The sequence below is a fragment of the Bos mutus genome, chromosome 2 (genome assembly GCF_027580195.1).
Source record: "Bos mutus isolate GX-2022 chromosome 2, NWIPB_WYAK_1.1, whole genome shotgun sequence".
NCBI lineage: Eukaryota > Metazoa > Chordata > Mammalia > Artiodactyla > Bovidae > Bos > Bos mutus.
Window position 1 is genome coordinate 112,698,581 of NC_091618.1, and position 72,089 is coordinate 112,770,669.

At 41.8% G+C, this 72,089-nt stretch overlaps 1 protein-coding gene across 1 annotated transcript; it reads left to right on the forward strand.

Annotated features, from left to right (window-relative positions):
• The first annotated feature begins 28,037 nt into the window (after nucleotides 1–28,037).
• On the forward strand, nucleotides 28,038–28,486 carry LOC102285040 (ubiquitin-like protein 5). Its single transcript, XM_005909835.3, has one exon. It carries the CDS (start codon nucleotides 28,141–28,143, stop codon nucleotides 28,360–28,362), a length of 222 nt encoding a protein of 73 aa, XP_005909897.1. The 5' UTR covers nucleotides 28,038–28,140; the 3' UTR covers nucleotides 28,363–28,486.
• Nucleotides 28,487–72,089: the final 43,603 nt, after the last annotated feature.

The following is a 72,089-nucleotide window of genomic DNA, read 5'->3' on the forward strand; positions in this document are numbered from 1 at the left end:
AGTAGACATTGGGTCTTTGTCTTTTTTGTATTCCCAGAGTTGGCACATTGCTGCTTAGTATATGTTTGTTGATTGAATGAATAAATGGATAGATGGGTAAGTACCACTACCATTTAGTATGTACTAATACCTTTGAATGTCAATTCTTTAATCAAAATTTCAAAATCTAGAGATTCTCTGGGCACTAAATTAATTTTGGGATTTTGGAGAGGTTTTGAGATGGTTTGGGGAAATTGATGTTCCCTTGGCAGTACTTTAGAGTCACCAGAGAGTAGCTAGGAGTTAATTCAAGAATGCCCAGGACACTTGGTGATGGAGCTCCTTGGTTAGCTCAGGGCAGAGGGTAGCACCTCCTTTGGGGCTACAGAAGCCGGTTTGGGGAACTCCCACCTGGCACTACATGGTGCAAAGCCCTCTGGTCCACAGAGATACCCAACCTTGCCATGGTGAGTTAGATAGAGCAGAGATTTGGCTTTCCCTGACGTGGTGTTGGTTTCATTTTCCTCCTCAAACGTTCTGGGAGGGACTGAGATTCCCATTCCCTGTACACTCGTGGTCATACTCCCTCTCCTTGAGCATTTTCTCTCAGCACAGTTGTTCTTACTGATATGAATTTGTTTTCCCCAAACTGCTTTCTTAATCACAGTGTCTTTTCTCTCTGTGTCTTTATCTCTTTCTCACACACAGATACACACAACACTTTTCATTTATGACATTATTTTCTTTCTGTCTGATATTTTTAGACTTTGGCATAGACCATGAGCTTTTTAAGAGCAAGGGCCATATTTTATTCATCTTTGAATCATCTGTTCTCACATTTAGGTTTTCTCTAGTTTCTTCAATTCAGATCATTTACACAGGTTTCTCCAAAGGGATTTATATAAAGTCATTGATTTCCTCAAATCTAGATACATTTTATATGTAGTAGCATTTATGAACATTGTGAAAAGCAAAAGGAATCTGCATAATACCACAGTATTATGCATAATGTATGCATCCCATTCCCTGTGGATAGACACCCATCAAAAAACAGCACTTGTTGGGACAGGTCTTCCTCTTGTGTATGGTCCAGCATATTGACGCCTCTTTCTAAATGCCAACAGGTGCCTCAGTCATTGAGGCAAATAAAAAATGCTAGTGTAGTTAAGTTCTAAAAATATTAACTGCAAGTGAATCTCCCAGATTAAAAAAAAAAACCGCTTATTGAGGTGCTTATCATTATTATTATTTGCTGTTAATAATGTTTACCCCTCATTATTATAAAAGTAATATATGCTCATTATGAAAAAGTTCAGAAAGAGAAATAAAAATATTCATTCTTCCACCCTCCCAGAGTTAACCACTTTAACACCTTGATTTATATACACTTTCAATCCACATATGTATATAAATAAAAATAGTATTGGGCTATTTATTCCACTTTGTAGCATGTGTTTTTCCCCAAGAATATATTGTAAACACTCAACTGCCGATAGAGACATTTCTACAACATTATTTTTAATGACTGGCAGATTATTTTATTGTTGAAATATACTATGGCTTCCCTGGTGGCTCAGTGGTAAAGAATCCGCTTGCTAATGAAGGAGACCCAGGTTCCATCCCTGGGTCGGGAAGATCCCCTGGAGAAGGAAATGGCAACCTACTCCAGTATTCTTGTCTGGGAAATCCCATGGACAGAGGAGCCGGGTAGGCTACAGTCCATGGAGTTGGACACGACTTATCAACTAAACCGCTATCATCATCACCACATACTATGATTTATTCTCTCAGTACCCGATTGCTGGTACTTTTGGTTGCCTTCAATGTTGATAATTATTAACAGTGTGGCAAAGAACCTCCTTGTTATATCTTTTTGTAGTCCTTCATTGTTTTCTCATGATAAACTCCTAGAGTGGAAAGTATATTTTATGATCTTTTCACACATACTGACAAATGCCCTGCCCCATAGCCTGAGTTGCCCTCATAGCTTTCATTGCAGTCATTGTTCAGTCAATAGATACCGTTGATAGACTTCTGTGGATGAACTCTCCTAGTTCTTTACTGTGAGTCTTCCTCAGAATGACCTGTTTTGTCGTTTAAGGACCACCATGAAAAAACTGAGGTACATCTTGTACACAAGACATTTTTTAAAAGCCAGGAAAAGTAAAACAATCCATAGGGAGACTCATTGGCGTGCCATAAAGTCAGTGTGGTTGATGATCATGTCTCTTGATTTTATTTATTTATTTATTTATTTTTTACATGTTTCAATGCCATTCTCCCAAATCTTCCCACCCTTTCCCTCTCCCACAGAGTCCATAAGACTGTTCTATACATCAGTGATTTTATTTTTGAAATTAATTTTTTATTAAAGTATGGTTGATTTACAACATTATGTTAGCTTCTGGTGTACAGCAAAGCGAATAATTTTTATCTATCTATACTTATCTCTCTATATAGAGAGATATATATTCTTTTTCATGTTTTTTCCATTATGGTTTATTACGGGATATTGAATATAGTTCCCTGTGCTGTACAGCAGGCCCTTGTTTATCCGTTCTCTATATATGATTTGTGTCTGCTGAACCCAAACTCCCAGTCCATCCTTCCCCAACTTGCCCTGCCCCTCGCAACCACAAGTCTGTTCTCTATATCTGTGAGTGTTTCTATTTCATACATGAGTTCATTTGTGTAATATTTTAGATTTCCCATTTAAGTTATATCATATGATACCTGTCTTTGAGTTACTTTACTTAGTATGATAGTCTTTAGGTTGATCCAGGTTGCTGCAAGTGGCATTATTCCATCTTTTTTATGGCTGAGTGGTATTCTATTCTATACACACCCCCCCATATCATCTTAATCCATTCATCTGTTGATGGACATTTATGTTGCTTCCATATCTTGGCTATTATAAAACATGCTTCTGTGGACACAAGGGTGTGTGTATCTTCTTTGAATTCTAGTTTTGTTCGGATGTATGCCCAGGAGTGATATTTCTGGATCATATGGCAAATCTATTTTTAGTTTTTAAGGAAACTCCATACTGTTTTCCACAGTGGCTGTACCAGTTTGCATCCCCACCAACAGTGTAGGAGGTTTCCCTTTTCTCCACACCCTCTCCGGCATTTGTTATTTGTAGCATTGTCTCTTTAAATGCTATTTTGAATATGCTCATTATGGCTCTTTCACATGCTCTTCTGAAATGCTACTTATTACTACTTAAGATGTAAATAACTCATTCTATATTAACAACTGTGTGGTTAGTGAGCTTCAAACATAATGCCCTACATGCAGCTTTTGAAACTTGGGACACCAATGCTATTCACACAGGTCCCTTGCTGGTCAGCCTGAGGCAGCCAGTACAGTCAGAAGCTGATCGCACTGTGCCTTCCACGGAAGCTCCTAGAGCACAGTCGTGTAAGGCAAGCCTTGGACTCAAAGTCCTTCTGCCCACTGACTCACAGCCCTACTTATCTCTCCATGAGGTCAAACTGCAAGTGCCAAAATTTCACTTTCCCCAATTTTCTATTTTTGCTAATTGCATTTACCTTGCTTTTAATCTTTTTTTCCCTATACACATTTGACATTTAAAAAAGGTGTTTTTAGCCTCTGAATTTAAGCAAATTGGTCCACAAAACTCCACAGTGAGTAGCAAACTCTGAGTTAATGTTCACAGTGTCCTGAATGTTAACATGACCATGAAATCTGCCTGGTTTTGCTGTAACTACAGCTAATTTTAAATTGGATATACAGAGTTACTTCTTTTTCTTTAATGAGTCGGAATATCCAGTTCAATTTGTTCAGCTATTTCATTACTGTTCTTTACATATGACGGTAAAATTATAATGTTAATTTTAAAAGCAGAGAATCCATAGTAGATTTGTGTTTGGATAAGAGAATACTCTTATGTGAGGCTCTTCTGGGTCTGACATTCTAGAATGCCTTTTTAAATAAAGAAGAGTGAACAAGTGTCTGGGACTATTGGAGAATGTCCTTTGTCTTAGTTTTAAAAAATACTTTCATATTTAATACCCTGCAAGTGAGAAGGCGTAGAGATCTGCCAAGCGAAGCTGAGACGATTGATCACCAAGTCTGTAGCATACTACTGACTTTCAAGTGATTCTGAAAACCAATCCTGATAACTTGTCAACAGTGAGAAGACAAAGGGTGTTGTCCCCAGGTCCTTTTCACATTCACATTTCTTCTTGCCCTTAATTCCTTCTTTGGAATTCCCCTGGCACACTCAGAAATGCCCACTCATATTGTCCTCCTTGGTCATGAGGAATAATAACAGCCATTTCTATTAAGATGGTATTTTCATTAGCTGCTGCTTCTTTTAAGAAGCTTCAGTCGTGTCCGACTCTTCGCGACCCCATGGATTCTTTGCAACTCTGGCTCCTCTGCCCATGGGATTCTCCAGGCAAGAATATTGGAGTGCTTTGCCATGCCTTCCTCCAGGGCATCTTCCTGACCCAGGGATTGAACCCCCACCTCTTACTTTGGCAAGTGGGTTCTTTTCCACTAGCACCACCTGGGAATCCCCATTTTCATTAGAACCATTCTTATTTGTCAGAAAAATGTATGAACAGTGTTCTGTATTGAATGTGTATCCTTAATGTTCCAGAGTTAGCACTCTGATGTTTCTACAACAATTATCTGAGACTGTAGTCTCAGATGTCATCATCTGTAATTTCCAGGTATCGCTTCTGGTTCTTTGGTGCCTAATTCAGTCATCTGGCTCTGGATCACTGCTCTACTCTTCCCCCTCTTTGTGGCAAGTGTTCTGCTCTTTCATTTTTCTCTATCCTGTTCATCCTGAGTATGGATACAGACCCTTCCTGTAATCCCCCAGTAGAAGTTGAGGCCAGTCTATAATTTTTGAAGGTTTGGGAGTATGGGAAGTGAATTAAACCCCAACTCCAGGATAACAGATAGATGGTTCTCAAAATCCATCACCCCATCCCTCACAGGGATACCCACCTGTGCACCTTCTTCCTAGGCTCTGCCAACCACCATCTGCAGAGCCTGCTTATCTTCTGTGAATGGGAGGCAGCCACCCTTCCCATACATGTTTCCCTCACTGGAGTCCAGACCCAACCTTGTACAGATCCAGAAAAAGGAAAAGGTTCTTCTTTTAACTCAGCTTATGTCTTCTTTCTTTCCATGAAAATTGTTCTCTTCCAAGGTTATGGTTACTTGAGTACATTTATGTCTTAGTGGCTGCCCCATTCCTATGACCTTGCCCTTTAACATGTAAAAGACTTGAGAATTCAATAGTCTGATGTCATATATTTCTCAAAGTTTGGGTTAATTCCTCAGGTTTGGCAGAGGGCTTTGGCAGAGGGGTCAAACTTTGGCTGTGGCAATTCTAGTCTTCCAGCATGAAGGCCCTTCCTGTAGCCTGTCTGGAGTCTATGCTGCCTAAATTTGTGTTTAGTAAGGAAATATTTTTCCTAAAGGAAACAATCTACAGAAGCATAAGTCTCATTAAAAGCCACATCCAGCCGACATTATTGAAACAGACTCTTAACTCTTCAGTCAAAATCCTGTGCATTTTGGTCTTTCTCCAGGACAGCTAGAATACATGCTTTATATTTGCACCTTTCTGAGTGATGGGTCTAGAAGCGTGTGGAGACAGTAAGAGAAAAGAGGCCTTATTACCCATCACTGTATACCAATGATTCTCCAAACGCAAACCAAAAAAGTTCCCGTGAATCAAATAAATGTGAGAAATACTGGCTAAAACAAAATTCTTTTTCAAATCAAAATCTGTTTTTAAGACTTATGATTTACTCTATCCATTATGCATCTTTTAAGGAAAGTAAAACGTGTTTCTCAAACTTTTTGACCATTGATTTTTCTTCCACCTACACAGAGCTACTTTTCTAGAATTCTAGTCAAGATTGGATGGATAAAGATGAGACCTTTTGTCTTCCTTGATTAAGGACACACAATTAATTAAGGACACATACTAGGTTATGCTTAGAATTAAGTTTCTAACTTGCCCCAGGGAATAAAGAGAAAGCCCAGAAAGATAAAGCTGTGATCCAGCAGCTTTCACCGCCTGACCCAATCTGTTCCACTCCAGATGACTTCTCCAGTGAGCCCACAGGACACAGCAGACCCCAGCATCTGGGATCTCCAGTTTCCTTCCTTGTTCTCTCATTCTCCCTGTTCTTTCCTCATCCTAAAAAGTTCAGGTACATACACTTGAGAATTTCTTCCTCTCTTACCTGTCACCTCAGGCTTCCTAGGTCACACTCGTGGCAAAGAATCACCTGCCAATGCAGGAGATGCAAGAGAAACGGTTCAATCGCCGAATCAGGAAGATCCCCTGGAGAAGGGCATGGCAACCCACCCCAGTATTCTTGCCCAGAAAATTCCATGGACAGAGGAGCCTGGTGGGCAGAGGAGCATAGTCTGTGGGACCAGTGAAGAGTCAAACATGACTGAGCGGACACTCACCTATCACCTATCAAAACCCTTCTTGATGGCTCACTGTGTTAAAAAACTTTTTTTCCAGAAGACTTTTGAGGGACTGCTGTGCCACTACTTATCACTTGAGATTTCATCTTTGTGGATAAGGTAATGCTTGTGTAATATCTGGGTTCTGGTGATGATCACACAGTAAAGTATTAGCAGTCAATGTTCATTCACGCAAAGTATAAAAATATAGACATGGTCAATCTTTAAATGTTAATATCTAATACCTGCTTCAGGATTTCCTCAATCATCCTTTATCTTTAGATGATGAATCTCATGTAGTGACCATGACTCTTCCTTTCTGGGTGAAAGATAAACACTTGAGCCTATAAGTCAAGTTAATTTTATGTCAAGAAGGCATGAGGTACTCAAAGTGCGATTTCTAATCCTCACTGCTTTACTTTAGCTTTTTGGAGACCTGTAGACTTCACTTTCATGCACTGGAGAAGGAAATGGCAACCCACTCCAGTGTTCTTGCCTGGAGAATCCCAGGGATGGGAGCCTGGTGGGCTGCCGTCTATGGTGTCACACAGAGTCGGACACGACTGACGTGACTTAGCAGCAGCAGCAGCAGACTGATCTATCCTCAAAAAGTGTGAATGAAGGAGTAATGTAAGAGAACCAACCTATACTATTAATAATAAAACATTGAGGTGCAGTGTCCCAGTTTCCTCTAATAAATGTGTACTCGCACATGTACTCACATTAATCACAGTATTTTAAAGATGTCATAAAATAAGATACCTACTAAGGGGGATGTATTTGTCTCAGTAGTCCATATGGGACAAAAATAAAAGTCAAATGGAGGCCTCATCCGTCAGATGGTTGATTTTCTCTGTTGCCACGTTGAAGAGTTTCATCTATGGTCTTGTTCCATGGTGGGATTAAGGAGGAGGAGCTGTGGGGAAGAAAGAGAGAGACAAGTTGCAGGAAAGTCAGTGAAGAGATTTGCCCTGGAGTAAATTATCTGTTCACACAAACACTTCGATCTGCTCTTATTGAGTTAGTTTGAGAGTATGAGTTAGTTAGTATGAGAAATGTTTTATTTTATTTTTTGGTCTTGAATTTGTTAAAGGCCATCCATGAGGAAATAGAACAATAAAGACTTTATTTCACTTGTCACTTCCCTAGTGACATTATTTCTAAAACCTGCCAATGACAGAGACCTAGTAAGAGTAAGAGGGTTTGGCCTCTACTGTCAGAAGGAAATTAGAAGTGGCAAAAAAAGCATGGGAGAGGGGCTTTCCTCATTGCTGAAAGTAAAGAATGCAACTCATTTACAATAGTTCAGTATTAGTAGCAATCTTTTTTTTTTTTTTTGGTGCTTCATCAAAGTCTCCTATATAGCCCTTAACGCATTGCATTAAAATCTTATATGCAGTCCTCAGGCAGATTTGTGGACAATAGGTCACACCAAAAGACTTAATGTAGAGATTTATAGGTCTAGAAAAATCTCAAGTGTTCTCCCGCATGGACTGTGAAGTCTCTCAACACCATGGAGATGCACACATAGGAAGGTGTGGCTGAACACAGCAGATGGCAGAGAGGTAACATCGAAAAGAATATGATCCCTGAATCGGTTAGGATGTTTCGGGCTGCAAGTAACAAAGCAACTGACGAATGGTTACTTATATCAATAGGGATTTGTTCTTCTTACATAGCAACATGGATGGATGCTGGGTGTTGGTTCAGCAGTTCAATCGATATTTGGCACGCTCAGCACTTCCTTCACTGTGGCAAGATGGCTGCTGCAGCATCAGTCACCAAATCCACATTCAAAGTGATGCCTGGGCAAGACAGTGCAATTGGCGCGCCTGTTACTTATTCATTCAATCACTCATTCAACAAATATTTACTGAGCACCGGCTACGTGCTGATACTAAACTAGGCGTGGGGAATAGAAAGATGCTGAAGACAAGGAGTAGAAAGAGGAACATCAAACATTTTCTGCTCTATCAGGTCAGCAAACATCTTCGCCTTATGTTTCATGGTTGTGAAATGGATACATGCCCCTCCCCACCCACTGCAATCACTGGTAAAGAGTAGCTGGAAGATTGAAGTCTTATACCAGTCACAATTCATTTTCTGAGGCTAGGAGAGGAACTGTTCTTCCTAAGAACATGTAACATTCATAATTCCTGAATTTTATTCACAGATGTTGCCCCTAGGACTCATTCATTCACTCATTTATTCAACAAATACTTAAGAACACTTGCTATACACCAGGTACAACTTAGGTACTGGTGTTAGAGTGATGCATAAGACAAAAAGTTCCAATCGTCTATACAATAAAAACAGTGCAAAAAAATCTTGTAATACAATATGGTAAGATGAATTAAGGTGATACTTGGAGTGGAGAAGAGCCCAGAAGGAGTTATGAATTTTTCATGCCCAGAATAGAGGGGTGGATTGAGAGAAATGAAGACTTCCTAGAAGAGGGGATATTACAGCAGGCGCTTGGGGACAAATGTGATTCCACAGAACAGAGATGAAGGTGAAAGAGAGCAGTGAGGGACTCAGGACGCTCTGAGCTAGTTGCAGTGACCATGAGATTCTCTGTCTTTATTTCCGCATGCAATTTCATCTTTTGCCCAAGTTTGTAGGTTGACTACTCATACCCCTTGTTCAAGGAGTGAGAAGTAAAGAGCAGAGGGTAAAGCGGAAGGCTGGTTTTACTTTGGAGTTGTCTTTCTCCAAAAATGTCTTCAATTAACAAAGTGTAATCTCTTTAACCTTTCTCTTGTCCTGCCAAACTAGGAGACAGGAGAGTTAAAGTTCTCCAGAGAAAGATCAAGCCTTTTAAAGAATTAAAAGCAGGGGGCACCATTCCTCTCCTTGTTCCTTTTCTTTCTTTCTATTTGTTAAAAAAATTTTTTTGGCCATCCCTTGGGGCAAGTGGGACCTTGGTTCTCTGACCAGGGATCGTACCTGCACCCCCTGTATTGGAAGTTCGGAGTCTTAACCACTGGACTGCCAGGGCAGTCCCTCCTCCTTGTTCCTGATACAGTTCTAACCTGTCACCCTCACTTCAGTAACTTTGTTGGCCTGACAAGGAGCACATGGAGTGCAGTCTGTCTATTCAAAGAGCTTTCCAGTTGCAAGCTCCACTGCTCACAAACAGTGGGAAGGCCTGAGGTTTTCCATTATATTCACAAGGGGGCTTCAGAGTAAGAAGAGGCCCAGCGTCTGTCTGCATTTTAGGGAAGTCTAAACACTGCCAGACGAAGACTTCCAAGTTCCCCCGACTGCTAATCCACAAAAAAACTGGTTGGTCTTCTTTATAAGCCTAATCCATCTGTCAATAGTGGTTAGCGGTCTGAGCACACACTGCTTCAGAAACACCAGCCCCTTTCTGAATTAGTCCATCAGCAAACACACAGCAAGCGCTTTAGAAAGCATGGGGTTAGGAGATCTGACCTTAGAGAAACCAAGTGACATAATCCTACTCTGCACAACTCTATTTTGGGTCTAATGAAAATCCTCTGTTGAGGGAGAAGAAGAATCTTCAGCTTTAGGATGTACCTGAGGGCATAGGAATAGATTAACTCCAAAATTTTACTTTTTTTAGCATTTTATTTTTTAAATTTTATTTATTTTTGGCTGAGTCTTCATTACTGCGTGGGCCTTTCTCTAGTTGCGGTGAGCGGGGGTTACTCTCTAGCTGCAGTGCTCGGGCTGCTCCTTTCAGTGGCCTTTCTTGTTCCAGAGCATGAGCTCTAGGGCGCATGGGCTTCAGTAGTTGTGGCATGTGGGCTCAGTAGCTGCAGCTTCTGGGCTCTAGAACACAGGCTCAATAGTTGTAGCTCACAGGCTTAGCTGTTCTTCAGCAATCCCACAGGGATGGAATCCATGTCTCCTGCATTGGCATGTGGGCTCTTTATCACTGAGCCACCAGGGAAGCCCTGAAAGTTTTATTTTGACCTAAAAGTGTAACTTTAAAAATATTCTTTATTGCTTCAAAAGGTTAATTAAAGGTGGTTTTTGGAGGAGCACCTTGAATTGGAGCAAATTTTGGATACTGTGTCCTGGTAGGGTGATGCCAAAGCCCCACATACTTCCCTTGGGCAAAAGAGAGCAACTATACTCCCTTTGCATGGCTGAGTTATTGCATGAGTTACATTAGCAAATATGATGCACAAATATGAACAAAACTCTATACACTTTCAAATTCTGCAGATCTAGTTTCCAAATTTTAAATAGGAAAACTGAGAATTCTTCTAACAGTGAGTAAACATTAGTAGAAATCCAGTTTTATAAATCACAAACAATGAAGAGCAGTTCAGTTCAGCCACTCAGTTGTGTCCAACTCTGTGACCCCATGGACTGCAGCACAACCAGGCCTCCCTGTCCATCATTAATTCCCAGAGCTTGCTCAGACTCATGTCCATTGAGTCAGTGATGCTATCCAACCATCTCATCCTATGTCATCCCCTTCTCTGCCTTCAATCTTTCCCAGCATCAGGGTCTTTTCCAATGAGTCAGTTCTTCGCATCAGGTGGTGAAAGTATTGGAGTTTCAGCTTCAGCATCAGTCCTTCCAATGAACACCCAGGACTGATCTTTAGGATGGACTAGTTGGATCTCCTTACAGTCCAAGGGACTCTCAAGAGTCTTCTCCAACACCACAGTTCAAAAGCATCAATTCTTTGGCACTCAGCTTTCCTTATGTCCAACTCTCGCATCCATACATGACTACTGGAAAAACCATAGCTTGGACTAGACGGATCTTTGTTGGCAAAGTAATATCTCTGCTTTTTGATTATGCTATCTAGTTTCGTCATAGCTTTTCTTCCAAGGAGCAAGTGTCTTTTAATTTCATGGCTGCAGTCACCATCTGCGCTGATTTTGGAGCCCAAGAAAATAAAGTCTGTCACTGTTTCCATTGTTTCCCCATCTATTTGCCATGAAGTGATGGGACCGGATGCCATGATCTTAGTTTTCTGAATGCTGAGTTTTAAGCCAACATTTTCACTGTCCTCTTTCACTTTCATCAAGAGGCTCTTTAGTTCTTCTTCGCTTTCTGCCATAAGGGTGGTGTCATCTGCATATCTGTGGCTACTGATATTTCTCCCGGGAATCTTGATTCCAGCTTGTGCTTCATCCAGCCCGGCATTTCACATGATGTACTCTGCATATAAGTTAAACAAGCAGGGTGACAATATACAGCCTTGACATACTCCTTTCCCAATTTTGAACCAGTCTGTTGTTTCATGTCTGGTTCTAACTGTTGCTTCTTGACCTGCATACAGATTTCTCAGGAGGCAGATAAGGTGGTCTGGTATTCCCATCTCTTTAAGAATTTTCCAGTTTGTTTTGAGAAAGCTCAGGTAGTTGGTGATGGACAAGGAAGCCTGGTGTGCTTCAGTCCACGGGGTGGCAGAGTTGGACATGACTGAGCAACTGAACTGAGCTGCTCTTCATTGTTTATGATTTATAAAATTGGATTTCTACTAATGTTTATTCACTGTTAGAGGAATTCTCAGTTTTCTTAATGAAGAGCATTCTCTATAATAAAAATATTTTTATACAAGTTAAACTCTTTCATACCATAAATAATTCCTTCCACTTTACTATTTGATTATATATATTTGTCATATTTTTATTTTAAAATAAATTTTGAATTTTAGAATAATTTTATATTTGCACAATAGCTGTAGAGCTAGTACAGCGAGCTGCCATATGCCCCTCATCAATTTCCCCCATTATTCACATCTTACATTAGTGTGGTGTGTTTGTCATAATTAATGAACCAATACTGATACATTATTATTATTATTAAAGTCTATACTTTACTCAGACTTACTTTTTGCTTAATGTCTTTGTTTCTCCTACAGTGTATCATTCAGGGTATCTCATTACATTTAATGATCATGTCTCCATAGGTTACTCTGGGCTATGATAACATTTCAGGTAGTTTTCCCCCTTCTTTTTTTTGTTTTTTGATGACTTTGACAGTTTTAAGGAGTACTGGTCAGGTATTTTGTTGAATGCCCATCAATTTGGGTTTGTTTGATATCTTTCTCATGATTAGACTGGGGTTGTAGTTTTGGAGGGAAGGGGAGACACAGAAAAGTTCCATTCTCATCACACCACATCAAGGGCACATCATTTCAGCGTATCTTAACCACTGTTGCTGTTGATCTTGATCACTGGACTGAGGATGTGTTTGTCAGGCTTCTCCACAGTCATATTGTACTTTCCACTTCTTTGCATACTATACTCTTCCAGAAGAACTGTTTCTTTTTGTAACTGTTTTCTTTTGTAATTGTAATTTTTCTCACTCCTGTCATTTTGTATCTTTTCTCTCTCTCAGTAGGAAGCTGGCATTCAGTGCAGGAATAGGAGAAATATCTGCCTTCTATAGGGTTTCCCTTCTATAGGTGCTTCAGATGGTAAAGAATCTGCCTGCAGTGCAGGAGACCTGGGTTCGATCCCTGGGTTGGGAAGATCCCCTGGTGGAGGGTATGGAAACCCACTCCAGTATTTTTGCCTGGAGAATCCCCATGGATGGAGGAACCTGGTGGGCTGCAGTCCATGGGGTCATAAAGAGTTGGACACAACTGAATGACTAAGCACAGCACATGCTCTTCTACTTAGAAGTTATAGAAAATAAAGAAAAACTTTTTGTCACTTGTAAAAGATAATAGAGGGGCTTCCCTGGTGGCTCAGTGTCCAAGCCTGATTGGGTTTGATCCCTGGATCGGGAAGATCCCTTGGAATAGGAAATGACAACTGACTCCAGTATTCTTGCCTGGGAAATCCCATGGACAGAGGAGCCTGGTGGGCTGCAGTCCACGGGGTCGCAAAGAGTTGGACACGACTTAGTGACTAAACAACAACAAAAGATAATAGAAACAATTAGTTTCTATTTAGAGAATTTCCTTTTTGGAGAAGTGTTTTAAAAATTTCCCTGTGTGTATAAAAGGACATATGGAATTTATTATAAGATCGGTAATTGGATCACCATGAGGGTAGGTATTAATGGAAGTGGCAATGGACAAAGTGATGAGGTCATTACCTCTCTCTACGAGAGTGTGGACTCTGAGGACAGTGCTGGGGTGATGTTTCACTGTGCTTCATCCTTATACCAATGTTCCCACTTTCACAAGAACCAAACGGAAAACCTTAGGTCAAATCATTTTACCTTTCTCAACCTTCAGTTCCCCACTGTTTTACCTAGAAGCTATTACTTGTTTCACCAGTCTTACTGCATCTTTGAGAGATGATTGTTAAATCTGTCATGCTACACTGAAAAGGATAAAACAGGTGTACAATTCCTTAGCCACAATTCCAAAATTAAAATGTTTTTCTAAAAACTGGATGTTATTTCCTAACTTCCTTGGCAGCAAAACATGGCATGACCTGATCAAGGCTATTGACCATTTTTATTTATCTCATTTAGTACAAACATTTATACATTAAGTGGCAGAAATGTGACTGTGTTTGATTACAGAGTGCTGCCCAGACTTCAGCAGGAATGTTAGTTAGTTAATTCAGTTGCTCACGACTCTTTGTAACCCCACAGACTGCAGCACGCCAGGCCTCCCTGTCCATCACCAACTCCTGGAGCTTACCCAAACTCATGTCCATCTAGTTGGTAATGCCATCCAACCATCTCATCCTCTGTGGGAATGTTATAAATATTATATAATAGATGACATATGTCCTCAATTATAAGTCTACATTCTTAACATTTCTGAATTCTGAAATACATTTGAGGCAACAGGGTTCAGAGAAGAGACTGTAAATCTCTAAGCTGGGTATCATGATTATTTCCTTGTTATTAAATAGGACTTCTCTCAAACTTTTCCCAAAGTCAGCCACTGACTTTTTTTTCTTACATTGCAGAGAGAATCACAGCAAACTCACTTATCGTATTTACACTTATAGTATAGTCTCATAATTCTTCAATGTCAAAGCTAAGAGGTGTATGAGAAATGTTCTACATTATCAGATGTGTAATTTCCCACTATGGGTAAACCAGGGCCCAAAGCCTGTATACAGCAGGTCACTCAGGTGGAGAGTTGTACAGATAAGACAAAAAGTCATCTGACCCCCTGCTCTCACATTCCATCTCCTAGATTGCACAGCCTCTATTGCTGGTTGTAGCGTCTCCTCTGTGATTAAATCCATTTGATGGTACCTTTTATTTTTTATCTTTTGGCCACACTGCATGGCATGTGGGATCTTAGTGCCGTTGACAATATGGAGTCCTAACCACTGGACCACCAGGAAGTCCCTGATGGTACATTTTAAGTTAAGCACTTGCTGTGCTTTAAAAATATTACTCTTCCTTATCTACTTTTTCTTTCCACTCTGTCACTTTATTTAAGCAGAGGGGTTTTTGTGCCTGTATATGTAAAAACAGTATGTAAATTTTGGGCTGGTACATTACTATATGGAGGCAAATTTTTTTTTTTTTCAGTTATTCGGTTAACTTCACCTGTTGATAGCCAGGGAAACATTATATTTTTTATTTATTTATTTTTATATTTTTAAACTTTATGTAAAGAACTATCATAGTTAAATGCAGTGCATCCCTTAGAACTTCAGTGAGTTCTGAAATCAGCTCTCTAACTTCAAATGCCCCATAGCTAATTTCACATGATGCATTAGCAACAGGCAGCTGGAAAGCTGAAACCTAAATAGAATCCTATAAACAGTTAGAGAAAAGTTGCTTTTTTAAATAAAAAACGTTTCCATCTTTAACTCTCAACTTTATATGGCACACTGGGTATGATTTGACCTTTGAATTTTATTCCTCTTGTTTGGTATTCCAGATGGCCTCGGGTACAAATAATAGAAGCATAAAAGAGGCTCCTCTGATTAATAATTTGTGCCTTCCAGTGAACGTATGCATGAAAATGTGGGTGGAAATCCAAAGGCCACAGTAGGCCTGTTAGCGCTGCGTATTCACAGAAGGATTGATTGGAACTAACTCTGTGAGTTATGTGTAGAACATTATCCTTGAGTCGAGTTATATATATGTCTTAAACATTATGCTTTGTTACAGTTTATTGGCTCAGATTCTACTTGTGAGACCAGAGTAAATTGCTGTCTTTTGGAGGTGGGTATTAACTATTTCAATCTGCCCTGATGAAGCAGGGAAATACAGAGCACTGTATTTTTCTGAAATTTTGCATACACATTAGTACCCATCGCTTGAGTCTCTAAGAGGCCTCTGAATATTCAGAAATTTCCAAATGACAAGGTAAAAATCACATAGGTGAGAACGGTCAGTTGGTTCCAGAAAATTCTCCAATCAACCACATCCAGCTGGAGACAAAACTCCTTCCTAATCAAATACTTCTGGCCAACGTTTGAGTTAAGATGAGAATTTTACAAGATTTTTTCCCATTTTTCACAGATCACTTTTTTAAAAATACAAACTCAGGGGACAACAAAAGATAAGATGATTGGATGGTATCACCAACTCAATGGACATGAGTTTAAGCAAACTCTGGGAGATGGTGAAGGACAGGGAAGCCTGGCGTGCTACAGTCTGTGGGGCTGCAGAGTCGGACACGACTTAGCAACTAAACAACAACAGGTATTCTAGCCAGAGATGGTTTCAGGAGTATAATGTACTGTCTGTCACTTAAAAAGATGATGCTGGTGACACTCTGCCAGGAGGACATGCTGTTTGAATCGCTTTTGCTACGGTGAGGAGCGGCATTTTTCTGATGTATCATCATGTTCTCTCTCCAATGTCCTTGACCAAATGGACACTGGGGCATACAAAATGACACTGGGACTCCTTGGAGAGGTTCCTGGGGTGGAGGCACGCGTGGTTCTTGAGAAACCGCAGGAAGAAAAATTTAAAGGACACTGAAGCTCGTAAGGAGCTGCCAAATCATGTTTAAACCTTTAACACCTTTCCTCACCCAAGTACTAAAGATTTTCATCATAAACCTACCTCTTCCTTGATTTAAATTAGGAGTTTTTTCTTTGGTCACTACAAAGAGTTCCTTTTGCATTTTGCTAAAGGTGCCCTATTTTCCTTCATACATTTGTTACTCCTTCATACTGGAAACTGGAAGATGAGCCAAAATGAATTCAGGCAGGAGTCTGAGGAAGCTGAGAGTCCACAGAAGCACCAGATGTTTTCTGCTTCTGAGTCACTAATCTTCCCCTCATTTTGAGCTTAGGAGACTGTTACCTGCAAAGTTAGGGTGTGCTTAGTCACTCAGTCGTGTCTGACTCTTTGCAACACTATGGACTGTAGCCCGCCAGGCTCCTCGGTCCATAGGGATTCTCCAGGCAAGAATACTGGACTGGGTGCCATGTCCTCCTCCAGGGGATCTTCCCAACCCAGGGATCAAACCCAGGTCTCCTGCATAGCTGGCGGATTCTTTCCCATCGGAGCCACCAGGGAAGCTCGCAAAGCTAGGGGCAGACTAATAATACAAGCTGAGTTGTATCTGTCTTTAAATCTTGTGTTAAAACCATCCATAGATCTGATGTTAAGGATAAAGAGGAAAGTTACACTCCAATTTGTACTTTCTACAGATGTGCTCCATTCTGAATTACAGAAGCTGTATCTTAAAATATAAGGGTAAGATCTTTGTAGATAAGATGGGGCATAACTTGCATATATGTTGTACATATTTGCTTAGAATCCATGCTCGATTAAGTGGGTTTAGCTCAATGTTCGTAAAATAAATTTAAACACTGATACTGCAGCCACCTGCAAGCTTCAATATCAGAAAAAATTAGTAAAAGACACGGCTGACTTTTAAATGAGTTAATTTGATTATATCACCACAAAAGACCTTCACACAGAAAGAAAAACAAATACGGCTAATTTGACAGGAGAGATTCAAAGTGGTGAGTTGCTAAAAAATAATATAGACTTCTCCCAAATGAGGAAGAAGAGTAAAATGTTCAAGCTATTTTAGGTAACCATTTGACAAGTAGTTGTGAGGGTATTTTTTTAAATCCTGAAAAAAGACACTTTTAAATGGAAAGAACTGGAAATCCTTACTTTCCTGTGAATAGTCTCATCATTTAAAAAAAAGACCACTTCCCATCCACTTTCAGCAGGAGAAGACATTACGTAATAAGCATGAGCAGCAGCCCTTTGGTTCGGTCACCACAGTGTAATGGCAGTGGTAAAGGACGTCACGGGGACTCGCATCTGAACTTCACTGAGATCAATTTGGGGAGCAGCTCCCAGAGAGCTCTGGCTTGCTCCTAGGTCTGAAGCTTTGTGCAACCCTGAACATCTCTCTTGTTTCAAACCTTGTGTAATCTGGAAAACCCAAATTACATGAGGCCAATAATGATGTATGTTTGCCAAGGCTATGCAAAACTGAGAGAGAATCACTGTCTTCGTTGTATTAATATCAGTTTCCTAAGACTGTCTGGACAGAATTAACTGTCTTACAGTTCTGGAGGCCAGAAGTCCCAAATCAAAGTGTCAGCGGGGCTGTGCATCCTTGGAAGGTGCTGGAGAAGGGTCTGTTTTGGGGCTCTCTCCAAGCTTCTAGTCGTTCCTTGGCTTGTGGCCCCATAACTTCAGTCTTCACATGGCTTCCTTCTGTGTGTGTCCATGTGGCCAAATTTCCCCTTTTTATAAGGGCACGGTCATATTGGATTACAGGCCTACACTGTTCCTACGCTGTGCTCGCGCTCAGTCACTCAGTATGTCCGACTCTTTGCAACCCCATGGACTGTAGCCCACCAGGTCCCTCTGTCCATGGGATTTTTCAGGTAAGACTACTGAGTCAGTTGCCATTTTCACTCCAGAGTATCTTCCTGATCCAGGGATTGAACCCATGTCTCGTGTTTCCTACACTGGCAGGCAGATTCTTTGCCACTGTGCCACCTAGAAGCCCGTATTCCTATATGAGCTTATCTTAATTTTCTATTAAGAAAATGATCCTATTTCCAAATAAGGTCTGAGGTGCTTGGGCTTAAGACTTCAGCATATTTGGCACGAGGGGACACAGTTCAGTCCCTACCATTCACCAAGTAGATTTCCTATATGTTAAACTCCATTCCACCCCTGCTGCTGGATGGGGTTGTTTCTAACTTTTCCAGTGGAAAAAAGTCCCCAAAGAAATGACCCTGAGCAGAGGAAAGGCTGGTGAGAAACTCAGCTGCTAGTGAATTTTCAACTCGAGTTTGAAATCATTTTTCTTCTTGCTGAGTGCAGACTGAAACAGCGATGAAGACTCTCAAATCTATAATGTCAGTCTTGTCAACAAGGAAATCTGCATCACTGTCCTTCCAAGTGAATCTTTTCACAGGCTTTCACTCTGATTTCACGGCTTCTGCAGTTCAATTCCCATTTGACTATCCCAAAGAGGAATCAAGTGCTCTTTTGCTTATTCTTGATGTGGTTGTAGGAGACTAGAGAAATAACCATTTACAGAGAGAACATCCAGAATTAGTGGACCAGGATTAATACCTGTTGGGAAACGGGGATAAAAGGAACTCTCCTGGAAGGCAGAGAAAGTTCTGCTGGAGGGTGGAAGGTCCCATGCAGCTGCAGTCCATGGCAGCAATTTCTTTACTCTGGTGAAGTTCATCTAAGTTCAAAGTTACACAGACCAACCCCTTCTCTTCAGGACTTTGCAAATTCAATCTCCTTTTACCTTCTCCTTTTCTGATAACTGGCAAGATCATTTGAAGTGATCTGAAACCAGATTTCAAATTCTAATTGAGGATTTGAAAGCTGATGGCCAAATCACTGGTCTTCTCGGGGAGCTCAGTGGATAAAGAATCTGCCTGCGATGCAGGAGACCCCACAGATTCAATCCCTGCATCGGGAAGATCCCCTGGAGGGCAGAGCAACCCACTCCAGTATTCTAGCCTTGGAGAATCCTATGGGCAGAGGAGCCTGGCAGGCTACAGTCCACAGATTCACAGAGTCGGACATGACTGAAGCGACTGAATGCGCACGCACGGGCCAAATTATTCACGATTTCTGGTAAAATTTATGCCTCTTTTCTCTTACTCTTGGGTAAATGGCCAAAAATAAGAAGGAGATTGGGAAAAAATGGCTACAGAGAAAACCAAAAATAAAAGCAAAAAGTAATCAAATTAGAGAGATCATATTAGGAAAACAAGGGCTAAATGAGAAGGGGGAGGGAGTTAATAGCAGGTGTAAAAAAGTGTTAGAAAACACAAACCTGTTGCTGAATAAGAGATTAGAACTTTTTTTTTCTAGACTTCATCTCCAAAAACTTCCTTCTAACTAATAATGCTGCAGATCTTGGGTTGCCTTGGTGTTGGCAGTAAAGGAGCCAATGAGATAATGTCACTGATTATCCCTCAGGGCTCCAGGAATAAGACAATACATCCAGTGTTTATCTTCAAAACAGTAACCAAGACAAAAAGTAGTCCCTTCCTAAGTCTTTGCCCACCAGGAAGTCCCTCATTCGGATCAAATCCCCACGGATTTTGAATAAAGAAGGGCAGATCCAGAGTCTCCAACAATGAACTCATGGCCTCTGATCCAGAATGTGTATCCATGATCAGACTCTGCTGATGTGGGGCGTGTGGACATGCCTTTCCACAAAGACAGCCACATGGATTTATCTCATAGTTTCAAGGACTCTAGTGGCTCGAAGGCATTTTTTCTTCTGTATTGTTGGATCCCTAAGAATAGGCATGGCCAGTGGGATCCTGCCAGTTTGCTTTCTTAGTTTCTTTCTCTTTTTTTAAAATTTATTTTTAATTGGAATATAATTTCTTTACAATGTTGTGTTGGTTTCTGCTGTACAACAACCTGAGTCAGTCATAAGTATACATATATCCCCTCCCTCTTAATGCTCCCTCCCACCTCCAGCCCCATCCCACACCTCTAGGTCAGCACAGAGCACTGGATTGAGCTTCCTGTATTATACAGCAACTTCCCACTAGCTGTCTATTTCACTGATGGTAATATATATGTTTCCATTCCACTCCCTCAATTCATCCAGCTCTCTCCTTTCCCCTGCTGCGTTCACAAGTTTGTTCTCTATGTCTGAGTCATCTCTATTCCTGCCTTGCAAATAGGTTCATCAGCACCGTTTTTCTAAATTCCATATCTAGTTTCTTTATTTCATTTGGATGTTCTGTGGAAGAATGTGCTTCCTGGCTTGTCTAGGTTGTTGGCAGAATCCCGTTTTGGGGGGCTCTAGAATTGTGGACCTTGTTTCTTTTCCAGCCGTCAGCTGGGAGCTGCCTTTAGCCCCTGGAGACCACCCTTACTCCCTGCTGCTTGGCCCCCTTCATCATCAAAATCAGCAGTGGAGAACGTTTCCATGTTGAGCCCCCCTTGTTCTTCCAATCTCTTACTTTCTTGTTTTTTGCAACTAGTCAGAGAAAATCCTCTTTCTTTAAAGGGCTCATATAATTAGGTCAGGCCCATTGGGATAATCTCACTATTTTAAGGTCAACTAGGCTGGGACCTTAATTACATCTGCAAAATCCTGTTGTTGCAGTTTGACTGAATAACTGGGGAAAGGAGCATGCGTGTCAAGGGCTGGGAAACTTGGGAAACCATCTTAGAATTCTGCCAGCCACAGAACCCTTCCTGCACTGAATTTTAGTGGCGGTTCTGCAGAAACAGTAACAGGCCAATTTGCTATATGTATAGACATATATCTCTAAATAACAGAAGACTGCAGATATTGCATGATGTATTTTTCAAGATTGCTACAGTGTTTTTTAAAAAACCATCTTACCATTTACAAAAACAATTCTTAACACCTTTGCATCAGAGTGGCTTGAAAACCAGAGTGGTGGATCTCCAGAGTTGAGGGAGTCGATGGTAGTCACTATAGGGAGGCTGGTTCTTAGGAGAAATTGTAAGACCTTGTGTGGCCCCACTATCAGGCCAGCTGCTTTCAGTCTGTTGATTTAATGAGCACTTAATATGATCATTTTGCTCTTAAGTCTGAATTTTGTAGCAAGAGCATAAACTTGTACTGAGGGCTCAATTTTGCTAGCATAATAATAAATCTTAGACATAGAATCTGAAATAAATAAAACAATATTGTGACTCGCAAAGACCAAAATAAAAAGACATAATCACACCACCCAGAGTCAACCACTGTTAAGTTTTTGACTTTTTGTCTCAGTCTTTTTTTCTCTTTCCCTATACATAAACATTTGTGTTAGTCAGGACCACATAGTAATCTGAAAAGAGAAAATTTACTATAAAGGACTACTGATTATGACATAGGCATAATTAGGAAAGTGAAAAGAAAAGTCTGAAGAATACCCTAGGGCTGAGAAAGAGCATCCCAGAGAGGCACAACTTGAAAGGGAGCCCTCTTGCCAAGACAGAGGGCCATCTGGCTGGAAAGGAGGACATGTCTGCAGCCTCCCTGGTTGGGGTTGTTCTCTGGGCTGCCTGAGCCAGGACTGGTCCACAGCCGCTGGGCAAGCAGAAGACACACCTCTGCAGGGCAGGTGCTCAGAGGCAGTCGGGGTAGTGAGAGTCACCTTCCTGGCGGGGTAGGGTGATGGTGTTCTCGCTGGGAGTGCCATTGCAAGTGGTTGCTGGCTGGGGAGGGGCCAGTACTTTCAGAGGGACTGCATACTCTGGGTGGGTGGCTGGTGCAGGGGCCTCTGACTGTGGCGAAGGAGCAAGAATAGAAACAAAGAGAAGCTTCTGAACCAGGAGGGGAAGCTGCTTCTTCCTACATTGTCCCTCCCGCTCCCTCTAGTAACAAACCTAATGTGGAGCTCACTGCAAAGGAAAAGTGTTCGAAGGGTACAGCCCATTAAGGCAGATGTAATGAAAGTGGGTTTGGAGCTGAGAGGCAATATATTGCCAAGCTGAGATCACAACATATACCTCATTTTGTAACTTGTTTGGCTTACTTAACATACTAGAAACATCTTCCCATGTGATAAAAATAGTCTTCTGCAACATAATTTTTAATGGATATGTGATATTTCGTATTATGGGTGACTCATAACTTATTTAGGCAATACCCATTTTGGGGACTGAGGTTATTTCTAACCTATATTGATAATAAACAGTGTTGCAATAAATATTCTAGGAGTCAATTCCTTAGGATGAAGTCCTAGCAATGGGATTTCTGGGTCAAAGAGTATATCCATTCTTCATATTTTTGATGCACACTCTGAAATTTCCCTTCAGAAAGATAACAGTATGTCTTAAAGCATTAAGTACTGGTAAACTTACTGCATTTCATTTTTAATGTGTTCTAATTTTAAAAACATGCTAATTAAGTGAATTTCATGATGATAATGAAATAGTCTTGGGTAAAACAATTTTTATAGCAGCATTTAATAATGAGTGATACCAAAGACTTACTTAAAATGATAATGAAGTGGCTATTAGTACCAGTGCCAAAGAGAAGGAAATGCTCAGAACCTACAAATGAAGACTCTGATTATTCCAAACATAAATCTCAGACTGTAAACACAAAATCTATTGGAACCAATCATTTTTATGGTTTACAAAGGAAGAGACAGAAATTTAACAGGCTACTCCAAAAGGATTGCTTTAAAAAAAAATCAGTAATAATTAGATTTCTGGTTTTCAGTCAGAAAAATACAATGGAAAAAAAAAACCTAGAAAGAAAAAAGAGGCTGTCAAGTGGCTCAAACTCTGTTCTTCCACTGCAGAGGGTATGGGTCTGACAATTAAGATTCTACATGCCTTGTGGCTCAGACGGAAAAAAAAAGCAGAAATAAAAAACATATGAAATCAAGAAGGAAGGAAGAAAGGGAAAAAGGAAGGAAAGAAAGAGAACAAGAAATCAGGGAGATTTAATAAAAGAGGCAGGGTAAAGCCATTATGGAAAATGCTATGGAAGTTTCTCAAAAAAATTAAAAAGACTAAAACCATACATATGTGCATGCTGAGTCACTTCAGTCGTGTCCAACTCTTTGCGACCCTATGGATTGTAGACCTCCAGGCTCCTCTGTTCATGGACTTCTCCAAGCAAGAATACTGGAGTGGGTTGCCATGTACTCCTCCGAGAGATCTTCCTAACTCAGGAATTGAACCTGCGGTTCTTATATCTAAGTAAAACCATATGACCTAGCAATCCCACTTCTCAGTGTATATCCAAAGGAAATGAAAACAGAATATTGAAAGTATATCTGTACTAGAATGTTCATTGCAGTATTATTCACAATAGCCAAGTGTCTATCAATGGAAATAGCCTAAGTGTCCATCAATCGTCGTCGTCATGAAGTCGCTCAGTCGTGTCCGACTCTTTGCAATCCCAAGGACTGTAGTCTACCAGGCTTCTCTGTCCATGGGATTTTCCAGGCAAGAGTATTGGAGTGGGTTGCCATTTCCTTCTCCAAAGTGTCCATCAATGGAGAAATAGATAAAGAAGAGGTGAAATATATATAATATCTATAATGATATATTACCATATAATTATAATGTTAACAATTAGAATATAATAAAATCATAATATTAATTTATAATTATAATATAACAATAATGTATTGTACATATGATATTATTCAGTCATTAGGAAGAAAGAAATCCTGCTATTTGTGACAAAATGGTTGGACCTTGAGAGTATTATGCTAAGGGAAATAAACCAAACAGAGGAAGACAAATACTGCATGGTATCACTTATATGTGGAATAAAAAAAAAAAAAAAAAAAGACTTAAACCTCATAGAAACAGTGAGCAGAAACGTGCTGCCAGGGAAGAGGGGCGGGGGATATGGAGAGATTGGTAAAAGGATACAGACTTAGAGCCACAGGATAAATAAGGCTGAGGATATAATGGAAAATGTGGCAACCATAGTTGAAAACACTGTATTGCATAATTGAAATTTGCTAAAATATGAATAGAACTTAAATGTTCTCCAAAAACGCAAAGAAAAGATAATTGAAGTGATTGATGTGTTAATTAACTTGGGACAAATTCCTCACGATGTACATGTATATTAAATCACGGCTTTAAATATCCTACAATTGAATTTATCAATTACACCTCCATAAAGCTGAAATTAAAAATTTTAAAAAAAGAGGCAGAAAGGAGAGAGTAATGAAGAAAAGAAGGAAAACTAGAAGGAAAGAAAATATAAAGAGTGCAAAAACAGAACACAGGCAAAGAAAAGAAAACAATTTTAAGCAAACTCCATCTCTGGGATGGTAATATTTAGTTGATTAATATCAAAACATTTTTAAGTGCTAGGAATACACACCTTAAGAAAGACATGCTTTCGTAAAATAAGTCTTAATTGCTCAACGTGCCAGAGAAGTGGAGATGGCAGTGTTTTTGTGGCACTTATGTGGTGGTGCCCTGTCATCATGGAAGTCAGTACAGAAGGGCATGCATTTCTGCAGGACAGAGGAGCCTGACAGTTCATGGGGTTTCAAGAGTCAGACACGACTTCCCAACTAAAGAGAGAGAGAGAGAGAGAGAGGCAGTCTCCAGTGCTTTCATTTGCTATTAAATGCCTCAAAATAAGCGGCACGTGTATCTCAACAAAGAAGCTTTGGTGTCCACACAGGGAGTATTTCTACCAGGGGGTGGTAGAATTTACCTGCTGACTGGTTGGTCATGGCAAGCAGATTTCTCAACAGGTGGGATGCAGGCCTGGCTTGCAAAGGAGCCAGAACAATGTCAAGGCTGCTGAGGGGAGGTGGGTCTTCCTCCACGTGGCCTGCATTCCAGCCCTGGTACATGCTCTCTGGAGGCCACAGGGTCATCATGCCAGAAAGGGTGGTGCAAAAGACAAGGAAAACACTGATCCATGTGCACAGAGATCCAGTGCTCTCTATGCTTAGGATGTAGTTATTTCTCTGAGCTTGTTCTGACAATTATTTTTGGCACAAAGAGCTCTATCAAACGGGGTGAAAGTAAGTCAGTAAGGCTGAGGCATGGATGGTCTTTCAGAATATGGGGTTCACCCTACTCTTTGGAAAGAAAGAAAATCATTGCTACTCCTCTGCTATTTCCCTGATCTGTTTGGGACCTGGCAAACTGATTTGATAAAACAGTGATAGATTTGTCAGATTAAGATAGTAATTTACTTCCATTAATTTGAGAGACATCAGTGTCTCACAGTGAGAAGAAATATGGCTACCCTGGTGGGATACATTTAAATTCATTAGATTTCCTGGCTTTCATCTGAGACAGTGAGACTTTTTCTTCTCAGCTGATAAAGCCTTTCAATTTTTACTTCAAATGGTACTAAACAAGCACTCATCAATTTATACTTTAAATTCTCTTAACAATATCCGGATTGGATGAATCTGTTTAATTAGTAGTGGGTTGATGCTTTCTTGGCCCTCTGCAAGTCCAGTTACCAGAATAAAAGAAACGCACGGAAAGCTGCTGGTTGGAAAAACATGCCTTCTATGATGGCGGGGAACCAGAAGAGACATTCTCCCAACAAATGTTAACCCAGGGAAAAAAATTTGAATATATACAAAAGATTAAATTAACAATAGATGAATGGCAAATGAGAAAGCTGCCAGTGACCAGACTTTCTCAGGAGCCAACCTTTAACAATATGGATTATTTCGGATAATTCATGGTTTGCCACCCTTCATTCTTTGTCTCCTCTATAATATCCAGGGCACATCTTAGACAGATAATTAGGGCATTATCATATGCCTTAACTAAGTCGGACAAATTGCCTTGCACTTCTTGGTAAACCAACCTCAGGCTCTGTCATTAGCCTTGTCTAATTGCTCCAAATAAAGTCTTTGCCTTTTTACCGCATCAACTTTATTTGTCAATACTCAAGCAAGAGTGACTGTTTCCTTTCCTGTCGGGCTCCATGAATACGCTAGTCACTAGGTAACCTTACAGTTAATCCAGGCCACAGCGTGGTAAAATGTAAGAAAATGTAAAGGTCAAAAACATGTTTCTATTATGAAAAAAATGAATGATAATGACATAATTTTTTCAGCTCATCAGGCTCTTTGCTAAGTGCTGCTGTTATTGCCAGATCAGTAGTGTATAACAAAGAAGTGCTTTCTGTAGCCTGCTTCATTAGTCTGCCCTGTAGGACCTCACCTCCAGACCTTTCACTAATCTGTTGGCCAGCTCAATAGTCTTGTTAGTTCTATTCACTTCTTCCTGACAGCGGATTTTCTCAGCTGTAGCCCTTGCAGAGGCCATGGTTAAGGCAGCCAGGTTTGTGTCTAGTTCCTTTAAATAAAAACAGTGAGAGACAACTTTGGACATTGTCAGAACAAGGGAAAAGATCGCCACTGACTTATTTTATATTGCAGAAAGTTAAATTATACAGTGTGCCCCAGAAGTAAACACACCCTCAGATGAGAGGCAGTGCCAGTTCATGCAATGAGAAGGTGCAGTGGGGAAAATGGAAGAAAAGGATATTCGGCGGTTTATGTAATTTTTGTTGTTTGTTCAAAACAGCACCAAGGGGGGGAAATAGGAAACACACACACAAATTCAAAATCCTAGAGGGAAATGGAGAATGCCATTTTCCAGACAAATTACCTGAATTCATGAAGATTTAATGCACTTGATTCGCCTGTACCATTAGTGCCAATAACACACTTAATACAATGTGTCCCAAAACATTTTGCAATGAGAGCCTAAGGCAAGATAAAACCCAGGGGAAGCTTTTAAGGTGGGATTTGAAGAGCTGCGAGGAATCAACAGCTCAGGGGGAGGGAGCCCCAGCGCCGGGGAAGCTGGGGGAGTGTGGAGAAGAGCAGAATTTCCAGCTGAGGATGTAATGGAGATGGGGAGATGGGGGTCCCAGGGAGCTGGCTGCTGGGGTAGGTGGAGCTCAGGGAGGAAAAGCAGGAAAGCAAGGTTGTGAGTATAGTGTGTGCAAGAGACTTGACCGGTTCTTTGCAAGAGGCAGATTGTGAGAGGAGGGAGATTTGGAGAAAGAAAAGGCAACCTCCAAAAAGAATCATGGCTCAGGTAGCAAAAGAACTACCTATTTGTGTGTGTGTGTGTGTGTGTGTGTGTGTGTTTGATTTGTGGATCTCTTTCAAGAAATCACCCACTCACTGAAAGAACCTCCATAAAGACAGGGAGACGGCTGATGCTCTCCACAGTACCTTGGGAAGGCATTTGTAGTGGCAAAGGATAAAGCTCATGACATTGCGTAGAATTTTGTTCACGACAGTTTTATGAAAAAAATGTTAGCACTGGAAATAACTGAATAGAACCACGAAAACTCTCTTCGAATATGTAACATATATAAGAATCTAATGATTCCTTTGATATGACTATGCGTTACTATTAGGAATCTGTTTTCTACTTAGTAAAAATGAGGCCAACAGCCTGACAGGAAATGGGAAAGTACAGTTTATAGAACCTTAGGGAAGAACCTCAGTTGGTACTTCTTGGGCTCATAGAATTCTTTCTCAGACTTGTCCTGATCTAGTCACCACTTAAAATTCCTCAAGCCAACGAAACAACCCCCCTCCAACCTTCTGAATTTTCTTCTTCCCTCCCTTCTTTCCAGACAGCTGGCTCATGGTTGTCCACCTGCAAAACCAATGTAAACCATTAAACTGGATTAGGAGGAAAGACCAGATACTGCAGAGTCTTGTCTCATGTCTTACAATATCCATTTGCATTAACGATAACCCAGATGGCAAGTGGCAAGCTTCCTTTAAGAAGAACATTAGAGTCGTGCGAGGAGGTTGTGGTGTCTGCTGCTTCCAGGCGATTTGAGGGAACCCCTGAAGTCTCGATTCAGTTGCCTCCCAGTCCCCGCTTTGTGTTGCTCCAGCCAGGATGATCGAGGTTGTTTGCAACGACCGTCTGGGGAAGAAGGTGAACGTTAAGTGCAATACGGATGACACCATCGGGGACCTTAAGAAGCTGATCGCAGCCCAAACTGGCACCCGTTGGAACAAGATCGTATTGAAGAAGTGGTACACGATTTTTAAGGACCATATGTCTCTGGGGGACTATGAAATCCACGATGGGATGAACCTGGAGCTTTATTACCAATAGAGCAGAATTCCTTCTTCCTGCCCTTCCCCCTCCTCCCACCCTCACTCCCCACACTAATATGGATGCTTGGTTTTGGAAACTCACGTTAATAAAAACTTAGAGGTTGAAAAAAAAAAAAAAAAAAGAACATTAGCTTCTAGTTTCTAAAATCCTCTGATCAATCATTTATTAGACATAAATGGCTACTGGATTAGTTTTCTAGGGCTACTATAACAAAGTTCCAGAAACTGGGTGGCCTAAACAGCAGCCATTTATTGTCTGGCAGCTCTCCAGGTTAGATGTCCAAAATCAAGCTGCTGGCAGGTTGGTTTCTTCTGGAGGCGGGGAGAGGGGTCTCCATGCCGTCTCCTAGCTTCAGGGATCTGTTGGCTATCTTTGGTGCTCCTTGGCTTATAGACGCCTCACCCCATGTCTGCTTTCGTCTTCATGTGCCATTCTGTGTGAATGTTTTCAAATCTCCCATTTTCATAAGGACAGCAGTATATTTGGTGTCCTCCTTTTAACCTGATTAACTCTGCAAAGACCCTATCTCCAAATTCAGTCACATTCTGAGGTGCTGAGTTAGCACCTCTACAGATGAATTTGGGGAGCACGCAACTCAGCCCGTAAGAGCTGCCAAGTGCCAAACACTGTGCTATGAACTTGAAGGGGAAGGGTGGTACCAAGATGAATACGGTATGGCCCCTGACCTCCCCGGCTGGCAATTTAGTGAGAGAGGCGGGTTGATATGCAAACGAAGGCAAATAAAAGAAGGGAATTTATAGCCAACTACAGCCACTGCTGGGCCTGAGGGAGCGGGAAGCCCAGGCCGATTGTTTCTGGGGAGGGGGGCGGGGAGAGCTTGGCCCAGGCTTTGACTCAAATTCCCTCTTTATTCGTGGGCCTGTGGGCGTGTCGTCCCTCACTCCTCCTGGAAGTAGCTGCAGTGGGTACCCTGCTGAGGGGTGGGTAGGGAGGGCAGGGTCCTCGTGCCTCACTGTCAGGTGGGGAGTGAGCCCCTGGTTCTGTGACGGGTGGATGGGAGAGCAGAGCCCTGATGTTCCGGGTCAGGAGGAAGGGAGAGCACCCAGTGCAGACAGACACCTGCAGGGATGGGGTATGGGTGCTGTCTTTAGCCCACGTGCGTCAGGGACCCAGAGCTGGGGGCATGGGAGAGGGGTCCCCGCAGTGGCCTCACAGCTGCACAGCCCTTGGGAAAAAGCAGGCCCAGGATGTCTCTTCAGGTGCTTTCCTGTTCTCTAACCTAAATTCTTCCTCCCGAAGACCCTTCCCTGCGGCCCTCTCTTCAGTCGCCCTGAGAAGGCCAGAGAAAATCCAATCAAAGCAACCACACGAGCTTGAGACTAGTATCCTTTATGGACTGTTACCTAATTTCAAAGATTTTTGGTTCAACTGTTCTTTGGAGGATCATTTGAGTTCCTGCTGGAGGGACTGGAACGGGTGGGAAATGGAAAAAAGAAAGGCAAGGAAAGAAAGAAGGCGGGGATACCGGAAGAGAGGGGAGGGGGGCAGGGAGAGAAGGGACTTCTATGACAGGAACCCAAACCAGACTCTGAGTTGTTTTTGTTTTTTGTTTTCCTACTCAAATCCACCACTTAGCAGAGTTACATCTCTAAAACACTGAGTGATTCCCCACTAAAGGCAATTTGTTACTACTCCCATTACCTCTAAGACAAAATCCAGACCCCTTGGCACATCACACTGAACCTCCCAGCCAGGCTGCGGACTCCTGCCAGCTTCTCAAACTTCCCTCCTCTTCTTTCCTACCCCGACCTCTACCCTGCCTCACAGTGGTAATTCCCATTCCTACGACACACCTTGGAGCTGTGTCCTTGCTGTTCTCTCTGCCTAATCTTCCAAATTTGTTCCTCATTTGAATATGTCACCTTCTTTGCAAAAGCTTTCTCTGAACCCCAGGCAAAAGCAGTCACCAGTCACGCCTCCACCCTCCTCTTAGTTGGCACAGCCTTGTTGCTCATAGTACAATAGAAATAATATTGTATTATAATTATATATTTCTCATCCATCTCCCCAAGGAGACTGGGAACTCCTGCAGGAGGGGATTCTGGCCTGATTCATCTTGGAGGTCCCAGCACCAGCACAGGGCCCAGCCTGTAGCTGATACACAGTCAGCCTTTGCTGAATGAACGCCTATTTGCAAGGCTTAGGAAAGAGAGGGGAAGGCAGAAAGTAATGAGGAAGGTAGACTAGATGAAGGGAAGAAAAAGACAGCAGAGAAGCAGGAGCATTCTGATTCTTCACAGCTCCAAGTTCTCTCATTCATTGGATAATTATCGCCTTACAGGGTTAGCCACTAGGTGCTGCGCCAGGAACTGGGGATGTGCAGATGAAAGATACAGTGTCTGTCTTCAAGAAGCCACGATTCAGGTGGTGTTGGGGAAGGGGATGCACAAGAAGGAGGTAACAGGTGAAGGGACGACCAATGAGCAGATCAATGTTAAACACACAGCGATGGGCAGGGACAGAGGGCCACCCATCAGGCCTGCAGGAGTGGAGGTGTTCTGACGATTGAATAGGTGTGCTGAGCAAGAGTAATGGATGGAGAACAAAGGAACAATATTAAGAAAACTATTGATGGTGGATCTGTAGAGGAGATTTTCTTAAGTTTAGAACCTTTAAGAAATGTATTTATTTGTTTTAGGCAGTGCTCGGGCATGTTGCTGTGCGCAGCTAGTGAGGGCTCTGTCTACTTGCTCCTTGCTGGAGCAGGGGTAGAGCCCATATCCCCTGCATTGGCAGGCAGATTCTTAAGCACTGGACCACCAGGGAAGTCCAAATTTAGTGCTTTTAATGTTTATTTTTGTATTTGAAGGTAGCCGGACTTTGCACAGTGTTTCTTGAGGTATAGATCTTTTGATTCTCTCTAGAATATGTACAAAGGTAACTGAGATAATTGAGATTGGCCAAGGAATATAGGAGCTTGGCTTCCCAGGTGACCCTAGCGATAAAGAACCCGCCTGCCAATGCAGGAGACTGAGCACAAGGAATATTGAATTCAGCTGCCTGGGTGGTTTCTTCAGATTTGACGTTATTCATTTTATCAGTAGGAAAAGATTTGTCTTTTATTGTAGAAACTTTTTTGGGGGGATTCATTTGGGTTTTTGTTAGTGAAGCTGTGAATCACTCATTCCAGCCCAGGGTCTGTCTTCCCTAATGCGTGTTAGACTGGATGCGTGAGTGAAGCTGGGTGCCCATCTGCCCTAGAGCAGCACCAAGGGGTCATGTCATTGCATTTCCTTTAGAAGGGCTGGAGACTTCCAGCTGGCGTGATTTTCTTTTAGGTCCTCTTTTGTTTGACTATAGTCTTTCCCAACACTCTGAGAAGAAGTGCTAAACAGAGGAAAGATAGTATCATTCTTCCTGCATTTTTCCATATGGCTGATAATAAGACATATATCCCTCTCTTACAGGATGTGCATATCAATGTGGTTAATATGAATTTTTTTTCTGTATCCAAATCCCTTTCTTTTCCAGCTTCCTTCTCGTTTTTTCCTTCCTTCCTTCTTTCTTTCTTTCTTTTATTTATTATTTTTTTAAAGCATTGCCCTTTTCAAAACAAGGGGAGATTCAGCATAGTTCCCGTGCCCCAGTGATCCAATGGTGTCACGTCACTATGGCAATTGCTGCCCAGGGCAGGAATGCAGAGCAGCTGTAATTGTGCAACGCCTTATTGCTGGTGCATGTCAATCAGAACCTATGAATTGAGAAAAATTTGCTCTGTTCATTCTGTTAAATGATGTATCCAATTAAACCTGTTAGAATTCATGATCTTCAGTCAAGGTTAAATGAAAGTAGTTACTCCTGTCAGCTAGGTGATTAAATGCTGCCTACATCAGGCACATTTATGTGCAAAATTAAAATTTTGGTATAAAGCATGAATCTTTATGCATGCCAGTTAATTATCTTGCGGTTCCTCCACTTATTAAATGCCCACTGCATTTCTTCTTAATCATCAGCTTCCTTTCAAAACTTATTTCATACTTCACATTACACCAGATTTCAATGTTTAAATGAAATGCTTTACCAATGAAAACTTCCTCTTTTTGAGGGCTTGGCTCTACTATGCAACTGAAAATAATCATTATTAACATTTTCTCATTATTATGTACAAGTGTTTCTAGAAGCCAGTTTGACTGACGCCAAGGCATTCTGAAAGCGATCCTTGTTCAGAATCCACCGAGGCTTGGGTCTAACCTGGGTTCAGCTTCCTGAATGCCTCCTCCCTCAACCACTCCAGGCCGCCACGTGCAGTGCCTCTTGCTGAATGTAGGGTCCTACTTCTTTTTCCTTTCTGATCTACTTTGAGTTCATACAAAATGAGCACAATCATGAATAATGAGTAATCATGAAATGAGTACTAAGGTACATCGAAGTACCTTAGAAATTGCTGGGGGGTAGGGTGGGGAATGCGGCTCCTTCCATTGATGGGGAACACAGGTATACCTGTGGCGGAATCATTTTGATATTTGGCAAAACTAATACAATATTGTTAAGTTTAAAAATAAAATAAAATTATAGAAAAAAAAATAAAAAGAGACCTAACCACTTAAGACCTGGAGAAGGGAATGGCAACCCACTCCAGTGCTCTTGCCTGGAGAATCCCATGGGCAAAGGAGCCTAGCAGGCTACATACAGTCCATGGGGTCGCAGAGAGTCAGACAGGACTGAGTGACTAACATCAACCACTTCATGTCTCAGGCATACACAAATGTTGCCTCTTCTGTTTGGTTTTAAAATGAATGAAAAGTACAAGGTAGAAATAACACAATTCCTTCTGTTTGGTTTTAAAATGAATGAAAAGTACAAGGTAGAAATAACACAATTCCATAGTGCCTGTGGTTCCTAAATATAACATTACAGGAGCGGTAGGATGCCACAGAAACACTCTAGCAAATACTTCTCTTAAAAGTGTTTCACACTATAAGTTAAGTGTTTCTACCTTTGGGGACTATTTGTTTACTTTTGCTAGGAAAGACTCGATAATAGTTGCATGGACTTAAAAATTTTGCAACCCACTTTCTTTTACTGATGTTATTAATTTCAGATGTTTATTTCTCTCTTTCTGAGGCAGATGATATCCTTATAAATTTTAAAACTTAAAAATAAACTCCTACTTTTTAATTGATTCACAGTAAATAATACTAATGAAGTCAGTGTTACTGAAATTGATTTCCATTGTATTTAATTCTGTGCCATAGTTTCTCAGTCTTTTTCTTTTTTTTTTAGTAGTCTGATGTTTTTATTGTGTTTTTGCGTAAGTTCTGGCTCACGAAGGATTGGAAATTTTTAAAAAGATTTAAGAAATCTTTTAAAAGGTTCTTCATCGCAGATCGTTTAAGCAGCACTGTTCTAGAATCATTACAAGTCAGCCATACATATACCATGTAACTATAGGTAGAACCAGTGCAAAATAAAGAACACATTAAAATAAACATTCCAAGTGAAAGCTCAGAAATAAGGTATCTTTAACCTAACAATGCTCAAGTACTTAAATGTTCTTATGAGAAAAGCAGTGGTATGGTCTAAGCATGGGAAGTAAAGTCAAGTCGCTCAGTCGTGTCCGACTCTTTGCGATACCATGGACTATAGCCCACCAGGCTTCTCCATCCATGGGATTTTCCAGGCAAGAATACTGGAGTGGGTTGCCATTTCCTTCTCCATCTCAGTCTTTTCTAAACACAAAGCATTCAAGAATCATAAGAAAAATATCTTTAAAGATGAAAGATGTAAGTTCTCAGTTTAGTTGTTGCAAGTATTTAAATAAAAATACTTCCTCTTCTAGAAAGTTATGAAATGTTCTTCTTAAATGAACTTGAAAGGGGCCAATTTCCATGAGAATGAAAACAGATTTATTAACAAATGGAATGGAAGAAGTGTTTTTCACTGAATAATATTAATGAATTAACCAGTGGTTAGTGACGCTGAGCAGCTGCCTATGTGGGAATGTGTTAGAAACTCATTTTTACTGCAAATGTTCCCTCAGACACACTCCATGTCAATAACAATGCCCTGTTATCCTTCTTGAATTTATAGCTTTCCTTAACATACACCAATATCCAATGTCGACTTTTTTTTTTAAAGGAAATCTAGCATCAGTGTGTTGAAGAAATGATGAAACAGGAACTCAAACAAATGTCAGTCCTTCATCTGTTGCAAAGACCAGCCTCATCTAGTGATGTGAGTGAATGGGCCAGGATCTTGGAAGGTAGGGAGTGGGCCATCTGTGTGGCAGAGGTGGTTACAGAGCCCAGGAGTGCTTGGTCACCTTGGAACCCTCTTAGTGGCTGCAAGGCTGATCCCAGCCTTCAGCAAGGGGCAGGTGTAGACAGTGGCTTTTTGTGCTGCTTCTCCCCTTACATTGGATCCTTATTTACTCTGCTCACCTGCTCTTCAGCAGCTGCTGCTCAGAGTCCTCAGTGTTTTGTCATGAAATCCATCTCTTGGGTCAAACCTCACTGAACTCAGAGATAAGATTGTGTAGATCCTGGGAATTGGAGTCAGGCTTGAGCCAGGCAGGGGTTGCTGGAGGTACCAGCTCATAAGGGCTTTTTACATGTAATGGAGACGGGTCCAGGGATAGAGAACATTGAATTTAGGATACATTTCTGGGAGAAGGAATCTGTTTCTGTTCTATCCCCTTCAAGTGAAGGAAAGGTTAGAGAGATCTCCCATGTGAGGAAGTGCTGGAGTAACAACAGGTGGTCACCACAGTGCCCCGAGGAGGGGAGCCTCAGGCTGTGGCTTTACTCAGGGGCTCTCAGTTGTGTTCTCCTAAGCACGTCATCTGCTTGGGGCTCATCTTCTTTCCCACTAAATGAATGCTGAAGATTTCTTAAAGGATACTTCTTTAAAGTCTTCCCAAATGATTGCCTGGATTTCCCAGCTGGCTCAGTGGTAAATAATCTGCCTACCACTGCAGGAGACCTGCAGGAGATGCAGGTTCGATATGGCAACCCACTCCAGTATTCTTGCCTAGAAGAATCCTATGGACAGAGGAGCCTGGTGGGCTACAGTCCATGGGGTTGTACTGAGCCGGGACACGACTGACAGCTGAGCTCCCATGCAGATGATTACCCCGGGTGCCCACAGATCTCATTCTGGCTTCCAGGAGGTTGTTATGTAGGAGCCAATAAGGGAAGGTGGGAGTGAGAGCTCTCCTGGGTCCTGTCTTGAAGGTTTACTGAGGGAAGACACACAGGTAGAGAAAAACAAAGCCTAAGGAGGAAACCAACAGCAGGTGAAGAGCAGAGTAAGCAAACACCTGTTTGAGTTAATTCTTACAAAAGGTCTCTTTTTGTGTGACCCTGTGTGTGTTTTATGGGTTAGATGTCAGAATAGCAGCGTCTTTCCTGGGACCTTTTTCTTTTCTTTCTTTCTTTAAAAAAATCGTTTAGAAACGTGAACAATTTTCTGTCCAAATGGTCGCTGTCCCTAAGTGGCTTAAAAACTCCCAGTGGGAAGGACAACAGCCCTCTCAGAGGCAGAGTGGCCTCTGTCTGTGAGAAATATTCACCTATGGCTATGCTTTTCTGGCTTGCTTGATGGCTCGCTTTGCAACTTGGAGATGTAACGTAGCTTGAAATCCACTATGCGTTTAGCCCTGCTTTGTCAGCCCACCTAGTGACAGATTGGGCTGTTTTGTAGCCCTGCTGCTTTCCCAGATCACACAATACCATGGCAAGTAGAAGGACTGGGTCCGATTTAATCAAAGGCTTTTGATTGCACAAAGCCTGGAGCCTCATTCCTACAGGGAAGCCTCTTCTGGGACAAGGAAAGAAGGGGTTTGCTGTGTAGCAGACACACCCGTTTGAAGCTCCATGCAGAGAGACTGATTCCCCTCAATCTGCCTGGCAGCAGCCTGGGCAGGCCACCACCGCCACAGATGCTGATACTGGGAAAGGTGGGAAACCAGAGGAAGGATCACTGCTTCCTCTCAGGGCACCGCTGTCCAGAGGTTGGGGGTAGAATCAGTGGTATCACACCTTGGGCTGGTTTGCAGGTTGGCAGGGACAGGCCGGCTCACCACTTCATTCTGTGTGTCAGAGAGGGGATAAATTCAAAGACATACTCTGGTATTAAAGAGATGGATGTTTTTACTTGTCACTTTCCTGACCTGAGGTTGGAAAGGTGATTCAACTAATAGTTGCCTCTCCTACTTAAAAGAGCAATGGAAATATTTTCTACTTTTCAGCTTCTCAGGGTATAAATAGGATATTTCCAAAATAAAAACACAAAGACTGCCTTTATTGATTTGCTGTGAATAATTTTCTAGTAAGAAATTTCCTTTGAACTCAACTGGGGAAGGAAAAGTAAAGTCCACATACAGCAAAGCAGACATTGTAAAATCTTGTACCTTTTCTCTGGTGGTCTTTGATTCATCTCATGAACTCATGGGAACCTGTGATTATATTGGTGTGTGGGATTATGTCGCTGCTGGGCAGATAAGACAGGCACGCGTCATCTTTATTCCAGTGTAGGAGTGTTCTTTGTGCTCTTGAGTTCACTGTATTTGAGAGTGCTAGATATGCGGAGACACAAAATAGCTAAATGTGAGTTTGTTTTGAAATATTTTATATCATAAAGAAATTTACTAAAAAAAAAAAAGGCTCCCTTTATTTAAAATGCATGTATACCACGACAGTGTGTATCAGTCTCTCAGTTGGGTTCGACTCTTTGTGACCACATGGACTGTAACCCATCAGTCTCCTCTGTCTACAGGATTTCTCAGGCAAATATGCTAGAGTGGGTTGCCATTTCCTCCTCCAGGGGATCTTCCCGACCCAGGGATCAGGTGGATTCTTTACTGCTGAACCACCTGGGAAGCCCGAGGGGAGGGATGGTGTGGCTCAAAGTCTTAGCCAAGATCAGGGTATGAGATGGGAAATATTTGGGAGAATACAGGGATGTTTGTGTGAGTGTGTGTGCACGTGCACACGTGTGACAGGCCCTCAGCTAGGTGACAGGTCTGAGAGTGGAGGAACACTGCCTCTCCTGCTCTCTGGGCCCACAGGGTGCAGCCCAGAGCTGCCCGTGGAGCCCCACAGACCATGGTTACATTTTTACTCCTGTGAAACGTGTGGGTAGCTGGGCCCAAGAGGACCCAGGAGCCGTGAGTACTTCCCTGCATGGTCCACCACAGCGTGGGCGTGATGCCAAGAGCAGGCTGACCTGGAGTCCCTGTGGCTGGTGTGAGGAGGCAGTCACAGATACAGACTGTATGGCTGGAAGCCCGGTAGGAGTATTACCACCCTGGGAGATACCAGCACGTGGAGATGAGAATAACTGGGAACCAGGCAGCATAATCCAGTTCTGAAGATGCCAAGGTAAGGTGAGCGGATGCAGGCTAAGGACCAAATGCCTCTCCTGATGCTGTGATGCTGCCTACTCCTGGGAACAGAGAGGACAGGCCTCCTCCAGGACAAATGGAGATACTAAAAGGACCTGATTTACCGTGAATCAATTAGACAAACCCTGGTTTGATTACAAAATTTGGAATTATTCTCCATTAGAGAGCAACATGAAGGTTTGAGGCTTTTATAGAGATGGAAATTTAGTCTAGTTGTAGGAAAATTAACAGAGTTACTGTTTTTGAAAACCTGAGGCTGTGGATTAAGCAATAGAGAAATGGAAAGATTTCTCTTTCCATTTTCTGTTTCAATAAAATAACTAGATTCTGAGACACATACAAACTCTTGACTGAATTTTAAAGTTGGCTATTTGGAGTAAAGGAGACACAGCTAAATGCTTGAATCTTCTCTGAAAACCTTCGATAGACACTATTAATAGAGTCTCAAAACTGTATTCTGTACAAGGCCCAAGTTTATCTCATTGTTCTTTGAACCCTAAACTTAAAAATTCATTTATTTGCTAAAATACTTACTGAATACTTACTATGTGCAGGTATATGTCTAGTTATGGGGAGTTGTTTAATATGCCTTCGCTGACCTCCAAGGGGAGAAGGCAATGGCACCCCACTCCAGTACTCTTGCCTGGAAAATCCCATGGACAGAGGAGCCTGGAAGGCTGCAGTCCATGGGGTCGCAAATAGTCGGACACGACTGAGTGACTTCACTTTCACTTTTCACTTTCATGCATTGGAGAAGGAAATGGCAACCCACTCCAGTGTTCTTGCCTGGAGAATCCCAGGGATGGGGGAGCCTGGTGGGCTGCCGTCTATGGGGTCGCACAGAGTCGGACACGACTGAAGTGACTTAGCAGCAGACCTCCAAGAACTTAAAGTTTATAGTTTACAAACAATGTGTAGATATTTCACTCAGCACATGTATGTCATTAGAGTGATATTAAAGTGAAATGATAAAAGTGGTCTTTAAATATAACAAAATTTAGAACCTTAGCTTAGACATCATGTGTATTCAATGTACTATCATTAAATGAAGTTCATCAGGAATCACAGAGATGAGAGACAGCACAGTGGGAGTCTGGGCATGGATCCCTGGGCCGTCACTTACTAGTTGTGTGGTTTGGGACAAGTTGCTTAACTTAGCTGTCTTTCCATTTCTCAGCAGCTCTGAAGTAAGAATACTAATAGTACCTACCTCAGAAGGGTGGTTATGAGGGTTATGAGTTGTCGTATACACATATCACATTTTACAGGGTCTAGTGGAGAGAATGGTAAATATACATATGTGTTTGTGTGATACAGTATAATACATGTATTTTAAAAAATGCTATTGCCAAAACATATCAATTCTATTCAATTGATGCTATAGTGGAGATTATAAGAAAAATCTCTTGCTGAAGTTTAAACATTGAATTTAGCAAGTGAATGACATTAATCTTGTACATTAAAAAGTAGGAAAGCCTGAACAACTCCTGTAATATTGTTTTTGCCAACATGGAGTCTCCCCGTGTGGGAATTGCCACCAACCTTAAGAAACATACATGTATAAAATACTTGAAAAGTGAAGCATCAGATTTGGTTAAATATACACCATTTTGAACTGACTGTGTGATAAGAGGGCGCTGGTTGATAAAGGACAAGAGAAATGCTAAATATGTGTCGTGACAAACAGTGAAAAATTAAGGATTGTAACCAACATTAATTACTTTCTAGTAAGATGAATAGGCCGCTCATCATTAATGAGAACATACACCTTTGTCTAAGTTTCACATCCACCTGTGATGAATGTGCTAATGGGGATAAAATATATCATAGTAACATTTGAATTAACAGCACACTAATAGATTGACATATGAGTATGAACAAAGCATTTAATCATGTAAACTATACCACACCCAAGAGCAAATTTCTCTGTATTGCCTACATCACATCCAAGTGAATGTAGAAAGCATTCAAGTCTTATTTTAAATAATATATTTAGGATATTGTTGATATTGGATAATGTTCTAGAAAACAGGGTTGAGGGTCGCTAAGAGTCGGACACGACTGAATGACTTCACTTTCACTTTTCACTTTCATACATTGGAGAAGGAAATGGCAACCCACTCCAGTGTTCTTGCCTGGAGGATCCCAGGGACGGGGGAGCCTGGTGGGCTGCCGTCTATGGGGTTGCACAGAGTCGGACACGACTGAAGTGACTTAGCAGCAGCAGCAGAGAACTTAACTAAGGTTAATAAGATTCTGCAACTCTGATGAGATAAAGGGAATTCAAATACTGTATGTATTTCTCGAGCTATAGCATATATTGAGTCTTTTAACTTAGATTCGTAGTGTATGGCCTGCTGATAAAATGTTATCAATTTAATACCAGACATAATATATACCGAGTAAAATTAGGCTTCTGTTTTGAGGAGAGGTCTATGAGAAGCTGAACATATCCTTCTTGTTGATACCTGGTATCATTTCTACAGCAGTTGAATACGATCTCATAAATAAAGCAGTGCCATGTTATTTTGATGGATGTCAGATTCCTAATATATTAAGTAATATTATTTAAAGCCTCACCCACTGTGATTAAGTATTCTTGGAGGAGAGCAATTATGCATATATCACAACAATGGGGATAACAACTGTATATTTATCATCTAAATCCATTCTGGTTAGAGAAATATATGTGCTATGTGATGTTTTCAAGAAATCCCAAGATCGTGTATAAACTTCTCTAGTTCTTACACTTACTTTAAAGTTGGGAGTTAGAAAACAATTTGATTATGTTATAATAATAATAGCTAGAAGCCTTTTGAAAGATTGAAAATCACAAACCATTTATTCAATCACTGAGCTCCTAGGTGCCAGGTGTGACAGCAGTGCTTAGACACTCTTGTGGACACCAAGAACAAGATTCTGGTTCTCCAGGACTAGTTGTGGGGAGACAGAGTACCAACAAGAATGCCGAAGATCTCAGTCCCTAATTCCTAGCATAAGTTGTGTAGATCCTAGTATTGAGGAATGTGCAGGACTGGTGGGTGGGAAGTATTTGGGGCAGGGTAATCACTTACAAAAGGAGAGAAGGATAAGAAATACATCGTGAGAGAAAGGGAAACTCTAAGCCTGTCACTCAGCATTTCCTTCTTGCCAGGTCCCACAGACATATGCCCACTGGGCTGAAAAAGACCAATATTAAAGGCAGTTCTTGGGAGACTTCCCTTGTGGTCCAGTGGCCAAGGCTCTGTGCTCCCAATGCAGGGGGCCCAGGTTCGATCCCTGGTCAGGGAACTAGATCCCACATGTCACAATTAAGAGTTCTCATGGCTCAATGAAAATCGAAGATCCTGTATGTCACTACTAACACCCAGCGTGGCCAAATGAATAAGTAAAATATTTTTAAAAAATTAGTTCTCTAAGATGTCTTGACCTATAAGAGCACAACAGAGTAGCCTGTGAAACAGAGCAGATCCAAAGTGCTTTGGGGGAGCTCACTGGAATATGGAATGGATAAAGTGGAAAATTGAATATGATAATCAAGTTTACAGAAATAATTTCAATGAACATGTTGCCATAACAGAGGTAAATGTGAAGTGCTATACAGAGAGAAAAGAGAACAAAAAAATCCTGTCCTTAACATTTGTAGATGTCTTCAGGAAAGAGGTAATGTGAGTTGCTCCTGAAAAAAAAATGTGAGTTTTTCAGGTAGAGCTGAGTTGAAGAATTCCTGAATTTGGAAGAAAAGGCACAGAGCCAAGGCACCAGAGTCAGAGGCGGGGGACACGGCTGGAGTACAGGCTTCAGGAGGGTGTGGAAAAGGAAATTCTTTTAGGAGCTGAGTCCAAGAGAAGAAGAAGCAAGAGGGGATCCAGGGCATAAACTGACCAAGGCATGTGACTACAGATATAGGTAAGTATGTGGAATGAAAGGTGGGATGCTGAAATGATTTTCATCTGGTTGCATCTATATTTCTCTGTGAAATATATGACAAGGTCTTCAGCAGAGAGTTGGGTGGGAGGGGCTGTTGGAGATTTGAGAATTGAAGAGAAAGTGCATAATAGTCATCTTGGGAGTAGGTTAATGAATGTACTAGGGAAGTTTAGTTGTCAGATAGTGTTGAGTGCTCATTGAAGATTTTTGGTCATAAATTTGCAATGGTTCCTAATAGCATGGGTTGTGGGCTCTCCTCCAGTAACATTCAGCTGCTTGGGTACAGGGATGTAGCAAGCACTTAGTTGAGTTTAAGAAGACTTGGGGTTTCACCAGGAAAGTACAATAGAGGAAGATGAGGCAAGGTAGTTAAGAATGTTTGAAAATGGAATGAAATGTGGAGTTGAGGATAAGTAATGGGATCTGTGAGGACTTGAGGAAGTAGAGGACAGTGAACACGTGGCTGGGTCAGTGGACTGGCAGTCTCAAAGGAGTGAGTCGGGAGGATGGGACGTGGTGATCAAGGGGTGCTTTTTTTGAGTTTTTAGAGTGTTTCTATCCTAGTATATGTCAGGCACTATTCTGGGGACAGAGGATGTCATGATGAATGGAACAGGTATCCATGACACGTGTAAGCTATGGCAGAAAACTGACAGTAAGCAAATAGACAACTAAACCTCACTGTATAATGTGTCAGATGATGATGAATACTAGGGACACAAACAAAGCAGAGAAGGAAAATAGGGAGTATTTAGGGAAGTCCTTGCAGTACTCTTGCCTGGAAAATCCCATGGATGGAGGAGCTGGTGGGCTACAGTCCATGAGGTCGCTAAGAGTCAGACATGACTGAGCAACTTCACTTTCACTTTTCACCTTCATGCATTGGAGAAGGAAATTGCAACCCACTCCAGTACTCTTGCCTGGAAAATCCCATGGACGGAGGAGCCTGGTAGGCTAAAGTCCATGGAATCGCTGAGAGTTGGACACGACTGAGCGACTTCACTTTCACTTTTCACTTTCATGCGTTGGAGAAGCAAATGGCAACCCACTCCAGTGTTCTTGCCTGGAGAATCCCAGGAATGGGGGGCCTGGTGGGCTGCCGTCTGTGGGGTCACACAGAGTCGGACACAACTGAAGCAACTTAGCAGTAGCAGCAGCAGCTGGAGATGATAAGTTGTCAGAATCTGGATGCATTGTAGAAGTAGAACAAAGAGGGTTTGCCCATGGGTTGATGTGGGTTGTGTGTGTGAGAGAGAGAAGAATCAAAGGAGACTCTCAGAATTGTGGCCTAAGGCACTGAAAGATATTTACATAGGATATTATAGAATGGATATTTACACAGGTGGCCAAAACTGTGAAGGAATCCAGTGTGGTTGAAGATCAGATTTAATTTCGACTATGTCAAGGTTGAGATTCCTCTTAGATTTGTGAGCAGACATGTGGAACAAGCAGTTGGGTAGACAGGACTAGAGTTCAAAATCCTGAACTCTGATTCAGTTATCTTTTATCCAGAAGGTAAAAATTTGGAAGATATCCCAAGCCATGAGACTGTGTAAGATCTATGAGAAAATGTGTGTAGAGGAGAGAAGAGGCTGAAGAGGACCTCCTGTTTTTAGAGGTCAGGGAGCTGAGGAAGAATCAGCAAAGGTTACTGAGAAGAAGTGTCCAGCACTGTAGGAGGAAAATGACAGAGTGGTGAGGGCCTGGGGGATAAGGGTGTAATTATTGGCAATGACGAGGTCTAGGGTATGATGATGTGAGTCGGTGGTTGAGAGGAGGAGGAGGGAAAGATCTCCTTAGGGAGGGCAGGGAGCCAAGTGTCAGGGTGTCGGGTGACTCTAGGGTTGGTGACAGGATTGTGATGGAGAGGTAGGCAGTAACCCATGTATTGACATTCACCTGTGACTCCACTGACCAAGCAGGACAAGGAGGACTTCAGCGGTAGTCAAGTTTGATGATTTGCTTCCAAAAAGCTAGGATTTTTGAATGAGGAAGGACCAACATCCGAGAAGTTGCAAAGGGGAGCCTGGTGGATGCTTGCTCCTCTCCCTGGCCTTGAGGTTCTTGGGGAATAGGAGATGCACAGTCTTTAGCTGAGAGGATGGCTGGAAGTAGGATCCCAGGGGTCAGCCTGGCTCCCTTCAGCAGGAAGAGACCTTTAGAAAAGGAAGAAGCTGTGGGCCAGGTTGCTAATGACAGTCAGTTCCTAGGAACAGCGTGGAAGGGTTTGGGAGAAGAGGAGGGTTTGGGTTTGGGGTTAGGATTGGGTAATACTTAGATGGTGAGGGATGATTTGTTGGTGACCAAGGTGAAAGTGAATGCTGTGGGGGAGAGTGGGGGGTGGGGATGCTGGCTGTGAGGCATTTGGGGTTGGTGCAGAGCAGCAAGGGAGGGAGGTCCAGCCTAAGGCTGAAGATGCTATGGCAGCCAGCAAAACAAGATGATTGAAGACCAGCCTGAGGCTGGTCACACCAGGATGGGTAAGGTGCTGGAGAGTAGAGTAAATCTCGCTAGGGTGGCTAATTATAATAATGCTATAGTCATCACCATTGAGGGAAATTTATCAACAACTAGGCCACAGACGTAGCGAAGTTTATCTGCAACTGGGCCAAAGAGTGATGAATTACTTTTCATCCCAACCCACTGACTATACTAGTAAGTGTTGACAAACAGAGACCAAACTTTTGCTGATGAAATGAAGAGATGCTGGAGAAATCTGGAAAAGAGAGATGTGAGCCTTTTATAATTCCAGGAAATGGCCAAATCATTCTTACATTTGGGAGTGTGGGGTAAAAAGTCAGAGTTCAAGGAGTCATTACCATAATTCCAGCTTGGGAAGTTTTGTCTGCCCCCAATCCACCCTTTCATTGAATACATGGATCTGAAGGCTGCAAATGATTTTTCTGTGCCATTAATTCATTATTATTTTTATGAAAGTGAAAATCACTGTGATTCATACTGAAACACAGACACATATATATCCACATACAAACCCACACTATAATCTGGTCAAATACTCACATGCGCAACTTCATTTGAGGCATAAAAGACTTGTTTTGAGGGTAGAATGAAATAATGCATTATCCCTAGGGCTGTCACCGAGTAAGACTGTAATGAACATTTCCACATTACTTTCTTTCTTGCATCTTCAAATAGAACAAATGGCTTAATGATTTGGAGTGAGTCAGTTTAAGAAATTAGGTGTCTTTGCCGCTAACCATGGATTTCTCAGGGACAAATGTTCATATTCGTATCTTCAGTGCCTAGAATAGTGCCTGGCACACAGCAGTCACTCAGTGAGTGTTTCTTGGGATGAAGCAGAGTCTGCTCCCTGAATATTACTATAGCTATTTTCCATGTTCACTTTCCAGGTATGTTCCCAAGCAATTTACTAAGGGTTCCTACAGCCAATGAAACATACATTTTACCAATCCCATTCATGAAAGGAAATCATCTTGGACATATGTCTTCAATGAATTAGTGTTTATCAAATACTGATTATTATTATCCGACATCTGAGTCAAACTGCAGCCAGTAGCTCCAGTCTACACATAGTAATCTGAATTAAAAAAACAGTATTTTGTTGTGCTGACGTCTGTGAGGTTAGGGACATAAATACATATGATGTGGCTCACTTGATACAGGGAGAGCAATGGTTAAAAGTCAAGGGACTTGGCTGCCTTAGTGAGATGGGGATGGGGAGTTTAGGTGGAAGGTGCTCATCATGGGAAGGGTAATAAGTTCTTCCAGACAAACTGTAGAACACACACATTCAGAGAGACTGCATAGAGAGAAAAGAAAGCTCCAAGCCCACAGCAAGAGAAAAAGAAGTCCTTCCTAGGGCAGTACCTGCAGCAATGTCTGGCAAAGAACATGCTATAGACTGAATATTTCATCTTCCCTAAATGCAAATGCTGAAACTTAATCCCTAATGTTATGGTACTTGGAAATGGGGCATATGGGAGGTGATTAGGTCAAGAGGGTGGAGCCTTCACACATGGAGTTAGTGCCCTTAAGAGGCCCCAGATAGCTCCCTTGCCCCTTGCTCCCTTGCTATTTAAGAACACAGTGAAAAGACAGCTAATTATGAGCCAGAAAGTGGTTCCTCATTAGGCATCAAATCTGCTGATGCCTTGATCTTGGACTTCTTAGCCTCCAGAACTGTGAAAAATAAATGTTTGCTGTTTATAAGCCACCCAGTCTACAGTATTCTGTTATAGCAGCCCAAACAGACTAAGACAGCACTAGAACAAATCTTATGTTTTAAGTGTAGTTGATAAATAGACATCCTTTACTCGGACTTGGAGCCACTAGAGTCAGAGACTGAGAATTTCCTTCAAATCCTAATAGAGCTGTAATGTAAAGAAAGCTCGGGGCTGAGAGCAGTGCTGGATGCATAAGAGCACTTCAAAGGAGCTTGATTCAACAGAGGCCTCAGGACAGGACCAGGCAAGAGCATTTCACAGATGCTAAGGATATCCATTTGTCCCTGGTGAGGAGGAACTGGGAACAATGAGTAGAATCTCACCATTGAGTCTTGCTGATACACTTGGACAGGTGTGCGTGCATGCGTGCTAAGTTGCTTCAGTCGTGTCCAACTCTTCGCAATCCTATGGACTGTAGCCGGCCAGACTCTTCTTTCCATGGGGTACTTCCAGGCGAGAATACTGGAGTGGGTTGCCATGCCCTCCTCCAGGGGATCTTCCCAACCCAGGGACCGAAAGTGCATCTCTGTGTCTCCTGCATTGACAGGCAGGTTCTTTACCACTAGCACCACCTGGAAAGCCCCACACCTGGGCACAAAAGTTAATTATTTACAGTTCTTATTTTAAAATTCTATCAGCCATTTCTTTTATTTTTTTCCCCTGAAAATTTCAGCTAAAGAACTTTATCAGATCATATAGCAGAATGTACTTATGCTTAAGTGATAGATGCTGAACAATTTAGAGATGAAATGTCATGATTTTTGCAGATTACTTCCAAGTCATGCACATAAATAGAAAAAGCAAGTATGACACTACCTTTTGAATTGTAACTGTCTTCTTCAAGCTTTTTTTTTTTTTTTAAATAGGTTTAAAAATCTTCTACTAACAAGTTAGAGGTTGGGAGAAAAAGTCCACTTCATATTGGTACAGACAGGTATCTGGACTAGCATTTCTCACTTGTCAGTTTTCATCAAGATTTGGCTTCCCATATGATCAAGCCAAATTCTTCCCCAGTGGCTTAGTGGTAAAGAATCTGTCTGCAATGAAGGAGACATGGGTTCAATCCCTGGATTAGGAAGATTCCCTGGACAAGGAAATGGCTACTCACCCCAGTATTCTTGCCTGGGAAATCCCATGGACGTGGGCTAAGTCTGTAGGGTCTCAAAGAGGTGGATACTGAACAACTTAACAACAACATGATGAAGCAAAATTGGCAACAACTATGACAGAACATTACCCTACAGGGCTATTGGTTTTGTTGTTGGTTTAGTTCATTCATTCATTCAGCAAGAGTCTGTTGAGTGACTATTATATGTAAGTCACAAGATTCTAGGTTCTGGCTAGATAACAGGACGAAAAATACATACTTTCTCCTATGCAAATATGTTAACTACTATTTAACAAAAATGCCCTTTAAGAAAACAAATCTTTTGCAATCTATAGATTTATCTTTAAGAATGTTTGTCCTTAAAACACAATTCTATTAAATGTCCTTCCCAAATTTATATATTATAAGAAAATGATGAGTTTCTCTGGAAGAGCATAATAAAACACACTTTATGTCTCTCTTTATGGTTTTCTGGCTCCTTTATTTTAGGATTTTGCCTCAGGGAGAAAGACTAAACTTCCAAGTCCTGAGAGTATCAGAGGCAGAAAAATAGGGAAAGTCTTCAGTTTATATTAAATGAGAAGGTGTACAGAGGCCTGGCATGCTGCAGTCCATGGGGTCTCAAAGAGTCAAATATGACTGAGCGACTGAACTGAACTGAACTGAACAGAGGTTGTGCTCGGTAATTATGATTATTTATTATTGCTATCTATTTATTTATGACTGCACTGAGTCTTTGGGTGGGGGCTACTCTTCATTATGGTACACAGGCTTCTCGTTCTGGTGGCTTCTCTTGTGGAGCACGGGCTCTGGGCATGTAGGCTTCCGTAGTTGCAGCCCGTGGACTCAATAGTTGGGGCACATGGGCTTAGTTGCTCTGCAGTATGTGAGATCTTCCCGGACTAAGAATCGAACCTGTGTCCCCTGCATTGGCAGGCAGATTTTAACCAGGGAAGTCCTTCGGTAATTATTTTAACAGAATAATGGGATAACCAGAATGAAATAAGTAATAACCTATTTACACTTCAGTTCAGTTCGGTCGCTCAGTCATGTCCGACTCTTCGAGACCCCATGAATTGCAGCATGCCAGGCCTCCCTGTCCATCACCAACTCCCGGAGTTCACTCAGACTCACGTCCATCGAGTCAGTGATGCCATCTAGCCATCTCATCCTCTGTCGTCCCCTTCTCCTCCTGCCCCTAATCCCTCCCAGCATCAGAGTCTTTTCCAGTGAGTCAACTCTTCGCATGAGGTGGCCAAAGTACTGGAGTTTCAGCTTCAGCATTACTCCCTCCAAAGAAATTCCAGGGCTGATCTCCTTCAGAATGGACTGGTTGGATCTCCTTGCAGTCCAAGGGACTCTCAAGAGTCTTCTCCAACACCACAGTTCAAAAGCATCAATTCTTTGGTGCTCAGCTTTCTTCACAGTCCAACTCTCACATCCATATATGACCACAGGAAAAACCATAGCCTTGACTAGACGGACCTTTGTTGGCAAAGTAATATCTCTGCTTTTGAATATGCTATCTAGGTTGGTCGTAACTTTCCTTCCAAGGAGTAAGTGTCTTTTAATTTCATGGCTGCAATCACCATCTGCAGTGATTTTGGAGCCCCCCAAAATAAAGTCTGACACTGTTTCCACTGTTTCCCCATCTATTTCCCATGAAGTGATGGGACCAGATGCCATGATCTTAGTTTTCTGACTGTTGAGCTTTAAACCAACTTTTTCACTCTCCACTTTCACTTTCGTCAAGAGGCTTTTGAGTTCCTCTTCACTTTCTGCCATAAGGGTGGTGTCATCTGCATATCTGAGGTTATTGATATTTCTCCCAGCAATCTTGATTCTAGCTTGTGCTTCTTCCAGCCCAGTGTTTCTCATGATGTACTCTGCATATAAGTTAAATAAGCAGGGTGACAATATACAGCCTTGACATACTCCTTTTCCTATTTGGAACCAGTCTGTTGTTCCGTGTCCAGTTCTAACTGTTGTTTCCTGACCTGCATACAGATTTCTCAAGAGGCAGGTCAGGTGGTCTGGTATTCCCATCTCTTTCAGAATTTTCCACAGTTTATTGTGATCCACACAGTCAAAGGCTTTGGCATAGTCAATAAAGCAGAAATAGATGTTTTTCTGGAACTCTCTTGCTTTTTCCATGATCCAGTGGATGTTGCAATTTGATCTCTGGTTCCTCTGCCTTTTCTAAAACCAGCTTGAACATCAGGAAGTTCACAGTTCACGTATTGCTGAAGCCTGGCTTGGAGAATTTTAAGCATTACTTTACTAGTGTGTGAGATGAGTGCAATTGTGCCGTAGTTTGAGCATTCTTTGGCATTGCCTTTCTTTGGGATTGGAATGAAAACTGACCTTTTCCAGTCCTGTGGCCACTGCTGAGTCTTCCAAATTTGCTGGCATATTGAGTGCAGCACTTTCATAGCATCATCTTTCAAGATTTGAAATAGCTCAACTGAAATTCCATCACTTCAACTAGCTTTGTTTGTAGTGATGCTTTCTAAGGCCCACTTGACTTCACATTCCAGGATGTCTGGCTCTAGGTCAGTGATCACACCATCGTGATTATCTGGGTCGTGAAGCTCTTTTTTGTACAGTTCTTCTGTGTATTCTTGCCACCTCTTCTTAATATCTTCTGCTTCTGTTAGGTCCATACCATTTCTGTCCTTTATTGAGCCCATCTTTGCATGAAATGTCCCCTTTGTATCTCTAATTTTCTTGAAGAGATCTCTAGTCTTTCCCATTCTATTGTTTTCATCTATTTCTTTGCATTGGTCACTGAGGAAGGCTTTCTTCTCTCTTGCTATTCTTTGGAACTCTGCATTCAGATGCTTATGTATTTCCTTTTCTCCTTTGCTTTTTGCTTCTCCTCTTTTCACAGCTATTTGTAAGGCCTCCCCAGACAGCCATTTTGCTTATTTGCATTTCTTTTCCATGGGGATGGTCTTGATCCCTGTCTCCTGTACAATGTCACAAACCTCATTCCATAGTTCATCAGGCACTCTATCTATCAGATCTAGGCCCTTAAATCTATTTCTCACTTCTACTGTATAATCATAAGGGATTTGATTTAGGTCATACCTGAATGCTAGTGTTTTTCCCTACTTTCTTCAATTAAATCTAAATTTGGTAATAAGGAGTTCATGATCTGAGCCACAGTCAGCTCCTGATCTTGTTTTTGTTGACTGTATAGAGCTTCTCCATCTTTGGCTGCAAAGAATATAATCAATCTGATTTCGGTGTTGACCATCTGGTGATGTCCATGTGTACAGTCTTCTCTTGTGTTGTTGGAAGAGGGTGTTTGCTATGACCAGTGCATTTTCTTGGCAAAACTCTATTAGTCTTTGCCCTGCTTCATTCCGTATTCCAAGGCCAAATTTGCCTGTTACTCCAGGTGTTTCTTGACTTCCTACTTTTGCATTCCAGTCCCCTATAATGAAAAGGACATCTTTTTTGGGTGTTAGTTCTAAAAGGTCTTGTAGGTCTTCATAGAACCGTTCAACTTCAGCTTCTTCACAGTTCCTATCAAATTTATACATATATATATATAAAGTCCAGTGCACCCTGTGCTGAGTGTTCATAGCTACATTGTGGTATCCTAAGCAGGCTCCCTTGGGCTAGCGCTCCCTCAGATACTTGTGGCTGTTTTCTCACTTACTCCTGAAGAGTAGTAAGCCAGAAAAATTTACCCCTGCCTGTTTTTAGATTTGTTGTGACATCCCCATCAAAGGACAAACGATACCCTTCCAAATAATGTCTTTAATTTGCCAGATTTCACATCCCAAGGAACCTCCTAAAAATGCATCTGACTTTCCCCATTTCTGCATTCTTCCTGTAATGGGCCAGAAACAGATCTACCCCCTACCAGGAACTGAAGAGTTTTTGATTGAAGAATATGGGAAACAATGATTGCTATGTTGAGCTTATATATTTTGTTTGCAAAATAATGGGTTTTAGGTTAAATTGAGGCAGGTGTGCAAATGTTCTGGGGAAGTCCATTGCCACCTCCCTCCCACCCCCCGACAGCACACCATAAAAAGAGTCTGATGATAGTTGTCACCAGCGTCAGTAATTGTAACAAGGGCCTGGAATATCAATCAAAGGGAAGACAAGCATTTTGATAGCATTAATCAGAGCTGGCTTCCTCCCGCAAGGCGTGCCAGCGCTCTTGGATCCCTGCCTGTTCCCATTGTGTTCCGTCGGGTGGTTTGGATGCAGATCCTTTCCCCCTTCCCTACCATGGCCGTCATGAAATTGGGAAATTAACTCAGAGCAGAGTTGTGCTAGTTTGGATGTGAAGGTAAATACAAATGGAGAAATTTCAAATTATTAAGAAGAACAAACAACCCTTGTTACAAAACATTAGCTGGCAAATGCAATAGACATGTACGATGGGCAGAAATTATGGGTGATTTCCCATACTGGCCTAAAGGAAAGATGGTCACAGGCTACAAGGCCTGTGTATAACATCCCCAGGAAGAGATTTTAGGTTTTTCCCTTTCAGCACCCAAGCCAATGTGTCGAGTCTCATGATTTTGGATAATAGTCTGCCATCACTCATAAAGAGAGTTTAGGGGGAACGATATGCTTGGATTTCTTCAGTTATCATCCTGAGCTGTTCTGTGCAACTTCAGAGATGCTGTGTGGACTGATTCAATCTTTGCATTTCACTTTATTGCTGGGTAGATCTTCTTTCAGATATGTGATCTATTTGCTGTGCTGTGCCAAGTGACTTCTGTTGTGTCTGACTCTTTGCAACTCTATGGACTGTCGCCCACCAGGCTCTTCTATCCATGGGATTCTCCAGGCAAGAATATTTGAGTGGATTGCCATGCCCTTCTCCAGGGGATCTTCCTGACCCAGGGATCACACCTGCATCTTTTACGTCCCCTGCATTGGCGAGTGGGTTCTTTACCACTAGCATCAACTGGGAGGCCCCATGGAATCTGTACAGGTCTATTTATTTATTTTAGGTCCCACCTGGACAGTGGGATCTAAATGATAGTCAAGAGTATGGCTAGAAAATTCAAACACTTCAGGACTGGAATTTCCCAAAATAATAAATGGCTTTAAATATTGCTTAAATTCAAATAATGACATAATTTTCTGTTAAGAGGAGAAAATGAAACAAAGGAGGTGAGTTTTCAAAGGATCACATGTCAGTGAAAGATAATGGGTTAGAACCAAAAAATCTGCCCACTCAGTTGGAAACTTCATTCTAACTTCCTCTGTCAAAGTGCTACTTCTCTTGGATCTATTCAAAGAGGATGGTAAGAAGAGTCCATGAACCCAAGAAGCAGGAACAACGCTTTTTATACTCTCTGCCCTCACATCAAGTACATTATATACAGAAAATTCTAATATTATGTTCCTTTTCACGGGATTGAAACGATTGAAACAGAAAAAGAATCCATCCACCATAAGTACATGTATACATATTTATATGTATACCTACACAAAGCCAAAATAAATGGTTGAAAAATGAGAAATTCAACCCACTGGCTGATTTGTCTAAGTGGTGTCAAACAATCATTTTGATTAATATTTTTTCACTGAATTGACTGATATTTTTTAGTGACTAGAATGAACTGAGATATTGTGTAGACATCTCATATATGGAATTGCTACAGCTCCTTGGAATATTAATTGATCAACTTCTGCCATAATGGATAACAACCTATGTTAGAGATATCTCACATAAACAAATTATTATCCTTTATAGCATAAGCTGGCTAATGAATTTTCCAGGGAACTCCAAGTCTTACAAACTATTATTAACTAGTGGTAAGTAAAAATGTGTCTGAATTTCAAATGTTTGAGTTTCTTATGCCTTTTATTTCATAAGAAGGGGTTCACTTTCTCTAAGTGCTAATAAATAATTGCCTTTAAGACAGAGTCTAAATTAGACCTTTTCTTATGAGTTTGCTTCTTGTTCTTTCCTGCACTAATAAAAATCACTCTTTAGATATGAAACACACACACATTCTGGATAGACTTTGGAAAGGATAATTAAACCATTATGAAAGAAAATGCTACCCTCAAATTATATTTACCTTAATTTGAAAAAAGATAAGGAAAGTATAGAGGAAAACTGAAGAACAGGTAGAAACAGCTAATGGGACTTAGAGTGATCATTCTATGTAATCTTGTCTTTCCAAGAAATTGTAGTTTTAGAAAATTAACATGGCTCATGTATTAATATTAATGTTTTCTCCTCAGGGGCCTCCCCTCTCAGGGCCCACATGGCTCCATCCTGACTGAGCTTTCACTGTCCTATTTGGGCAATCAGTGCCTCCATGGCTTTGTTTCCTTGATGAGTTCTGTTTTCTGAATGGCAAGTTTAGACTTTAAATCTTCCACCTGAATTATTACAAGAGAGATTTGGTAATTAAGTTCTAACAAGATTTAAATGATATTAGAAACAGTCAGTTAAAAGGAAACACAGCCTTGGGCTTTGTTGTAAATTTGTATAATTATTTTTAGTCCTCTAGAGGACGCATAATTATGTTTCTGTATTTATAAAACTACTGCCTCTGAGGCACCAAAATGAATTTTACAGTATGCTGATTTGCATATTAATGTTATTCTTTGTATATCGAAATTTCTTTGGCTGAAAAAAAAAAGATTTTCCAGGAAATTTTCAAAGTAACCACTAGGAGCATAAAGCCTTTTGATCTGTGCATCTGACTAAACCACTACTCAGGGAGAAAGTTTGATAGTCCAAGAATAGAAGAAATGTAAGAAAGTTAGACATATAATACTAAACCTCAACTTTAATTTGATCTTCACTTGGAAGGGGGTACAGTGACAGAAACCAGGCATAATAGCCAATAACACTGATTGAGTACTTATTATTGGCTACGTGTGATCTAGTCACTTCAGATGGTATGAGGTAGATACTATTATTTTTCCCATTTCAAAGATGGGGAAAACTGAGGCCCAGAGAAATTAAGTTAATGGCTTAAGGACACATAGCCAGTATTTTAACCTAGGCAGGTTGATGCTCGAGATTTAACAATTATACTATGTTGTCTTCTGAATAGAAGCGTAAGGAAGCATTAGGGCCTCTTTCTGTTCTGATGGAGAAACCATTTTCCCGTGAAACACAGACAAGACTACCTCTGCCTCCTTCACACTGGGTCCACATTGAAGGTTGGAAACACCACATAATTCAGGCCTGTGTGCCCACTTTTTCCTGCATGCACTTTCTTATCTGTTTTATAAGAAAGTACTCTCTCTGCACCAGATTTTAAGCTCCTCCAGAGCAGGAGCTGAAATCATTGTTTCCTTCTCTGCTTTTTCTTGCACTTAAGATTCAGATTTAGAGGGGCTGCTTATTAAAATGAAAACAGGCAGTGAGTCTGTCTCTGTCCATTTGGGCTGCTGTAATAAAAGTACCATGGACTGAGGGATTAAACAACTAACGTTTATCTCTCATAGTTCTGGAGACTTGGAAGTCCAAGATCAAGATACCAGAAAACTCTGAGTCTGGGGAGAACCCACTCCCCCGTTCATAGCTGGCCATCTTCTTGATCTGTCCTCACAAGGTGGAAGGGTGAGGAAGCTCTTTGAGGTCTCTTTTCTAAGAGCACTGATCTCATTCATGGGAGCCCCACCTTTATGATCTCACTATCTTCTGAAGCCCCCATCTCCTGACAGCATCATATTCGGAATTATTCAACATGAATTTTGGGAGGACACAAACATTCAGTCCATAGCAGAGTCCCGGGAGACACCTGAGGTCTTTCTTCTGGTAGAGTAGTTATTTTTCATATTGTGGTAAAATACACAGAACACAACCATCTAGCCATACGTAAGTGAACAGTTTAGTGTCATTAAGTACATTTTCATTGCTGTGCGACCATCATCGCCAACTATCTCCAGAACTTGTTCATCTTCCCAAACTAAAACTCCGTGGAAAAAGTACTCCCCATCCCTCCTCCTCTCCAGTCCCTGGGGAACACTGTTCTACTTTCTGTCTCAGTGAATTTGACTGTTTATGGAACCTCACCTCACTAGCGGAGAAGGCAATGGCAACCCACTCCAGTACTCTTGCCTGGAAAATCCCATGGACGGAGGGGCCTGGTAGGCTGCAGTCCATGGGGTCTCTAGGAGTTGGACACGACTGAGCAACTTCACTTTCACTTTTCATTTTCATGCATTGGAGAAGGAAATGGCAACCCATTCCAGTGTTCTTGCCTGGAGAATCCCAGGGACGGGGGAGCCTGGTGGGCTGCCGTCTCTGGGGTCTCACAGAGTCGGACACGACTGAAGCGACTTAGCAGCAGCAGCAGCAGCACCTCACTAGAGATAATATTAAATTGAAGGTAACTTTTACTTGAGGTTCAGTCTGGAACATTTAAACGCAGGACAGTATGCTTCTGTTTTCTTAATTTATGTTCATACTGTGAACAGGAAGTGGTTGGAGCTAGGAAGAGTCCAAGGTGGGACTGAGGGGTGTAGGTGGGGTGTTGCCCACTTTGTAGGCTGAGGGGCAGCAGAGGGTGAGCTCTGGGGCTTTTCTGAAGGCTTCTTTGCGGGGAGGGCTGCCCAAGAGATCGGGGCTCCCTGACTGCAGTTCTCACCAGCATTGACCCATGTGGAGAGATACATGTTTTAGCAATGAGTAAAAGGAAGAGAGGGGCTTCCCTGATGGCTCAGATGGTAAAGAATCTGCCTGCAATGCAAGAGACCTGGGTTTGATCCCTGAGTCAGGAAGATGCCTGGAGAAGGGAATGGCAACCCACTCCAGTATTCTTGCCTGGAGAATTCCATGGACAGAGGAGCCTGGTGAGCTACAGTCCATAGGGTGGCAAGGAGTTGGGCATGATGGAAGCAGCTTAGTGTGCGCGCGCACACACACACACACACACACATGGCCCAAACTGGGAGTAAAATTGTCAGGGAGAGAGCCATTCCCATGCTCCCCAATCAGACCAGATGTAGTGGTGACAGCCTAGGTCATGGACAGCAAGGGTATGGACAGTGAGCAGTCAGATGAGCCCAGATAGGGAGGCCGATGTGGAGGACTTCCTGGGGCCTGTTTCACACACAAGGAGGATGCGGCCCGGGGCTCTGCTGGGAGTAGCTTCCTGAGGGCTAACTCGCAGTGCTGTTGGCTGTTAGGGTCATGTGCTGTTATAATTGGGTTATGGATATATTATGTATATTGTAAAGTAGAATATTTCCTGCCATATCAGTAAACAGGGAAGTCACAGACATAGTGATTTCGGGGCTCCAAATTTCTGAACCCAGAGGGCACCCAAAAGGGAGAACAGTGTCTCTGATCCAGCAGCTGTCAGCTGCCGCCACTCCCTATGGTGACCAAGGAACTAAGGATGTAATAAAATCAAGAAGCAGGATGCTGGCCCCAGATAGGTGAGGTGCATATGAAAGGAATGATTTCAGTAAGCCCAGATGCTTGCATCTTCCCATACTTAGAAAAGAGCCCTAAATCCCTTAACTTGAGATACTTGGTGTTCCTTAATTGACAATAATCTTTTAAAAATAATTTATCTATTTTTAATTGGAAGATAATTGCTTTATAATATTGTGTTGGTTTCTGGCATGTATCAACATGAATCACCCATAGGTATATGTATGTCCCTTCCCTCCTGACCCTCTCTCCAACCTCACTCCCTATCCCACCCTCTAGAATAATCTTTTGGTGTTCATACCATTTGCCCCTTGCTGCAGACTTCTGTGTAACCTGACTCCTCCCCCTGCCTCCTCAGAACACTTCTCTCAGGGCCCCTTGAGATGCTGACTCCCAGGCTTGAAGTCCTAGAATTCCCAATAAAACAACTCTCCACTTTGAGGTTGTGACTATATTTTGTTACCTCATCTAGTGCTCCCAACATAACTATGAGTTGGTTGGTTTATTGGTCTTTTACAGGTGATCATAACCTGATTTAAAGATATCACTTGCCCAAAGTTATAGCTTCAAATAGCAGAGCAAGGATCTTAACCCAGGTCTGACTTCAGGTCTTTCCACTGTCACCCTGTTGCTTCCAGGACTAATAAAGAAGTTGTAAATTGTGTATCTATCCGACTAACTTCTCTAGTTGAGGTGAGAACTAGAAAATTGGTCTCTGAGGAATCTGAGGTTCTACAATGTTGCTATAGAGCTATGCAGACTTAGCAGGGAAGGGACTGCTAATAGACATTATTTGGCCCAAGCTCTTTGTATCAATGGGACAGGGCTGGCCAGAGCCACCCGGGGCTGATTACAAAGCTAAAACTGGAACTCTAGTCCCAAATCCTAATTCATGCCCTTCTCTTATGTAAAAAAGAAGAGCACTCAATATTGGTTTCCTTTGTCATTGAGAAGCAAAGTTGATCTTTAATGTCTTCTGTTTCTGTTATCAATATCCCATCCACACCAGGCACCTCTGCAACAGCCTGCTTTCAGCTGGTTGTCCTTAACATCTAAAAGGGGATAAGCTACTAAGAAAAATGTTAGCTTATAATACTTTTAACCCTTCAAGTTCTCATTATAGGGACCTTTGCCTTTTAACTGGAAACTATTAAGATTTTTCTGAATCCAAGAAAGTATATTTTATAACGAGATAATTACAAGCAGTAGAGCAGTCTATTTGGGGCAGTGTTCCTCTTGTAATTATACTCATCAATCTGCTTCGAAAGCTGTGCTAGGGAGCTCAAGTCACTACTTGCAGGACCTTAGGAAAGTTGCACAACCTCTGTGAGCCTCAGTGCTCTGCTTTGTCAAAAATCGCATTAACAACATTTACCTTGGAATAGTGAGAAGGGTATGAATGTGTGAGGTAAAGTGCCTACAATAGCAGCTTAATAAATGTTGCATCATTTTTTCTTCTCTCTCAGAGCCCCTGTGAAGGCAGTTTGTGAAGAGCTGTGCTGATTGCAAACCCATTTGCTAACCTAGTTCTGGTTGTACCTTTCACCGCATGATATTTTATTTCTTATTTGCACAGGAGGAAATAGCAGTCTAGGGTTAGACAGATGGCCTGGTTTATGGCTTAATTTCACTGCCCCCAAGTGTGCGTTCCCGAGCCTCCACCGCTAGGGTGACCACCCGGCGGCCTACTTTGTCCAGCACTGAGGGGTTTCCAGGACAGGAACTGCCGTGTTAAACCTGGGAGCATCTCAGGCAAACTGGGACAGACTGGCCACCCTACCTAGTACCTCTATGTTAAAGATACAGCCCTTGCTGCTTTTCTAGGATAAGTACCCCGGGCTCCCAGGCTTCTTTTCTAGGTGGGGAGGTGAGAATGGTGATTATTCTGTGCCTGTATAAGCAATGGGAGACTTTACTCCAACCAGCAGGGACTGGGAGAGTAAATCTCAAGCAAAATTGCTGACTGGACATTTTAATTCCATCCAGGTGCAAAAAAACTTAACTTAGATATTCTCCTTATAGAAATCATCATCATCATCATTATGTATGATTACACTTAGATGAGGCCCTTGGAGTAATGCAATTCATAGATGGAAAGTAGAATAGTGACTTCTGAGGGCTAGGGAAAGGAGGGAGTTAGTAGTGAATGGCTACAGAGTTTCAGCTGGGGAAGATGACCATTCTGGGGATGGACTGTGGTGATGGTTGTATAGCATTATGAAGGTTTTTAGTATCACCAAACTGTGCACTTTAAATGGTTAAACTGGTAAATGTTATGTGTATTTTACCACAATGAAAAAAGATTGAATTGTTTGTATTTATCAAAAAGCTTCAATTTTGGTGCTGCCTCTGCCAGTTCTAAGCAGTCACCTCTTTTTGACTACTGCAGTGGTGAATACATTTTTCATCTTGTTGATGGGCAGATTTAGGTACCGAAGAGACCATTTGGGGCCACTGGAGTCACAGCTTCTTTAGAGGCTTTTAAAGATGCTGAAAGGACTGAGGAATTTCTTATAAACACTTGGCCTCTTTATAAATGAGAGAGTAAACTTTCTGAGAATCAAAGGTCTGGGGTTTTTAGAACTCATTTTTGGATCTTTTCATTTCCGGATCAATTCCCTCTTCAGACGCCCTTCTTGGTCAGGCTGGATAAATGGGAGAGTGTGGCTGAGGGAAAGCTCTACTTTCCTAAGGGTTTCATGGTCAGTGATTCAGGTAACCATCTGTGCTCTTGTGCACCGAGGCTATACAGGTACTGCTCTAAGTGTTCACTTGAGAAACAGAAAGCAAACTGGAAGTAAACAGTTTCTGCAAATGCTCAGCAGTCGATATTTAAACAGTTCCCTTTCACACATCCCCCACCGGCACCCCGAGGTTAGACCAGCTGCTGATACCATTTGCTGACTTGAAAGACTTGTGTAAAAACCATTCCAATCATCAACAATAAAGATTAAGAGACATAAAATGTTGCCAGTGATGGCTTGGATTTTTCAGAAATACATTACTAAGAAATTGATGTCCTGAGTTTGATCCATAACAGCAATACATGCGAATGCTTCTGGACCCCCTTATTAAAACCACTAAATTAGGTCTTGGGAAACCAATTTGTTTCAAACCACTCAATGTTAGAAAAGTCTTCCCCAGCTCTGAGTAGGTCTCTGTCAAGCCTGCATGCTGCTCCATGTGCCCAGCACTATCTCTATTCTGGACAGTGCCATCTTGGAGTAATAGATCACTGATGTCCTGGACGTGGGTGATGCATTGCTCCGATGTGTCAGAACAACAGCTGGCTGGGTTTCTCTGTGCTGGGCGCACAGCAACAGCTGAGTGCTATGATGGATGACATGCGTGTGCAGCCTATCGCTGTAATACATCAAGACACAGCACTGATTTGAAGGTGAATTAGTCAAAAGATGGAGTTCCTACAAGTTCCAACCCAAGAAAAGGAATCCTCTTTAATTATAAGATGAAAGACAAAGTAGTTGGCACGAGGTTTAGCGACTGTCAAAAGCAGGGCTATTTCTAAGATGTAATTCACATGAAGTGTGCAGCGAGCCCAGATGAGGGTTGATCATTGCTCTGCTTTCTCGAGATGTGATTCACATCCTCTATCAGCACACCACCCCCGCTGGAGCAGCTGGACCAAAGTTGGGACATCTTTTTTCCATGTCCCTTTATAGAGACTTTCTAAAACCAGCTCTGCTATGAAAAATCAGATTCTCTCTGTCCAAAGGTCAAGTATTCTTTTCATCTCTTTCTCTGCCCTGTATCCTTTTGCTCCAAATCTACACAGGACAGAATGAAACTATAAAATGATAAGGTCTGTGTCACTCTACTTCACATGAGGTTGTTGAGCCCTTTGACATTCATTCACTCAGTTATTCATTCAATAAGTATCAACTGAGCATTGAACTTCTTAAGGTATTTCAACTGCGAATGATAATTTAAAAACTGCAGTGGTTAAAAAGTAAGGACATGTAGTAGTTCACATAATGAGATGTCCAGAAAAGACAGTTTCAGGATGGAATAATGCACTGGCTCAATGACACTGTTGAGGATCCAGGTTTTTTCCCATCTTTATGTTCTGCCATCTGATTTTTGTGTTTAGGCCTTTACCTTCATGGTTGCACAATGGCTGCTGCAGTTCCAGCCATCACATGTAGACATAATGACATTGATCCATGGAAGAGACAGGAGGACATTCTCGCACATTCTTAAGAGTGAGTAAAACTTTTTCAGAAGCCCACATCAGACTTCCCTTCAAGCCTCAATGGCCATAATTATGTTCTTTTACAGAGTCGAACACAACTGACGTGTCTTAGCAGCAGCAGCAGCAACCATGTGCAAATCATCACTGGTAAGGAGAATGAGACTATCATAAATGGCAGGCTAGATAGAACTTGTCCTCACTGAAGGCCACAAATGGTTGGTAGAGGGTGAATAAAACTGAGGCTCTGAAACAAGGAAGAAGAGAGATGGGTGTGTGCTGGTTGGAAGGCAATTTATGGTGTCAGCTACAGGCTTCTAGCTCTGAAGGCCAGGGAAAGCCTTGCCTAATATCCTTGGTAGCCTCCAGAGGGCAGGTTGGGTAGACGGAGTGACGCTCCACCCAGTTCCCCCTTCGGAAATAAAAACCTTATTCTACAAGTTTCTGGACAGCCCCAACCACCATCTCCCTTCAAAAGAAAATGCTCTTGCTCAAGGTCATGCTCTTTCCAGGCTCAGCCTATATGCAGTGATCAATCAACACAAGGATAGAAAACCGTGATCCTCTGGTTTCACTGGAGCAACTCTGAAAGGTCATCCCAACTTCAGGGCTCCCTGTGTCTGCATCCTAACTTAGTGTCTGCTGCCCAGTCCTCTTCCTCTATCCGCGTGTGTTGATACCAAGAACATGCTGCTTGCTGATCTCCATTTCAGACTCTGCTTTCTGGGAAATCTCTTCCTGACCTTAACTGTCTCTTTGGACTCTGTAACGTGGAACTGCCTAGAGACGTGGCTGGTTTTCCAAGCCAGACACTCAGTGATTTGGAACATTGCTAATAGGTAGCTGAGTCCTGGATCCACTGAAGATTCTAATCTGCTGAGAAGATTCTCTGCCACCTCCAGTAGTAATAATTTCTGATTGACTTTAGCTTCCTGAAGAGGTATAAGATGTGAAAGCTGATTTGACTTTAGGGATTTGTCAGAATTATAGTTGTGTTTCTGCTATTGTTATCAACAGAAGTGGATCCACAAAGAGGATATTGCCGACGTGACACAGCATGAACGTGATCTGAGCCTTGCTGCTCAGGGCATAGTCCATGGGCTTATATGATCCACACCACCAATATCACCGGGCAGATTGTCAGAAATGTAGAATCCCGGCCATAGCCACAGACACTCTGAATCAGAATCCGAATTTTCAAAAAGTGAATCACGTGCACTACTTTACCTGCAAAAGAAGATGAGAAGCACAATCTTTTCTTTCTAGCTGGCCGTGAGCCCATCAAAAACTAGAGGTTCTGTTGAGAAAGAAAGGGAAAAGTGATATTGGAGGGTAGAGAGCAGCCATACCTAGTATACGTGAACATGACGTGAAGTCTCTCAGTCGTGTCTGACTCTTTGGGACCCCATGGACTGTAGCCTACCAGGCTCCTCTGTCTGTGGGATTTTCCAGGCAATAGTACTGGAGTGGATTGCCACTTCCTTCTCCAAGGGATCTTCCCAACCCAGGGATAGAACCCGAGTCTCCCGCATCATAGACAGATGCTTTATTATCTGGGCCACGAGGGAAGTCCATACCTAGTATACTTCACAATAATAAGATAGATAAAAAAAGGACCAAAGAGGGAAGAAAAGCACATTCTCCCCCATATTCCTCTTTTTAAATAACTCCTAACCAATGCAATAGACATGAACTTGGGCAAACTCCAGAAGATGGTGAGGGACAGGGAAGCCTGGTGTGCTGCAGTTCACGGGGCCGCGAAGAGCTGAACATGACTTGGTGACCGAACAACAGCAACGACTGGGACCCAACTCTGGAAGACAAGCCTCCCTTTCATGTTGAGTCCAGATAAATTCTCAGTGGGGTTCATTCCTTTTCGTATTTATTAGGTTGGTGAATAGAATGGTGGAAAACCCCTACTTTTCAAACACAACGTTTACATCACAGCAAGATTATTTCTAAACAGTAAGAGTGAAAAATTCCCCGGGTACAGGACAAGATGCTGTACAAACTGAATCGGTGGTCAGTGAGGATGGTTGAGGGCTTCCCAGATTGTGCTAGTGGTAAAGAACCTGCCTGCCAGTGCAGGAGATGTAAGAGACTCGGGTTCGATGTCTGGGTCAGGATGATCCCCTGGAGGAGGGCATGGCAACCCGCTCCAGTATTCTTGCCTGGAGAATCCCATGGACAGAGGAGCCTGGTGGGCTACAGTCCTCGGGGTCTTACAGAGTCGGACATGACTGAAGTGGCTTAGCACTCATGCAGGAGGTTGGTTGAGAATTGTAATGCAACTACTACCTCTCCCTCTTTTAATTGCTCTCAGGAGAGGAAAATGGGAATGAATGCTCATTCAAGATCACACGTAAGCAATGAGCATGTTGCAAGACCAACAGGTGCCATTGATTTGTGGTCCATATAAAAACTAACAGTCCTGATGAAAGACTGTCTAGGCAGTAGCCATTTGGGGACTCTGACACTTGCCCACAAGCGAAGGCGGCAGGATGAACACAGACGTTCTAAAACAGATATTGACAGTTGGCTTTGAGACAGATGTCACTTGCATTGCTGTGCACAACGGGAAGGATGATACAACACGACATGATTAATAACCAGTAGGGTCTGAATCACTAGGGGCCCTTACACACACTTCATAAAGACGAACAAAAGCTCCCCCTGTAAGTAATGCAGATTTAGCTGTGAATGTGAGTTGGTGTGTCCTTAGCCACGGCAACACATTGCTTTTTTGTTGCTGGAGATTTTACTGGGGAGATGAAGCAGTGGGACAAACAAAAGAAATACAGAATGAGGCAGATGAATATTAGAGTTTTTATGTTTGGTTCATAAAGACACAGCACATATGGGTCAAGTAAAGTAAGGATAAAGATGTGGGGTTATTGGCAGGGAGGGAGAGGAGATGGCAGTTATTGAAGCTGTTTCATCCTCTCTTTAAAGGCATCATTGTGAATACTAAATGAATTTCTATATGACACACATGGTTTCCCCCTCTTCTCATCAGTTTATATTTTATAATTCAGGGGGCTCATAAAGGATAAATACTGTTCCAAGGTAAAAAAAAAAAATTGTGGAAACAGCTGAAAAATTTGATGAATTTCTGGGGGAATAATATAAATGAGTTGCTCTAGAGCCTTTAATCATACCTTGTGTTTATTTCTCATCAATGAGCAGCATCTTGCCCTAAGAGTGAGGCCTGCTTATGTGACTGTTTTGGGGTCTAGTCTCAGCCCTTCCTATTTTTCCAAGATCCAAGGCACTTAAACAATTTAACAAAAACAGAAAGACACTTGGAAGATGAAAGTGGGCATGCTACTCTGGCTTCTGCAGAAGAGAGGTGGATAAAATTGACGGAAGTGGTCCCAAAGCTTCTCCATCTCTATCTCTTTCCCTCCACCCACATGTAAAGGGTACTGCCATGTGCCAGACACTCGGGAGATGGAGTCGAGTAAGCTATCGTTCAGGTTCTCAACATGCTCAGTCAGGTGGAGAAGACAGACCTATAAATGTACAAATTATGATATACTGAGCGATGGGCTTAAGGAACCACATACAGAATGTTCTGAATGCGCAGAGGATGGACAGAATGAGGGAACTAACTGTCCGTGGAGTGCCCTTCGGCAGAATTTTAAAGTCCAAGTAGGAATTTTCTGGATAACTAAGGAGTGAGAAGCCCTTTTTCTGGCAAAAGGAACAGCAAGAGAAAAGGTTTAAAGGTTTGAAATAGCAAAATATATTTAGGAGCAACAAATGGGTCAGTGCGAACCCAGGCAGGACATGAATGGGAGTTGAAAATGAGACTGGAAAGACACCTTGGTGCTCTTCTAAGGAGTCTGGGGGTTTTTTTGTTGTTGTTTGTTTATTTTGTTTTTTAAACCTTTTTTTTTTATTTTTGGCTGCACTGCGTGTCTTATAGGATCTTAGTTCCCAACCAAGAATCAAACCCATGCCCCACTGCAGTGGAAGCATGGAGTCCTAACCACTGGACTGCCAGGGAGTCCTCTTGATTTTTAATCTTATAGGTGCCAGGATTTGAGTGGAGGGAGAAGGTCGGGCTGACAGGGTCAGTGACTAGAGGGGGCTGTCACTGGCTTCCCTTCTCCTTCCACTGGGGAGCTGAGCAAACTACAGCTGCACGATCTTGATGATAGAGAGATGTGAGAGAGGTCAACAGTTTGGAGTTCTAGAGAGAGAAGTCCAAACTAGGAACTGGTAGGTGGCCACCGGCACCTGGTGACTCAGAGGGCAGTTGCTGTGTATATCATTCAGGGTCCAGTAGAAAGTGGAATGCATTCCAGAAGTTTCAGGTGAAGAGATTTATATGAAGGGACCTTCTCAGGGGTGCAGGCAAACAGAGGATATTGAGGCCTCAGAGGCTAGTCACCACAGGAACTACTTCTTGAGCTGAGAAGGCGAAAAGAGGAAGCCATGAATAGAGCCCAGTGAGGGCTGAGGCCTCCTGGAGAGGCTGCAGTCATGGATGGACGTAATTATGGCGGGAGACGTGATCCAGAGATTTGACACCCAGGATGGGAGTTGCGGGGGCGGGGGGAAATCCACTTCTCTTTTCTCCAGGCCTTTGACCCCTGCTGTTATCTCAACTGACATCACTCAACCAGAGCCATTTGATAAGGAAGCCCAGTTGATGGAGTTTATAGAGTTCTCCTCCCAGAGCCCACAGAAGGGCAAAGAAGGGTGAGGAAAGAGCTGCAGAAGAACTGGTAGAGAATTATCAGTTTGTGGTATATCTATCTGCTCTTTCCCCCTAGGGGGAAACCTCAGGGACGAGAAACTGAATCTAATAGTCATCGTAGTCCTTTTCTTTTGTTGTCAATTAATCTCATATAACATCTGGTCTACATCTTTTTGTTTGATCGATCTCTTTGAGAACCTGGTGAAAACAACAGGCCCTCTTACCATTAAAAAAAAAAAATCACATCTGGATGAAATTTGCATTCAATGTATATACCCTCTGCTGCTGCTGCTGCTAAGTTGCTTTAGTTGTGTCTGACTCTGTGCGACCCCAGAGACGGCAGCCCACCAGGCTTCCCTGTCCCTGGGATTCTCCAGGCAAGAACACTGGAGTGGGTTGCCATTTCCGTCTCCAATGCATGAAAGTGAAAAGGGAAAGTGAAGTTGCTCAGTCGTGTCCGACTCTTAGCGACCCCATGGACTGCAGCCTACCAGATTCCTCCGTCCATGGGATTTTCCAGGCAAGAGTACTGGAGTGGGGTGCCATTGCCTTCTCCAGATACACCCTCTAGAGCCTTATTACTCAAAGGCTGATCTGTAGACCAGGAGAATCAGCCTCACCTGGGACCTTGGAATGCAGGCTCTTTGGCCCTATTCCAAGCCTCCTGAGTCTGAATCTATATTTTAACAAAATTCCCAGGTTATTTATATGCACATTTCTAGAAAAGCACAGCTCTAGAAATCCACGGAACCCAGCTTCATCATTACAAGTTGTGTAGATGTGGGTATGTTGGTTAGGATGTAGGTTCAACTGCAAATAAAAGAAAACCCAATCAAACAGCAGCTTAAACAATAGAGAGGTTTTTGTTGTTGTTTTTTTTTTGGTCAGGTCACATGAAATCTAGAGATGTATCAATGAAGAACTGGTGTCATGATCGCCTCACTCTGCATCTGTATTTCTGCCCAGTCTCCTTAGCATGTGGCTTTGTCCTTGTGACTGTCACGTGGGTCCTAGAACTCCAGACATCATCTGTGCATTCTAAGCAAAGGGCAAAAGGGTGAATGAAGTAGGCAAACCAGTGAGCCCTTGTCAAGATCATTTCCATAGCTACCTCCAGAAACTTCCACTGGCTGTAATTCAATATAGCTGACCCTGGCTGCAAGAGAGTCTGCAAGAGTGAGTTTGTTTTTAACCCTCAAATAAAATGGAGGTTATGTTAGCCAGAAAGAAGGAGAAAACGGATATTTAGGAGGCAACTGTCCAATCTGTTCATTGTACATAATAATTATTATGTTATGAAAATTATTAGTTATTAGTTCTGAAAATCTCTCATTCCATCGCTCATCACTAATGAGAACCTGTTACCTGTATTCTGAGCTTTGGAATCTCCTTTTGTAGGATAATGTGAATTCAGAACTTCTTAGCAGAGGGCCAAACAGAATTATAGAACTAAAAAGTGGGAGATAAAATTTTTAAATGATTAATTTGGGTTTCAGTTACTCATGATTGGTAGTAATTTCTTTAAATACCAGAACTGAAATATACTTTTGATCCATTAAGAAATAATTGCCTAAATATAACTAAGAAGACAAAGAACACTTTAATTTCTTAAAGAAAGTGTACCTAAATTTCATTTGTGTGGATATTTGTATGCTGTTCTGGAAAGAAGTGTTACAACTTTCAGTACACCATTCTAAGTTAAAAACCACTGATTTAGAATTCTTATTCACAAGCAAAGGACATCCTAATTCTGTGTCTGTGTAACTGAGTTGTTAATGCCAATACTCTCAGAGATATCCTGGCCCATTCAGGTGTGTTCGTACACATGAACAAAACTCTGATTTTAAAACTTCTGCATTTAATTTCTTCACTAATTTGGACAGACTTTCCCCACTTCATCTAAATTAGTGATTTTTACTGGACTCAAGTAACCAGCTTTCCTAGGCTTTAGAACTGGCTGCCCTAGTAACAGAGGTATATATTATCTTAAATATCACCCAGCTAAAGAGAACTGAATTCTCAGGAGACATGAAACTTGGCTTAATGTTCTGGGTTCTAAAATTAAAAATTGCTGCTGAATGCTCTCAAAATACCTGTAGTCTTTTACGGGTCTCCGTTCAGGGACATTTGAGTATAGTAAGGTCACAACTGGAAGGTCTTTTTTTCTCATGGAGTCAGAGCTCTCAGCAGGACACAAGGGAATTGTTGAGCATGAAACCTTAAGCTTAGGTTAAGACACTGTCAGAATGGAACTCTGCATCCAGGATTTAGAACCAGCTACAGACCATCAGGTCTTGGAGCTACAAGGACCAGCCATTACAGTCATCTGAGACTTTGGGCAATAGGTGTGTTCTAAGATACGTTATGTTGCCGTCTCCTTTGACCAGAAATCTGGAGAAATACTTGATTGAGTGACTGCACTTTGGTTGGTAGGCTCTGTCCATTCATTCAGCCAACTCAGCACCAACTATTATTTTCTGTCTGCTTGAGCCTGGTAGGAGGAGGAGAAGATGCCACAAGAAAAAAGTGGTATCTTACTCTCCTACCTTCAAGAGATGCATGTATATGTAACTGGTCATAATAGGCATACACCTAATGCTAAAGAGTTTGCAGATCTAAAGTGTTTCCACACTCCCATGCAAACCTGCTATGATGTTGAATACATAAAATACAAAGCTATGAGATTTTGATTTAGCTTTCTAGGTTATGAATATGTTGAAAAGAAATAGTCAATATCTAACGCTTATTAGTAACAGCTAGTTTTAAAGAATCTGTACCAAATTTTACCAAGGTATCTTTTCAAATCTAAGTAAGTTGTTGGCACCAAGTTTCTGCAGACTCATTAAATTTACAGGATCAGTGCTTATTTCAACTGTGTTTGGACAACTGGATTACAATTTTTGAGAATTATACCTTTTGCTTCCATAAAAGCCATTTCTTGTATTGACTTAAACCCATTTCCACAAGTCAGTCCATGCTCCTTGGTATTATCAATGCTCACATGATGTAACATTTTTCCCCATGGTTTTGGGAAGAGCCCTTCTAACAACAGGGGCTGCCATGTGACATGCTGTGCAGACTCAGGCTCGATTCGTCCTGTTTCCAAGGCGTCTGTGGTGTTATTGGCATGTTAATTATTACAGCAAATGATAAAATGTGCAAAATGGTACCCCCCTTCTTAATGACATAAATAAATGAAGCAATTAATTTTACACAATAAAAACAAGCAATACAATAACTTACAAATTTGGAGTTTCTTCATTATTACATCAAATTGCAAAATGGAAACATGTAATTTCAAAAGGCTCATAAGTAAAAATGGAAACACAGCTGATGCCGCGTCAGCTTGTGGGCTGCAAAATAATGTGGGGTTTGCAGAGTGTGGAGCAGTCAACATCTTTTGGATATGTCAGGCCACATACGATTCAGAAACTACATAAATCTTTCTAGAACTGAGCCATCCCAGTGATCCAAGCTATTTGTGCACTCTAATAAAAACACAAAGCCAAAAAAAACTTTTTTTTTTTTTTCTCTCCCTTGTTTTCCCTCATATTATTAGTTTGGAATTCCAGCAGCTACTTTATTTAGGACCCTCGTCTCCATTTATCAGCAGTTGCAGAAGCTAGAAGCCTATGATTGATCTTATAACTTCAATATCTAGAGAGAGATAAGTAGAGAAGCAAATTTCCCGGAAGGGCTGACAAGAGTTTTGAAAATGAAACGTGTACACACCAAGCCTGACATCCTCTATTGCCCACCATCTTTGAAACCGTCAGTTTCAGGGCTGACATTTGGTTCTGAGTGTTTGTTTTGGTGAACGAGAAAGTAACACGTATTTTCTTTGACATCTTGTGCAATTTTGCAAGTATTCAGGGCACACTCCCTACTTTGCATGGAGAACGATATTTGCACAGTTGTCAGAATGACGGACAGTGGCGCGAGCGGCGGGATGGAGCGCTGATCTTTGCTTGTTATTACATACAATAGCCTGGTAGGAATCGTGATGTGTTGGTGAGACAAACTGTGTCCCATTCTGGAACATATTAAGTTTGTCTCCAGGACACACATGACTTCGCTAGGGTGTCGGACCTCATTCATAATAGATGCTAATCTTTTCAGGGCTGACTGATGACAGCACTTCCTGCCCTTCACGGAATTAGAGCTGGATTTTATCAAAGGACTCAAACTGCCTGCTAATTAGACTAATTCCCTTCATCATGAATTATTTATTTCCATTGGTAACCGATCACTGTGACATTAATGGGTTCTGCTCAACTTGGTTTCATACTAATACACACTAGGAGTTAAATGTTTAAAAATTCCTGATACCTCACTCCAGGTCAAGTGTATCTTCGGCTAATATTTGACAGACTTGATGAAGTCTCAATGGTTATGTTTTAGTTACAAACAGAATGGGACAAAGCTCCATATTTGATTTAGACAGGAAAACAAATCCACTTCTTTCTCTGCTCAGGGGTCTCCTGACTTAGCTGGAATGGGTTCTCTCATTCGAGGACATGCTGTCTGTGCTGCGTAATATTTTATCAAGGTCAGACTATCACGTGAAGTGCTGGTGACCCTCTTTAGAGTAATAGTGTTTCGAAGCTGGAATACTAAATTGGACAAAACGTCAGCTAGTAAAGTTGAAGTGATGCTTGAATTGTTGATAATCTGCTAATAAAAATCAGAGTGCAATGTCTTATTTGCATGAATGCATGCTAAATTGTCTCAGTCATGTCCAACTCTTTGTGACCCCATGGACTGTAGCCCGCCAGGCTCCTCTGTCCATGGGATTCTCTAGGCAAGAATACTGGAGTGGGTTGCCGTGTTCTCCTCCACAGGATCTTCCCGACCCAGGGATCGAACCTGTGTTTCTTACATCTCCTGCTTTGCCAGGCCGGTTCTTTACCACTAACATCATTTAGGTAGCCCTTAATATCTTGTTTACCCATTGGTAAAATGCAGAATGTGCTTTTTAAAAAAATAGTTTATAGATTGAATCTAATGGTGCGCTTGTCTGAGGCTGTATAGGTCAGTGTGTCTCAAAGTACAATCCAGGCACTTCTTGTATCCTGGAGGTGTTTGTGAAAATGCAGATTCCTGAGCCACATACAAGTCCTGTTAATCTCTGAGAAAGGGATCCCAGAATGTCCATTGTCAAAAAGCACCTCATGTGATACTTGAGCAGCAGGAGGATCACTGACATCAATTATGATGAAAAACCCTATAAACATTAATAATCAATTATTTTATCAGAAATACTGAAGTATCTCATCAAACAGGAACAGGACACTGGCTGACAAGGTTAGAACTGGTGTCAGGAATTGGCTTCTGCCGTGGTGTCATCAACACACATAAACTGAACATCAGTTCTACTGGCTGATAAGGCAGGTCGTCAATTAGGTCTGCCAATGATAGAAGTGAATGCCGGGCATCACGCCTTCCCTCAGAGGACATGCGTGAATCAGGTGTCAAAATAGAGGCATAAGCAGTCGTGGTTTGGCAGTGCAGTGGGTATCAGGTGGGAAGGCTTGCTGTATGCACACACTGAGGCATGAGGCATGCATTGGTGCTAGGCAGTTTCGCTATCAATTATTGCATTTTGGATTCTCATTAGTTATCTATTTATACATAGTATCAATAGTGTATAATATCGGGGAACTCTACTCAGTGCTCTGTGGTGACCTAAATGGAAAGGAAATACAAAAAAGAGGGGATATATATATATATATATGTATATGAATAGCTGACTCAATTTGCTGTAGAGTAGAAACTAACAAGACATTGCAAAGCAACTATACTCCAATAAAAATTAATTTTAAAAGTATTTCACTTTGGAAACTGGTAAAAGAAAAAGTAAAAAGAAGACAGCATAGTGAGTGGCAGCTAGAGATGAGGGACAGACGCGGAACAAAGGCATTGCCGAGTCCATGTGCAGTGAGGCAAAACCACAAGCAACGGCTTCTGTTAGAAGCAGCTGCAGCTCCAAACCGAAGGTGGGTTTCACGTGAGTCCAGAGATGGGTGCTCTCAAATCACATGTACCTGTGTGAGCAGAAAGCAATGTCTTCAGCAGAATTAGGGTTAAACGTAAGGAGCCATCCATTGTGCATACGTTAACTCCCAGTAAATTCTATAATACTTTTAATTCGAAGCATAAATAATCTGTTCTTTCAGATTTTCTAACAAAAGTGGTACTGTTGCATAATATGAGCATTTTAATGCTCAAAGACATGAGATCAATGTAACTGAGAAAACCAGGTTGTATGGCATTGGTTTTTAAGCTATGCAGTACACTCGATCATTGTCAGGAATTCATACATTAAACGGATACTTGTGAAGTACCTGCTGGGTTCTAGGTACTTATATCTGATAAAACTAGTCTTACAGACATATACATGGAGAGATTATCGATTATGGGGTTTATAGATGTTTTTTGAACTATTTATACATGCAAATACCTCATTCTACCTAAAACTACAGACAGTATTTTTTGGCTGCACCCCACGACTTGTGGAATCATATTTCTCTGAAGAGAAATTGAACCCCGCCCTGGCAGTGAAAGCTCAAGTCCTAACCTCTGGACTGCCAGGGAAATCCCAGCATTTTTTACTTAAGAAAAAGTTGGGAAAAGTAAGGCTACCAGTGAAATGGAGAAATGTTTTTTATTTTGTTTTGTTTTCTTATGGAAATACTTAGATGACTTCAGCTTTATATTTCTCTCTCTCCACCCTGCTCCCCATGATAATTCACCTACATCCACATGAGCCTTGAATTTTATTCCACTGTCTTACATCTTTCCTGTGCCAGCACTTTTTCCT

Bases quoted from the DNA above. Each gene is read 5' to 3' on its own strand.
- LOC102285040 (XM_005909835.3), top strand. From the start codon at position 28,141: ATGATCGAGGTTGTTTGCAACGACCGTCTGGGGAAGAAGGTGAACGTT.